The sequence below is a fragment of the Microplitis mediator genome, chromosome 11 (genome assembly GCF_029852145.1).
Source record: "Microplitis mediator isolate UGA2020A chromosome 11, iyMicMedi2.1, whole genome shotgun sequence".
Lineage (NCBI taxonomy): Eukaryota > Metazoa > Arthropoda > Insecta > Hymenoptera > Braconidae > Microplitis > Microplitis mediator.
Genome location: NC_079979.1, coordinates 6,232,824 through 6,304,912, shown reverse-complemented (window position 1 = coordinate 6,304,912; position 72,089 = coordinate 6,232,824). Strand labels below are relative to the sequence as shown.

Sequence of the window (72,089 nt, the reverse complement as noted above, 5' to 3'; positions counted from 1 at the left end):
AAATCGCCCAAAAATTTGGAATTTTTTTTTGATCCTTTAATTTTTTCCATTAGTGTAGTTATGGTAATTTTCCCGATTTCAGAACCAGCAAGTAGAAAATCGAGATTTATATTTACAATAAATAATTAATAATTTATAAATTTGAATTTATTCGGGAAGATTTAATTAATTGTGGTTCGTGGTTATTTGACACGAAATAACCAGGGCCCACCGTTATATCGTGATCGTCACGAATACTCGAAGTTCCAGCGAAATATTGAGTAAATAAATCGCCACAATCCATTGTAATAAATAAAACCTACACGCTTGAATACCTGTCCCAATCACAGGTGAGTCAGCCGCCCTAGGGGTCGTAACCCTTTGTAATTTAAAATTTCTTAATACTCGATAAAACCCAATAATTACTTAAAAAAGACTTTACTCAATAAAAGTACTCGATAAACCAAAACTAAAATTAAACAAAATCAGGCTACGTTACAATTCGCCGACCAATCACCCCTCGCATCTCCTCCAGATCCTGACGGGCGCCAGCCGACTTCTATTTCCCCGGTTTCGGCAACCGGTTTGAACGTTCACGTAAATTAAAACCTAAAAACTATATCCTTTGGAAATGAGAGACATGACCAGTGGTAGCGGCATGTTCTGGTGCGCTCAATATGCTAGGTTGTGGAGAGAGGGTCACGATCTTTTGACGCGGAAGAAGTCGTTTAATTAAATTAATACCAAAATAAAATTACAAACAAAACCAAATAAAATACCTTAAAGACGACGCGAGAGTAACGCGGAGGGCCTAAAAAGCCCGTGGTCTAGTACTCTTGGTCCATCACGCAAATAAATACCCGGGGCAGGACATCGGGAACCTCTCGACGACGACGAATCACAAAACTTTATACACTACTAGATAAAATATAAAATTAAATAAATAATGCGGTAATTCGCAACAACAATTAACACGACAGACGGCTCCAAGAGCACCATACACAGGGCTACAGGCTCCAAAACGACAAAAGTCTAGGGTGGTGGTCGAGGTCCACCTTGGGGACTCTCCGACTCACTAACGCTTACTCCAAGACTCCAAACTCGACTACTGGGTTGACTCGTTCACGAGCGATGCCAAGTCTCAACTTCCTTACTCGCCAGTAGTCACACAACTGCTACTCCATAATCTTCCACTCTAACTCGCTAGCTCCACTCCATCTCTTTCAATCTCACATTCTCGCTTCTCCATCCATTCTTACCTTCACAAGCATACAAGCCGTGGACTCACAGACCTTCCCGTGATGTCACTCTCCATGATATCCGAAGTTAGCGAATTGTTGGCTTCCTCAAGCATCGCAAACGAGGCCTGCCATCCCTCTTATAAACGTACACGTACCCCAGCTAACTCCGGGTACCAACTTGTTGGGGCGGTGACATCTCAGTCGCACCTCTGTGATCATTACATCAACCCCGAGGGCTGAGCCTAGGCCTAGTCGTCATCACTGGTCGGAAGGCACGTTATCTTGACCGCTATCCGCGACACAGCTAGATCGCCCCCGTTAAATCCACGCTCTACCACACAGACACTCCAAAACATACCACAGACCGTACACGTACTCTATCGCACACTTAACTTACTATACACACTTATACTCCATATGCTCAACTCACTGTCTACTACACTCAACTGAACACACATATTCACGTTATCGCTCTCTAGCTCACAGACTTACACGTACTTCAACCTTCGACTTCATCTTCTCGGCAACGTAACGTCACACCTTATACCTCCTTAAGTCTAAGTATAGAGGCTTTCTGACTTTGACGAGGACAGTGCCAAATAGTCGTCGGACACAATACAGTACCATCTTTATGTTCTAGCACTTCTCTGCAAAACAGCGCACCGTCGCTGGCTTCGATACCACAGACCGTTGTTTAGCGAATCATTTTACATATCTCATTAAAAGACAGTTGTAATCGTAGTCCGAACATTCCGTGGTGGCAGGTTTCTGCCCGTAAATAAACCGATTTTATATTTTTTGTCAAAGACACATTTTCAGCTTGACCCGCAATTCTAACTTCAGATTCGTGTTTAGCGGAAAAAAATACGCCAAATCATCATACTCTGACACACAACACACACCACTTTTTTTGTGAATCTGTGTTATTAATTTTACTCGCACCATGATTTCAGTGCTATTTATGAGTGAATGAGGATGACCTACTGTGGACGAATTTTCACAGACATAATTATAATTGTCGATTAAGATAATTATTCAGATTATTAATAAAATTGTTGGTTACCGCACTTATTCTTTATTATTTTCATTTATGATTTGCTAAATATTAAACTACTTAATAAGATGTGTTAACAAATAATCTATGATATCTGTAACTTGAGCTAACAACAATGTAATTTCATTTTTCATAATTTTCTTTCTTGCATTTAATTTTTTTGCTTGACACCTCCCCCCTGCAATTATTTAATATTATTCAATATATTTTTTGTAAAAGTGTGTGGGCTGGCTCCCATCTGGATCCACCCCAACCTTAGATGAACAGTGTATTCGTGAAATAATCGAAATTACTGTTTATTAAAATTGTTTCAAGTACATTTTGACTTCACCAACGAGTGATAAAATTATTTGCATACCAATACATTGAATATTTATTATTGAACGGCAAAAAAAATTAATCATGTACTGTTTATGCCGTAGCAGATCTGAATTACGGTAAATTACAGCAATTTACCGTAAATTACCGCAACTTACCGTAAATTACAGCAACTGACCGTAATTTCGCGAAAAATCTACGGTAATTTACCGTAATTTACCGCAAATTGCGGTAAATTACCGTACCTTACGATAAATTACCGTAGATTTTCGGCGAAATTACGGTAAATTGCTGTAATTTACCGTAATTCGGATCTGCTAGGGTTTTGATAAATTGAACGAAGAAAATAAAATCTAAAACATTGCTTGATCTTGACGTGTTGAGAGTAGAGCACTACCTCAAACGCTTCGTGATATGAGGCGTGCAAAAAACGAATAAACTTCTGGCAAACCAGTACGGGTTCTGACACTTCGAAATCCACTCTCGTATTTTAACATCTAACCCCGCAAAATAAGATCATACTACGGGAAAAATAGCGTAAATATACTGGAATAAAAATACGGCATTCTATATTGATGAATGTAGATCAAATTATTAATTTTTTACATTTATTAGAAAAAATCAAAGTAGATCGAAAAATTAAAAAATTATTAAATTGAATAGATCCTAATCTATACCTTTAATGTGAGAAAATCTAAGTTATCTGAATACTTGTAATGATATCAATGTAGATCTACAATTTGAAAGTTCGGTCAACACTGATGAGAATAGATTTCTTTACGATTTGAATAATATCCAGCACTACACCATATCAAATCTTAAAGACACGGTACCGAAATGTCAAGTAAAGACAGTTGTTTACAGTCAAATATCCGATTATCAACAGACATTCCAGTGAAAAGCTTCACATTACAATAAAATACAGCAAATATACCGCAATTATATGGTGAAATACCGCCATTTTACAAAACTTCTACGGTAAAGTACTGCACTGTTACCACAACTTTACGGCGAGAATGCGGCATTTTTACCGTAAACTACCGTACTTTCACCGCAACATTGCCGCAAATTTACCGCAGCTTCACCGCAAATTTGCCGTAAGTTTGCGGCATTTCGCCGTAAATTACGGCAATTTACCGTAATTTGCCGTAGATTACCGTAATTTACGGTAAATTACGGTAATTTACGGTAATTCTGCTAGGCGCCGTAAATTACGGCAAATTACAGTAAATCACTGTATTTACCGTAATTTGGATCCGCTAGGGTGTTATAACTACTGGGCATCATTAATTAAACTTTATTTTTTAATTAATCATCTTAAGTGACCATTTTGTGAGTAACAAAAAAACCTCAAGCCACGGCTAACATAAAATCATACTAAGTTGCAATTGTGACCGTGGTATGGAGCTGCGGGTCACCGATGCACATTAAAAAATTCGGTTATGAAAATTACACATTACTACAAATCATACCTGATAATAGAAGGCGGTTGTAAAGTGTCCACCGATGATCATCATCACTGCTTAACTCGTTAAATAATCTTACTATTTTCCAACAATTTGGTGCACGATGGGAATACGGATTCGATGTGTAAATTTTATTTCTGACTTCATTATTTGTATTATCTAGGCACACATAATACGAGCTCATAAGATCTACTGAAGATAATTTTTTTAGTATTTTAGAAGCGTTTTTTGCACACTTTGCACTAGGTACTTCATTTAAAATGAAAACTGTCGCTTTTACATTGATGAGTCCATTAGTCTTTAATGCATTGATTATGTCTTCTGATTCTCGAGAAAATTTTGTAATGATCAGCAATATATTATTTGCAGAAAAAAATTTTGTAACTTCCAATTTTTTCGTGTCATAATTATTATACCAATTCAATAGAAATGCCATATCAAAAATACTCAATGAAACTGGCTGATTAATTTGTTGAATTCCATCAATTTTCACATCAGTATCATGGATGATTATTATTCTATGATCGTCACTGCATTTGAATACTTGTCCCTATTATAAATATGATAAACGTCAAAAGAATGTTTTGAATCAGTAATTTTTTTTGGAAAAAGAAAAATAATTGAATTAATTTATAGTTCCGGGAAAAAAAAGTTTATGTCTGACCATATATGATCATATATGAAAATTGGCCATGTCTGATCATATATGATTAGATATGATCATACATGATATACATATACACTCCTCACATAAATTAAGGGAGCAAGAAAAAAATTCAAATTTTTAGGGTATTTTCAACAGGCTGTAACTTGCAGAAAAATGGTTGTACTGCAAATAAAAAAAGCAAATTGTAGCTCTGTGTCTAGTTCTTGGATCTGAGTTCGAAAAATTTTTGTTTTAAATTTTTTTCGAGTAATTTCTACGAAAACCACCGAAAAAAAAATTGAAAAATTTTTTCGTTTGTTTTTTTGTATCCTACGGACTTGGAAAATATTATTTTGATTTAATCTCTATATAGACCGGATAACTTGTTGATTTACCTTTAATTTGTTTTTTTAAGGATTTCGATACGAGCATTTCTCGCTAAGATATCGATGTTTGAATGGAAAAAGGTCATTTTGTCTTTGATTACACCAGCAAACAAAAAAAAAAAAAAATTGTTTGTACATCGAGTAAATTGCAAAAAAACCAAAAAATAGCGAAAATTCGATGTTTTGGCAAGAAAAAAAATTTTGAGATTTAAGGCAAGCATAATTTCCATGTATTTTGATCTGTTAAATACTGATTTCGATCGTAATTTAATCATAATCTGTTTTAAATCTAAAAAAATTTTTAAAAATCATCAAAAATTGCAAAAATAGAACAAAATTGGGATTATCTTGGTATAAAAAATTTTGTGGACCCGGATTAACGCAAAAAATCGATAAAATAACAGAAAATTGATGCTGAAAAAATGGAAAAAAATCTTTCAAACACAATTAAATAAATTTCTTGTATATTTCATTAACAAAATACAAAATTAAAATCAGAAAATGCAAAAAAATTGTAAAATCTATGAAAATGACGTATAAACAGAATTAGAAGAATGATTTTCCCAACTTTTAAACTGTTTTTCGGTGGTATCGAACTCTTTTATTTTCAAATGATCTACGAAGTCAATTTTTCTTTCGTTTGTTATTTTCATTTGGTATATCTATTTTGAGTGTCCAGCAATAGTCTACCATCATGTTGATATTCCAATTTCCTTGATACCTAGTCTCCATTTCACTTATGTCTTGATAAAAACATTTTCCCTGTTCTTCACTGTACTCCCCAAGATTCTCAGGAAAATGGTCGATGTAAGAATCTAGGAAGTGTAATTTTAGATTCATTAAGCATCCTCAATTTTTGCAATTTGTCACTAATTCTTCGACTATTGTCCTGTAATTTTTACTTTTATTATTTCCTAAAAAGTTATGACACACATTTTTTAAACGTAACGTGTTGTTTTGCTGGAATTTTCCTTGCAGGTTTAGCTTGGCGGAGTCCAAGGATCGTTTGAGAAAAGCTCGGTTAAATTTAATAATGATGAATAATAATAAATGGTAAATATTGATATTTACTAATATTTAAATGTAAATTAAATATAAATTTGCCTTCCTTTAGTTAACAATGTTTATACGTGGTGGACAGGATTACAAAATAATAATAACAATATAATATAATATAACGCAATATATCACAATATTGTTTATAATTAAATAATAATTTTCGGTTTAAAAATTAATTAGATAGAAACATTAATTAATAAATGAAAATGAATAGATTACTAGTACCGAATTTATCCGTTCACGGCGTTATATTCACGGTTCCTGATCGCGGGGTATCAACTGGCTACGGCGCCGGGCCTGTTGGCTTCGCGGGTTACCCCCCTCCCTGAAAATCGCGGACTACTCCCCACAAGACTAGTTTTCCCTCACACCGGTGACTCGACGTCTTCCGGTGGCCCTAAAAGCGACACCCAGGGACAAGCAGATCAAATCCTGCGAGCCCCACCTACTCGGTCTGTGATCAGCTACAGTACTTTGACAGAAAGTTGAAGTACTGGGATATCTGGTCAGCTTACATCAATTTCCAAAAGGAAGTATTGCGGTAGGATGAAGTTAAACATTTAGTTCAATCAATATTCTGCTGATTATTTATCGTCCAGACTGGTTGATCTGATACGGGTTTTACATTGGTACTTAAAAGTTCAAGCAGCCTTTGTACCAGTGGAAACAAAATAATTTATTTTCCCCTCTATCGGCGGCTCGGATACTAGTAATAGTTATGAAAAAGTATAAGTATTTTATCGTCAACACAAAGTGTTTTTAATTTTGCTGTTTTCGATCCATAACCTTACGAATGAATGTATTGAAAGATACAGAATAATTCATTTTCATGAAAAAAATTAAATGATACAAATTAACTTAAAAAAAATCAGCCGACGAATGGTTATATCATAAGGGAAGTGATAATCCTTTTGCGTGAGAGAAAAATAACTCAAAAAAATAAGCTCACGAATGGATAGACTATGAGGAAATGAATAATCTCTTTTCTTTAAAATTAAATGATACAAAATAATAAAATGATACGAAAAAATATAAACGATACGAAAAACAGAGTCACAATTAATTTCAGCGCAGTATAAATCATGAAATAATACATTGTCACGAAACCATTCGAATTAATTTATAATTAATTAGTATTAAGAATTAAAAATACACTGGTCACAGAAATTAAGGGATAGAAAAAAAATCCGAAATTTTTAGGTGATTTTCAACATGCTGTAACTCGGTGAAAAATGGTCGTATAAAAAAAATAAAAAAAGCGAATTGTAGCCTCAAGTTTCTAGTTTTCAGATCTGGACCTCAAAATTTTTTATCATGTACGGTTCCGGAGTAATCATAAGAAAACCAACGAAAAAAAAATTTCCAAAATTTTTGCTGGTCTTTCAATACCTCTATGGGCGACAGTAAATTTTTTTGAATAATCCGACTATCTGACTTTTCTCGGAAATTTTATGCCCTTTAATTTGGTGGCCTTAAAAAGTCTCTACAACGATTTGGCGCCGAGTTATCATTGATCAAAGCAAAAAAGTCCATTTTGGCTTTGATAATCAATAACTCCGGATGTATTGGTCGTACAGAGAATAGAAGCAGGGTTTTGAAAACTGGAAAACATTCTCTATAAGGCAAAATTAGTGGCATTTGATAGAAAAATTTTTTTTAAAGCGATATTGTTTGGTAAAAAACAGGTCAAAATTCACAAATTTAAGGATATTTGGAAATCTTGCTGTAACTTTGGATATAACGGATAAACAAAGGATATCTTCGACTTTTTTTCAACCTTTAAGTGTCCTGAAAAAACCCTGAAAATTTCAAATAGCTGCGATTTTTCTTTCTTAGTGCCCCGAAGCTTTAAATTTATCGATTTTGTCAAAAATCACCATAATTGGTAGTTTCTCGGTTTTTGTTCATTTTTTCGATTTGAAAATGGTTTTTTTACCGATAATCTCCATTTCTTTGATCAAAGAGATCGATAATCGAAAAAAATTGAAAAAAAAAAAATTTTGAAAAAAAATTTTTTTTTTTTCAAAATTTTTTTTTTCAAAAATTTTTTTTTTTCGAAATTTTTTTTTTGTTGTATCTGCAATGATTTATCATTGTCAAAAAAAATTCCTAAAATTTTTTTAGGACGCCGTTCTTCCGAAGACGCCGACAATGACTTTGACACACGGCAAGTATGTATCTCTAAAAAAATACACTACCCAAAACATCTACTTGACACGGAAAACCACGAGCTATCGACTCGGATTCAAGAGAATTCTACTCTACTCACCATCAATCAAGCTGTCTATGATGCTGCTTCCTCACTCTTACCTCCGGCAAGAAATAATACTTCTTCTCCTGAGGCTAAGATGAGAGGTCGCATTGGGCAGCTTTCACTGAAGATTAATGATCTCCGGAAACATGTCTCCCGCATTCAGTGTGTGATTGAGTATGTAAATGCTCGTAAAGCGTTTACGCCTAAAGTCCGCCGTATTGCAGCTGGACTTCGGTATAAACATCACACACTGAATAAGGAGAATCTTCTTAACATCAAAGAAGGTTCCCTTAACAGGTTGCGGGCTCGAGTGACTGCTAAAAAGTCACTAAAGAAAAAGCTGAAGCGGCTGACCGATAACTCGTTGTTTCGGTTAAGTCCTTCACGCTTTCGAACACCTAAGACATCTGTTTCTGGCGATCCCCCATCCATCGCTGGAGTAGAAGCTTTCTGGTCCGAGTTGCATGGTGATCAACCGAACGTGAATCGTTACACTCCAGCTCTCAACGACTTCGATCCATTTTGTCGCCACCATCGAAATGACAATGCTGATGGAGAGAGCCCTGAAGTCAGCGTGGAAGAAGTTCGTTTGGCTCTGAATAATGGTAAGCACTGGGCTGCTCCGGGTCCGGATGGCATTAACTTATTTTGGTGGAAGAAACTTACATTTACCCATAGCCATCTGGCCCGGATTTTTACAGCGTTTATTAGAGGCAGCGAACCTATTCCGTGCTGGCTTGTAGAAAGGCGAACCGTGCTCATCCCTAAGAAAGGTGACTTGTCTGACCCAAAGAACTACAGGCCTATCACCCGTTTGAATGCAGTTTATAAGATTTTCACAAAAATCTTGAATAATCGCATTCTACAGGAAATAGATCCTGTATGGCAGCAGATATACGAACAACGTGGCAGTAAAAGAGGCCTGTCAGGTTGCAAAGAGAATCTGTTAGTAGATCGTTGTGTCATTCAAGACGCGGTCTACTATCAGCGCAACCTGTCAATGGCCTGGATTGACTACCGTAAGGCATTTGACTCAACATCTCATGAGCTCATTCTCTTTCTGCTCAAATGCCTTGGGGTCAATCGCGATACAGTGGGATGCATACAGCATACGATGCAACTATGGCGAACACGGTTCCACATATCATGTGGCAACGACAAACGTGTGACCGAAGTTGTATAGTACAAGCGAGGTGTCTTCCAGGGAGATTCCCTGAGCCCTCTGCTATTTTGTATCTCACTGCTGCCGATATCTGGTGCGCTACGCCGTACTCGTGGATACTCAGTGGGCCCATCAACTAATCGGAAATATTCGATCACCCACTTACTCTACATGGATGATCTGAAGGTATATGCTCCTGATGAGGAACACACATGGAAAAGTCTATGCACAGCGTATTCTTTAAACACGTGCGTGACCATGGCTTGTCCACCCAGCTGACGTTTTCCTTCCTTAAGTCAGCTGGCCTGATGTCCGAGACCGAAGGATATATTTTTGCCTGCCAAGATGGTGTAATAAATAGCCCCGAATACCGTGCTAAAGTACTACTAGATACAGCCACCTGACACACTGTGTAGGGTATGTAAGCAATATCCTGAGACGCTTATGCATCTCTTGTCCGCATCTCCTGTGTTCGCAAGAAATGCATACATCCAGCGTCATAATGCTGCTCTGCGAGTACTTTATTACCATCTAAGACATACGCACGGTATTGATAAAACACCAGTGCTGCCTTATCTGCCAGGAGATATTCCGCAAATTGAGAATGACCATTGCTTTATTTATTGGAATGTGCCATTCACAACAACGCGGAAAATCAACTATAATAAGCCTGATATTGTGCTCTTCGATAAAACCGCTCGTGACATTTATGTCATTGAGTTTTCAGTACCTTCTGAGTATAACATCACGGTAAAAGAAAAGTACAAACACGAAATATATTAGGATCTCATGTTTGAAATTGGCAAACTTCACCCAGGTTACCGTGTCAAACTTGTCGTCTTCATTGTTGGCGTCCTAGGAGGGATAAAACAGTTGTTTGTGTCTGCATTAGCTAGAATACCAACTTGTTCTGCGCAACTTGAGTTTCTAGCATTGCGGATGCAAAAGGCTGTTATTTTCGGGTCCCTCCGTCTCCTAAGGCAACGAAACGTGGTCTGCTGTGCATGCTGATCATCTTGTTGATAAAGCATCGCAGCAGTAACGATTTGGCGCTCAGCTGAGGCCCATGGTAGAGTCGGACTACCGGGAATAACCCCCTGAGCATTTAACAAGATAATAATAATCATAATAATAATAATTATAATAATAATAATAATAATAATTATAATAACAACAATTATTATTATTTCGCAGTAACAAAAAAAAATATCGCCGGATAGCTTTTACAGCTGAACAAAATTATAATTTAATTTTGTTTTTTTATCTTCTTTTTTGTTTCTTTTCCACGCAATATTTACAGGTTCTTCACAAACTCACCCAAGCTGCTCTCTCCGTATCATTCATTTTACCTATAAAATTCGCATCCTGAAATAGAGTTCTAATTTGGAATCCATTAAAAATTTCCTCTTTCAATTTGGCATCACTTATCGCCGGGAACTTCTCTCAAGTACTGAAAACAATTACCATTCTTGTGCAGAGCTATGTAATATTGTTTTATGAGACCTAGTTTGATGTGAAGTGGCGGTAGCAGATAGTTTGAAGGCTGAATTAATGTTGTTCGTATTACATTATGAGTACCGACATTTGATTGCACTCTCGTAGGCCATTCTTTTTTTACATAGTGATTTTTTCTGTCTCTGCTATCCCACAAACATAGATAGCAAGGATATTTTGTAAATCCTGATTATTGGCCTAGAAGAAAAGTTGCGATTTTAAGATCCCCGCAAATTTGCCATTGGTGTTCTGGATACCTTATCTTATCCAATACAATTCCCAAATTCTCATAGGTCTCTTTAAGATTCGTCGAATAAGCTATTGAAATTGGTGCTGATATGTTTCCAATGTGAAGCAAGACAGCTTTGAGACTTCTAGTTGATGAATCTATAAAGAGTCTCCACTCATCGTCTTTATAGATATTAGGTTTTAATTCATCAACCAAGCCTTTAACATTAGAACAGTACACCACCGAGTTCTTATCGTCCTTTGTAAAAAACTTTCGGAACTCCTCTTCTCTATTCCGATAAAAGTGAGCTACTGTTATTTCCGCCGCTTAATTTTTAATTATTAATACGAGGAAGAAATTATCTTCCTATAATTTATTATTTATAGTGGATCTTTTCGAGAATTAAGAACCCAAACGTCTTCGGAGAGACTGATGCTCTTGTTTAAGCCAAAGGTATTTTATGATTGATAGAAAAATTGGTTCTTCACCTACCTTTCGATGTAACTTCTTCTAGTACGGCAGATTTTACCCCTCCAGAACGTTGCAGCTCGCTTGACCTTCTTCCTAGGATTTGGGTTGAGTGGGCGCGGCTGGGTTATAGGATAAGACCTTATGTACTACTCTCGAATGAAACCCGCAAGGTTGGAGTAATCAACTTGATCTTTTATTACGTATTTCAAATTACAACGTTTTTACTGAACGTCACTTGTTCACTCTAGTTTTTCACAACTTTATATTTAATTTATATTATAGGATTATTTATCCTTAACAGATATTTTTATAAGATTTTAATTTATATTTAATGCGTCCTTTTACACACCCGAAAAGTGGTTTTATGCGCAAATTAACTCGGCACGAGATGGAATCGCAAATTCACGTGAATTGCGTCACTGGTTCGATCGTACCGGATAGTTTTTAAAATCCGACAAATATCGTACTAGACGCACGATTATACAGTTATGTCAGATCGAATTTTAGATCAATATTTGAGGATTTTTAATATAAAATTTAAATCCCTTACTGACTTTTCGATGCCTAGGGCGGATTCCTGCAGTAAGCTTAATAGAATTTAGCAATCTTTGACTATTTCTTATTGACTTTTCGACGCAGATGCGGATTCCTGCAATAAGAATTAGTCTAGGTTATTTAAGAAGTGCCCTATTGACTTTTCAACGCAGATGCGGATTCCTGCAATAGGGTTTAAGTTAAATATTATTAAAAATCCTCTTATTGACTTTTCAACGCCTAGGGCGGATTCCTGCAATAAGAGTACACGAAATTTCGACGTTCGAATATTCGCGGACCGTAAGTTTTAAGAACCGACTAGCCCTGAGCTATGGGTGCTCAGGCTTTTTATAAACTTTGCTTGGCAATTTGATGGGGAATTAATAATTATCGCTATTGGTGGAAAGTGACGACAGTTTATGCTTATTCGTTAAACTTATTGCAGTTGTCTTCCCACTATTTGTTGCCGCATAAAACGGTGAAAAAGCTGACGCTGCGTTTTCGCGCGCTTTGCAAAGAGGAGCTCAGAAATAATTATTTTAAATAATTATTAAAATAAAATTTTTATTTTTTAGTCTTGATGCCAGTAATTCAACTTTATCCTTAGGCAAATTTAAATCTCGTATAAGATTATTTAGTTCTTCTCGACTAAATGTTTCAGGGTCTTTCGTTTTCCCATCTGGCATGAAATCTTCATCTTCGGGATTTTCATCTTCAGAAATTTCTTCTTCCTCTTCTTCCTCCATTGGCACTTCATCGTTTTCTACTTCCATCTCTTCAAGAGCTTCGGTTTTATCAACAATAACTGTTTTCTGTGGCTTAACAGCTGATGAAACATTGGCGTACTGTATTTTACTTCTATTCGACGAAGTAAAACCGGCTATTTCAGTCATACAGAAGTAACAGATATGCGAACTAGTTGGTGAAGTCCAGATCATGGGAATTGTAAATTTCAAGTTTTCTCTGTTTTTGTTTATTTCCCATCGTGTCAACATAATATTTCATCGACCACAAACAAAGTGTGGGACTCAGGCAGAATCCAAATTTGTAATTTTAATGCAAAAGCATTCTTCATAATTTCGTTTTAATCTATCTGAAATTGTTTTGCGGTTTTTTACCGGCTTAAACTCTCCACAAACGTAACTAAATAGATCAGGACTGTTATTGCATAGATAGGAATTGCTTCCTGTAATAGTATACTCTCCAGTAGCCAAGCTTTCCACTACTGAAGAGCTGCAGTCGCTGGATGATGATGCCTGCGGGCCTGCTTTCTCACCCTGACCAGACGGCGATACTGGGTTTCCGAATCCCTGCATCGTAAAGTACTCATCACGTGTACCTGCCATGACGGCACATACGCCGTTAACCCAGGGACTCTGCCAGATGGTTCTGTTGCCCACCGTCACCCCGAGGAGGTGCCCTGGTTGCAAGTACAAGCGATCATGCAATGAAATGAAGTCTGCACATCGAAGTAGTTAAAATCCCAACACGATGGCAATTTTTACTAAATAAAAGAAAAGGTGGAAAAAGAGGTATCCACGTCGTAGATCATTTGAGAATGAAACAGTACAATACCCTCGAAAAACCGTTAAAAATCCAATTTGTATACATTCTTGGATCTTAATCTTGTACTTTAGAAATAAAAAATACAAGAAATTTATTTAATTGTATTTAAAAGATTTTTTCCATTTTTTCAGCAGCAGTTTTCTGCTATTTTATCGGTTTTTTGCAGTTTTATGAATGTTTGAAGGGACTATGGGCCAAATTTATTGCAGAATCAGATTAAGCAGATAAAATTACATGAAAATCTTCGTCAATCCGGGTCCACAAAATTTTTTATACGACGATAATCCCAATTTTCTCCTATTTTTGCAATTTTTTATGATTTTTAAAAATTTCTTTAGATTTAAAACGGATTATGATTAAAGTACGATCGAAATTAGTATTTAACAGATCTAAATACATGAAAATTATGCTTCCCTTGGATCTCAAATTTTTTTTTTCTTGCCAGAACATCGAATTTTCGCTATTTTTTGGGGTTTTTTGCAATTTACTTGAACTTGAAGGCTAGACGGCCTAAGCTGACTCGAAATTCGTATTCAGCGGGTCGATGAACATGCCCATAGATAGGTGGCGCCTGGCGTACAGACAATTTTTTTTTGTGTGCTGGTGTAATCACCGATAAACACTTTTTCAATAATACGAGTCTGGGTAGCGGATCGGGGAAAGGTCAGGCCCTTACGATTACGATTCACTAATTTTTCAGATTGAAAAACAAAAAAATTAGCGTATATTCAACCAAATAACAAATTGATCGACATAACAAATAACACAATCAGTTCATTAGGCAAAACTAAGCAAAAGTCGCCGACGCTCGCCTCGAGACTCGATATTAACCAAAATAAACAAACAAAAAAAACTCAATATATCATAAAGTTCATTCCTGTTTAGCATACAACTTGATCCCACACATACAACTGCACGTTTTAACGAAATACTTGACGCGTGACGTCAGAGTATTTGTCACGGCCAAGACTCAACTGTCGTTACGGACAAGAGACAGATAATCTGCCATTCTCCGAAATCTTCACATAAAAGAATATGACATAATTCATATTATATTACAATCAATCGTTCAAATTATCACCGTTCATTAACCATAGGTAATTGATTAACTAATATTTGTTATTGTAAAACAAACGCACAACGACACACCTCACTCGTAAATAAACAAAACAAACAAAAACGATATTGCGCGCATAACATTACGTCACTTGATCAAGTCACGCCGATGCTTCGGCCTATTTCGTTCTTCAATCGAACAACTCGACTTGTCGTTCACCATTAATTATTGTCCGAAATTTAACTGTTCTTTCATCATAAATAGTAAATGTTCCAAAAGTAGAAAACGTGGCCATCTCGTTCAACGTCTCAACCGGATCTCTCTCCATCCACTTGATCAATTCCTCGATCAAAGTTCAAATTGCCGTCGTAGATGTCACCAAATCCATCGCTTAGTGGATAACCAGTCATTCATTCAAATAATCCCCAAACCACGGGTCGACGTCGAATTTTCCACGTGTTACAATGGTCACATATGAGTCATATATGGTCATATATTATACGTATATGGCCATACATGACCACATATGGTTCGTTTTTCCCGGTACACACACGCACACACACATACACACACACATAAAGACACGCAAACACCACGCTAAAAATAGTCAGAATAGTTTTCTAGGACCTCGAAACGTTGACATCCGAGACAAACTCGATTTCTGATAATCGGGGTGAAAACAACAACTTCCCAAGACTTTAGAAAAGCTATTTCAAACTCTAAGGTCCGTTATGAAGATGAAAAAATATCTTCGTCCTTTTACTTGCTACATACAGTAAAAAATTCCCTAATTTTCGAGAAAAATTTTTTATTTATATATTCAAGATCTTAAAATTGATGATTGATTTGCTGTGTAATCATCGGTTTATAAAATATCAATGATCTGAGACAAAAAATATCACAGCTAGAAATGGTTCTACAAAGCGCGAAACAAAGAATGAGACTCAACGATCCTAATACTAATCAATTGAGTGATTTTTTTTTAAACCCCGTTACAACGTTAAAAACGTAAAAATGTAGACAATTTTTATCTCACTATTGTTTTCCAATCAGCCACGCCTCTCGAGCGAAAGCAGCGCCACTTTGACGTCATAGTCTATGTCGGTAAAAGTTTCAGCTTAGACTTAATAAATATTATCTAAAAACATTTTTAATCAATAAACAAAGGCATTTAGGGCAAATGTTTTTTTTTAAATATTATCTCTGATATTTTTTTTACAATATCAGCCATTTATATATTGTTTTTTAATTTATTTAATCGGTTTAAAATATAATTTTAAGTAAGGGAAATTTTTTTTTTTAGTTTTTTGTCAATAACAAGAATCGCAACTCACCGATTTTTGTACATTTTTTTTTTTTTAATTTCTTTTTATTTTTAGAAATTTTTGAAAAAAAAAATTTCACATGGCATCGAGTTTTAGGTAGCCTAGGAGTAAAATGACTGGTCTCGTAGTTCGGTGCTCGAATCAACACGTCAACCTTTCGGAGAGAGAATACATTTTTGACTGAGAATAATTCAAGTCTTTATTGAAGAAGCACACTTTTGGAGCAAGGAATATTTTTTTCTTGGCCCAAGCAACTTTTATTTTCACTCAAGCAATTTATTTTTCGGAGCGAGAGAATTAATTTCTTGCGCTGTTATGTCCTGATTTTATTAATTAATAATAATTAATTATTGGAAATGCTCACGTTGGCTTCAAGTGGGAGGCACTGGACAAACAGGGTAATTTTCCTAGAGAATAACCTCTAGGTTTTATTTTTATTGTGAGAAATCAAACGATAAACCCCGTGGGGGCCTCTCTGTGTATTCGATGCAGAATTTGGATGCAATATATTAAAGAATTTGGTAACTTCACCTACCTTTTGTTGTTCACTGCTTACTTGTAAGTTGGTCTTTGTAGCCTTTGGACTGCAAACTCCTGGGTACGGCTTCTGTTGGTCCCTGGTCGAAAAATGAATTGGCTCAGGAAGAAGGGATGCGGTTCTTAATATTAGAAATAATCTAATATGCAGGTTTCCCAATGATCGATGTTTATTGAAATATTTCCCTATGGGTTCGCCGTACTCAGTTCACAAGATGTTAAATTGTTCTTAACACTAAGGTTCTTTTCTTTCACTTGAATCTCTAAAGATTGCAGTTAACTATTAAACTTAAACTGATTGATTTACACTTGGAATTTGTTGAGTCTTTAGCTCATATGAGTTCGGTATGAATCCCCGACTCCAGCAATTCACTCGGACGAGAATCGCTGTTTATACACTTAACAATTATTATAAAAATCACCCACGCCTCCTCGTGTTTACGCGAGCGGTACTTCCCGTGTGGTGATTTTTGGAAAAAAAAATTTAATTTAAAAAGAGACAATTTTGAATAGAACTTTAACGGTAACAAGCAACTTGCCACGCCTCCTCGAGTGCAATATTGAGACGATCTTCCCGGGGGATTTTATAGTATACTTGACTGTTTAGATTTTATTAATGAAATCGAAACTAATCGGTTGTAAAGAACTAGAAAATAGAAAAAAGAGGGTTGCCTAAACGTAACACGGTTTAGAACTCACGCGGGCCAGCACGGAAGATACATTAACTTCTCAAGCGTCATAGGCTGCCGCACCTCGGTGTTCGTTGTTTTTATCACCTCGGTTCGCGGTTCTGGAGGGAATCATTTAGAATATATAATTGGATGAATTGAGAATACAGTCAAGTGTAATTCCCTGATTGGAGGAATCGTTGACGACGTGCAACGAGGTGTTGGCCGAAGTTGCTATCCCTAAAATTGTTAACGCTGCACTTTGCAGCGAGCGCGGCAAAGAGGCCCCTTTAAATATACGGCAAGCCGGATATAACAGCGCCAAAAGATTTTTTCTTGGCCCAAGGGTTTTTTTTCAATCAAGACATTCATTTTTGGGAGCAAGAAAATTTTTTCCTTGGAGCAAGAAAAAATTTCTTGGCCGAAGTAAACTTGTTTCCATTCAAAACTTTGATTTATTGGAATGAGAAATTTTTTTTCCTGGGGCAAGAAAAAGTTTCTTGGCCGAAGTTAAAAGTTTTTCCGTTCAAAACGTTGACTTTTGGCGAGAGATGAATCATTTTCATTAGCCAAGAATTTCTTCTCTTGAACCAAGAAATTTTCAATTTCGCTTCAAAAATAAATTTTTTTGGAGCAAGAGAATTTACTGTCTTGAACCAAAAAAAAGTTTTAAAATCAAGTGTGTTATTCTTATTGAATCAAGAAAGAAAATTCGGAAGACAATATTTTCAACTTAAATAGATTATTTTTCAATTATATTCTAATATTCGTTAAATTCGGTGCTTAAGCTTTCTTTGGAACAATTGATGACACAAATGAATTTTCGCTACACCAGTTGTTGCGTAATCACAACTACATTCAAATTTGAATGTAGTTGCACTTCCGGCAAATAGAGGCAGCACCTACTGGGGCCTAGTGTCTAGCAATTAAAACTTGACTTGCGCAGTGCGACGCATGCGCGTAAGCTTTTTCCTGCCTCATGTCGAGAACACCGACGCCATTATCTTGTGTTCATATAATTTCAAGTGACACCACGGGTTTTTTATAATCAATTAATTTTGCACTCATCTCGAGTAAATAAATAAAAGTAATTAATTAATTACATTAAGGGTTCATAACTTTCTATATAAATATAATTATTTTTATAATTGCAAGCACCAGAGCTCAGAAAATAAATAATAAAAACATCAAGCATTCCAGTGATCTACAACCTGTTCCTGAGGAGGTTAATTCGACGGAAAATCGTACAGGTGCTTAACTCCTATTTTATAAATTAATTCAAGTGCTTATCAAAATAAAAGACTCAGTTTTATTATTTATTTGATTATCATTATGCTCAATTTCTTAATTAAATTAAAAGTTATTTTTCGCTCAGTCGCCTCTGCAATCATGCAACCACGTGTTCAACAAATAAATTAGAATCAGTGTAATTAATTATGAGCTCATTAAATTCAATTCAATTAAGTGATCATTATTATTAAAACTCAATAACTAGATTAGTTATGCATTCAGTGCTATTAAAAATAGTAATCAATGTGTTCAATAATTAACTTCGCTCAGTAACCTCTGATTTCATGTTACTTTTCATTCTGACATTTTTGCGATCTACTCAGTCTTCAATTAAACTCAACTTAATTCTTTTAAATTGTTTATTTACTCGAGCTCAATTTAATAATTTGTATTCAATCATTTACGTATTCATGAGCTTAGACATTTAACAGCATTAATAAATTAAATCAACGATTTAATTTGTAACCCAGTGACATTTTGTGCTATGACAAATAAAAATATTGTTATATTTTTAAATATGCGTATTTTTCCAACATCCTAACCACCAACCAGTCCCGGCATGCATTTATATTATTATTATTACAACACCAGTAAAATTGTTTATTAAATCGTAAGTGCAAAAAATTATCAAATAAAGACGAAGAGTGTATTAATCGTGATCGCATAAAGGATTTAATTCACTAACAAACCGATTTTTCACTCAAAAATAGTATAAGACTTCATCCATCCTTTACTCTAAGTTAACTTCGTCATAGAAGCAGGGAAGACACCGGAGCAACAGGAGAGATTCAAGCTTCTAAACGAGGAAGATCTATTGAAGGTTTGGAAGTGAAATACTATCTTATCCTACTAACTTAATAAACTCCTTAATAATTAGTACAAGTCTCTTCGAAGGCTTACGGAACGCTTTTTCGAAAACAAACCCACATGAATAATTAAACGAAAGGATATTCAGTTTTCTTTCCGTGATTTTCGATATCGTTAGTCCGGACTTCTATACGATCGACCACATTTTATCGCTACGGAAGAAATATCAATCTACTCTACTTAGAATCAATCGCCGATCACAATATAAGAAAAGTGGCACAAAGAAAAAATTGGGTTAGACACGTTATTATTGAATTTCAATATGATTATCTTTAATCAATTTTGTCTGAATCACGGCCATTCAATAATCACTAAGAAATTTAAAAAACTTTTTTGCTCTCTTAATTTCGTTATTAGATACAGATCAATATTTTCTTCACAAATCATTTATCTAATACACCAATATATCACCTTTTTGACTCAACAATGTTAAGGTAAATCTAACAAAAAGTCTACTCGGTATAATTACTTTTCACAAACAGAATATTCATTAGGAAAGTCATAATTATTTACCATTATTCTATAGTGCTTGAAAAAATCTTCAGGATCTGCAGTTTTAATCATACTTTTGGATGCAACTGATATCATTGATGCAATGATGAAAATTGTCGTAAAACAAAAAAGTTGACGAGAATTAAACATCGTTGCTTGCACAATGTTGTAAAATAACTACAATGTTGATTTGTATCCCCGGTAATATTTTTTATTGAGTAAACCTCAATTTATTCAATCAAGAAATTTAGTACAACGCCTTCTCTATTAACACTGTTTTATTTTTTTACTATTATTTATCTTTCATTGTAATTGTGTCAAAGTCAATAGGTACTAATGATGACTACGTAAGTTTATGAATCGACCAAAGCGTATTGCGTAGAATTTAACGACATTCAACAAATGCCTAGGAAAAGAGAAAAGCAATCGATTGATTTTTGCTCACCCACTAGAATAGTTTGTTTTCATAAAAGTCTAATACCTAGATATCGTCAATGTTGACAGCAAGCCAAGCCTTGGCTCGGAAAAATACGCTAGCTAAAAAATAGCACTCATAATTATCTCAGTCTAATTTTTAGTATGAAAGCAATTCGTAATTATTGGTACAAATAAAATAGTTTTAAAAAACCGTAGACTGTTTTAAAATGCAGAGATCTGAAAATGTAGATATTTTACTGACTGAAAAAGTGTTTTAACAGAGAATTACCGAAAAAAAAATGTAGAAAAATTTTTTTCCCAATAAATAAATATTTATAATACGCAAAGTGATTATTATTGTGTGAAATCGCGATAATTCTAGAAATTTTTTACCTTACATAGGTTGACATCAGAACCTTTTTTGTAGGAAATTAACTTTCCTGCAATTAAAAGTATTTATGAAATATTTTTCATCCTTATAAAAAAATGTTATGGATAGCGACTTTCACATTGAAACTGCAATTTTCTATTGCTACTGCAAAATAACTAGAAAACAATGCGGAATTCGGATAAACCTTATTCCAACTAATTTGTAGGAAATAAAATTGTCTATAAAAAAGATCCTACGATATTTTGTGATAAGTCTAATAGTTTTGCTGGAAAAGTAAAAAGATCTGGAAATTTATTATAGATTTGACTTCACTGCAAATCCATGTGTTTTGTTTTAAGACACTTTAAGCGTTTAAATACTTGTAGTCACTTACTAAACACTTTTTAGTGTTTAAAGTGTAGTAAACACTTTAAACGTTTAATTCTAACACACATAAAGTGTTTTAGATAATAAGGCACTTAAAGTGTTTAGGCATCAATACACACTTTAAGTGCTTAGTGTCATTAATTAATTATATAAATATTTTTAAAATAAAAATAGTTCTATGGATTACGATAATAAACAATAGTAATTTAGATTTAAATACCAATGATAACACTTAATATTATAATTATTACAACCAAAATTACAACAATAAAATAAATAAAGTTTGCAAAAAGTAAAATTATTATTTTTTTATACTTTTAATCAGTGTTTTATTTTAGATCTTGACTTTTTACTAAACATTGTGATAATACTGTAGTCAACGATTGTTTATTAACAATTAATTTATAAAGATAAAATCGAAGACTACAATGATGACAATATTTTATAAAAAATAAGGACCTGATATAAAGTGTTGGTTAAAAGTATACAAATAAGTCACTTCGCTGACTTCATTTCTTTTTTTCAATAATTATTTTTCCATTGAAATACAATAAATGAATATTTTATAATAATATTTGCAATATTGAAAGTAATAGTTGCCTTTGAATAAAAGTCGTTATTGATTGTTGTCATAGCCTGGAACTATATTTTTATTATCAGGAGCTCCTTGTAGATTCAGATAATTATTGCATCAAACATTCAGCATAAAAGTAGAAATGGAATTTAGTATAAATTAAAAATATAAATGTATTTTATCTAAAAAAAAAAAAAAGATCACATAAACGTTTACACTTCGAAAAAATTAGAAACTATTGAAGTAACTTTTAAATAACTGGTTATTTATTGAGTTATTAACAAATTCCAAAGTATGATTTACTGTTGGAGTTAAGTATTAACAAGTAATTAAATTACATTAAATATCAAAAAAGTTTAAGCTACTATACAAGAAGTTACATGTTGAACATTTAAATGAAAAGATCTTTTGAAATCAAAGAATATGATAAAAATTGAAAATTTTCGGTTCTTTATATCGCAATTAAACAAAAGCTTCATCTCGCATCCTGATGAATTTATAGACGACATTATTTTTTATAGATGTTCCAAGAACTTGATTATCGATGTATTGTAAAACATTTAAATACGGCTTAGGAAATTTAGTGTCCCATACGTAATAAGCTGCTAACAAACAAGCTACGACTTTTGATGTTTTTGGACTTTCAATCGTAACTATGATGTTGTTATCAGCAACAATAAATGCACTATTGATTTTGTTATTTTCAGTATATATTACAGCACGAGGAGATTCACCCTCTTCTGCCATTAAACTATCGGTACTCGAACGTGCCTAATTTGAAGAGAATTATTAAGTTATAATAAAAATCGTTGTTAATTTTTTAACGTAATGAATTGATTTGATCATACCTCTTGAAAAGTTAACAATGGCTTCGCTTGATTTTTGAGTTTCTTCGTTAATCTGTCATATAATTTTAAAAGCACTGTTCTTTCAAAATCAGTGTTTTCTTCATCTCTAAAAAATATCTTCAATTTTGTAAACATTTCACTAATTTCTTGTTCTATTACTTGAGCAGTTGTATTTTTTAATTGATAAAAATCATTTAGAATCTGAAAATATACAGTATAGTCGTTATTGATGATTTGGAAAATACAAAATTACAAAATTCAAAATAAAAATAAAAGTTAAAAAATATACGTACAGACCCACAATCTTTTAAATGTGGATATTTTTCAACAATATTAAAAATAGATTTAGCTTCAGTTTGAATCCAAAGCCGTCGTGCATTATAGGTTAGTTTCAAGAGTCTTCTAACATGAGGTGTATTTCCTTCTTTTCCTTGTTTTTTTTCGAGCTCCACTAATGCTCTGTTTATGTCCAACTTTGGAGATTCGGATCTATAAATTTATATTTGATTACTATTCTGGATAGCCTTTATTAATTAATTGATATTTATATAAATTTAAATAAATAAATTTACGTTTCACTACTAGTTGTTAACGCTGAAAAAGAAGTAGCTGGTTTAATAATCTCTCCATGAGCGTCTCTTTTTAGCGCAACCTGAGTTTCTTGTTTTTTTAGTAAACATCTATGATTTCTTATCCATGTACTGAGTTGTAATCTCACAATGCTCTGAAAAACAGAACAAAATGTTTTCATTTTGGGCTCATTCTTACACAAAAAACTTTTATTTTCTTAATATAGATGAATATATCAGTAAATAAAAATCAAAAACTTACATTTTCCGATGAGCCACCTTTTAACAACGGGTAAACTTTAATTATCGCATCGGCAAAGTTTTGGTAATCTTTCTTAGACGGACGCCCTGATGTCTTCTGCCATAAATATGATCCCCAATAGTGCATAAGCTTGGCTTGTATTTTTAGCACCCCGTGTTCGTTTAACTTATTTTGTAAATCATAGGTTAAAGATGGTAAACTAGCTGACGCTATAATTGGGCCAGGTACCACCTCAAGCTCTGATTTGAGCAAAGTATGAGGTTCTCTTGACGGCGAACCACTATTTGAGCATTGTTGGAATCTGTCACATGAAGACTGAAAAAAAAATTTAGGTTACTCGAATAATTGTTGTAAAGTACATTGTTAAAAATTTATTTTACTTACCTTGCTATTGTCTTCATTTGATAAGCAATCAATAGATTCACTACTAATAACAACACTTTCAACTGGCGTTACAAGTTCACTAGCAATAAGTTCAGTGTTTGATAAAATATCAGGTTGTACTATTCCAGGTTCAGTGTACAGTACTTGAATTGAAGAATTGTCATGGTCCACAGCAGGCGCAATATATGTCGAGTTGTGTGATGGCAAGAAAAGAATGGTTAATTTCTCTTTATCTTCTATTATATCGTCCTCTTCAACATCACACCAAATGCCACTATCTAAATCTTTTTTTTGGATAATTATTATCTTTGTTGATAAAAAAGGCTTCAATAGTACATCACGCTGACAAATCTCATTGATTTTTGTTTTGATGATTTCAAAATCAGTTATACCAGGTACAGATACAAATTTTATGCATTTGTTCCGTCCTTCGACGGCACAAAAAATTTTTTTTTCCATACTAGATTAATTACTGTATGATGAAATTTCTACAATTACTATAATTGTAAATTTAATATCAATTAGAAGTTCACACTATCATTCAATTTTAATAACCTCAATAAATAAATATGATTAGACGCGTAAATGGACAATAGAAGAAAGAAATGAAAATCAACTGGTGTATATACTTGTTTTACTAAGAGAGTTGAGTGTATGCGACAACACTAATACTTGCACGAGTCTATGGGACTATCTCATGTAACAGTATACATGGATTCTAGAGAGCCGAGTAAACGTACGTATAGTCGGTCTACCACAAGAATGCCACCTTACTACCATTCTTTCGTTAGGACTAGAATATATTAACACATGCGTAATGTAGTACGAGTACATGACATATTTGAGACCAAAAAATAATATTGTCACAAAAATCAGATTTTTATAAAAGTTAAAATAATATAAAATAAAATTAAAATTATAAGTGAAATTAAAATTAAAATAAAAAAAAAATTTTAATAATATGAATAATATAGATCGTAGCCGTATATTTTCATGCACAATGTGTTTTGTTGTCTGTAATTCACCGGACACATTAATGTGTCATATTGTACGTAATCACCAGTATGATCCACTATTCAAAGTGATATGTACACAAGCAGGATGCGGAGCAACTTATAAAAAATGGAAATCTTTTCGTCAACATATTTTCAGGAAACACTCAGTTTCGTCTCAGAGGTTAAATGATATCAACAACCAAGCTGAAGAAAGATTAGCTGATGAAGAGTTTCTTGATACGGAACAAAACGATGGTAATTGTAAATATACACAAATATATATTATAAAAAAACTCAATTAAGCATTTTTTTAAATAGTGTCTTACAAAACTTAAGTATCAATAAAAAAAATTTCAATTATTTTTTTACCAAATGCATATGAGAAAATATATTAAATGATAGAAATGAATTTTTATTATTATTTCAACTATAAAGAACTATTCTTTTTTTTTATTTTTGTGTTGGTGAAAAATATTTTTTTTTAAACTTTGATCTCAATTAAATAAAAAAAAATGGGTGCGTGTACTTATGTACGCACGTGAGAAGTTATACTTCTTTGGCATAATTAAAAAATAGTTAAAGAATTTTTATTTAATTTGTTTATTTATTATAAAAATGTTTATAATTATCTAAATTTAATATCTAATAATTCATAATAAATATATATATATATATATAATTGAATTTAGAGAAAAATAAATTTGGATGACATAATTTGTTCTAAATATCATAAGATTCTTAATTTAAAATATTTATTATTGATTAATTAGTTTTTTTAAAAAAAGGTAATAAATTTAATAATGAATTCAAAAATTGAATCGAAATTTATTCATTTTTCAAATATTTATAATTTTCTCACTTTAATATTCACTTTTTATTTTTATCAAAAAATTATCATTTCATTTGTTCATTTATTTTTATAAATATTTATTATTTATTCAATTTAATAATTAATAATAAATATTAAAAATTAATATTATAATTTGATGTTCGATTTTATTTCTTATCACAAATTTGTTATTAAATGCTTTATTAAATTTATTTCTTTATTTTGTAAGCATTAAATAACCAGTAATAAATATTTAACACTAAAAATTTAATAATATTTAGTACTAAGTATATTCAATAATAATATTTTAATTTATATCAATAAATAATACATACGGATGGTTATAACCTCAATTGGAAACATGTGGATAAATGTTATTCAACTTGTGACTTTTGGGTTATAGTGATGCGCGCGCATCTTCAAATTTTACTCTCATTATTTTGTCATAACGCGCCTAAATAAGTATAACTTCAAAAAATATCTACTTCTGAACTGTAAGATTATCTAATTTAAAAAATAATCTTTAATTGTCATCATATTTTTATTTAACATTGTCATAAATATTAAGTCAATTTATGCATATACTAATTAGTTGTAAATTTTGTATTGTACATTTTTATCATTAGAAAATATAGATGAAGCAACTGAATCTGTAATAAAGCGTCTTCAGTGGCATGCAGGAAAATTCATAATAAATATTCGTGAAAATTGCCGGATATCCCAAACTGCAATAACACACATAATTGATGGCTTGACAAATTTATTGGAGCTTTATTCGTTGGTTATACTTGTAAGTACGCTGATTCGATTGAACTATTTTGTTCGATTCATCATATGTTCATTTTAAAATACTATTTCTTATTGTTTACAGAAAGAATGTCACCAGAAAAAAGACGGTGATACTCAGAAACTTAATTTTGAAGATATAAAAAATGTATTAGTTCAAGAATATCCTCCTACGATTATTTTCTCCTCAATTAAAACTAAAACTGAGTTAGATAAGTTTCTAATTAATGAGCTAAATATGGTGCCAGCAAAAAAAACACTTATTGCGACAAAATTAGTTTGGAAAAAAAAAAAACGATACGTTCAACAAAATTCTCAATTGTGTGAAGTTCAACACAATGCGTACGTCGTTCCGTTTAATGAAAACTTGATAAACCTTATGATGAATGATGACGTTAGAGATTGTGTTGATAATCCTTTAGTTTATAAAGAAAGGATTTTTCGAACGATACTTGATGGTGAATATTATAAAGAAAATTCGTTTTTCAAAGAAAATACAAACGCTTTAGCTATAGTTTTATACATGGACGAGTTAGGAGTTGCCAATCCATTAGCTTCTAGTTCTAAAACCCAAAAGTTAACAATGTTCTATTGGACTCTTGCTAACATTAAACCAAATTTGCGTTCATCACAAAATGCGATCCAATTACTAGCTATTGTCAAAAGTTGTTATTTAAAACAGCCAGGTGCTTTGAATAAAGTCTTAAAGCCTTTTATCGATGATATTAAAAATTTACAAACCCAAGGAATTAACATCACCATTAATGGTGTCCCTAAAAATTATAAAGGTTCACTATTATTTTTTTCGGGTGATACTCCTGCTTCTGCTTTAATGGGTGGTTTTAAAGAATCTGTATCAGCACACCGCCCATGTCGAACTTGCATGTTTACAAAAGATGAAATCAAACAATATGTTAAAGAGACTGATTTTCTTTTACGAAACAAAGATACACATCAAGAACATTTGGAAGCAATCAACGATAATACAACTCAAGCTACAAAAAAATTTTGGCAATTATTTTATGGAATTAATACTGTAAGTCCGTTAGCAGATATTCCATTTTTTGATGTGACTATGTGTTTACCACAAGACTGTATGCACGTTTTAAACGAAGGAGTTACTGAACTTGTATGTCGATTATTTTTGAATTATTGTATTACAGAGAAAAAATTATTTACTATAAAACAGTTCAATGAACAATTAACTGCATTTGACTTCGGACACTTTAGCCGAGACAAACCTGCAATAATCCAAAATAAAGACCTTGCTGATGAAAAAAAATTACGACAAAGTGCAGCACAAATGTTTGTTTTAGCACATACTCTACCATTTTTAATTGGTCAATGGATTTATGATAGCGATGACGAAGGTGTTACTGAAAGGCTTGATTGTTTAATTTTATTACTGCAGATAATGAACTTGTGTCTGGCATATGAAATACACGATGACTCCATTGATACTCTAAGTCGTATGATTGAAACGTTTAAATTAAAATTTAATTTATTGTTCCCTGATAAATTTATTCCCAAGATTCACTTTTTAGAGCATATTCCAAGATATATAAAACTGTTTGGCCCAGCACGACAGCAATGGTGCTTTCGATTTGAATCTGCACATGCCTACTTTAAAGCTCTTGTAGCAATTGTGCGAAATTTTAAAAATATGCCTGATACAATGTGTTATCGTTATCAATCACGTATGTGTTCTAGACTTTTTGTTAATCCTGGTCAATCATCGAAAACTTTTTTATACGAAGGTGATAACATAACGCCTGGACCGAGTGTACTTTTAGCCAATCTACCATATGATAAATTATTTGATGACTTACTTAATGTTATCGAGAGAAACGTGTGTTCTGTAATGAGATCACCAAAAGTGACTATTCATATTACCACTTATAGCCATGGAAGTGTAATTTTACTTGAATGTAACGAAGATATAATGCCTATATTTGCGGAAATTGATGATATCTGTATACTAAATTGTAAAATTTTATTTGTAATCAAACGGCTTGCAACAATTTGCTATAACCCTCAAGTAAACAGTTATCAATACCAAAAACTACTTAACCAACAACAAGAAATTATAGATGTTGACGATTTAATATTTCCTCACTCTCTATCATCGTTTAAAATGGAAAATCTAACATTTATTTCATTAATAAATTATAACCGTTTAGAATTCATTGGATGATATGAACCGTTTTCAATCATTTGTAAAATTTTATTTTCAATAAAAAAAATACGTTTTGATACATACATATATCGTGATGCATCAATATATTTGAAAATTATTACACATTTATACTTTGAAATTGTTATTTGTGTCATTTGTCGACTGACAAAATTGATAGAATTTTTTTAAACTGTTTGAGAAATTTAAGCGTTTTATAATATACACGTTTTATAGATTAAACGTGTTTTCTGAAGAAGTGTTTAATTCTGGAATATCTGTTTAATTTTAAACACTCGATGTTTTTTTAAACGTTTAATGTAACAGTAAGCGCTTTATAATAAAACACATAGAAGTGTTTTTTTCTTTAAACGGAGAAAACGTTTTCGGACTAAACACTTAAGTGTGTTACGCGAACCTTTAAAACACTTGTAATGATTTATGCGATTGTTTAAACGTTTATACCGTTTTACTTCTAAGCGCTTAAGTTGCAGAAAACACTAATGTGTTTTATTTTAACACACTGAGTTAAACACTTGGATTTGCAGTGTTGATGAGCAAATTTTATTGTAGAGAAATTAATATTAAAAATTAATAATTTAAATAAATATTTAATTTTCATTATTATTTAATATTTAATTATTTATAGAAAATATTAAATTTAGAGAATAATCAATGTATATTATATATGTACTTTATACAAAATATTATTAGATTATTAATTTTAGATATTTATTATTTTAATTTAATGTTCGATTGTAATTTTTATCACAAATTTTGTGTTAAATTTATTGATTTATTTTTTTAATATTTATTTATTTATTTATTTTTTCTTAATTGTACAACGTTACGTTTTTTACAGGTTATATCTTACGTATATTTGAATATATTTTTATAGTTTTTATATTTATTTTTTAAATATTGAATAATCAATAATAAATATTTTAAATTAATAATTTAATAACATTTAGTAGAAAGTAGATTAAATAATAATATAATAATTTATATCGATAAATAATACATACGGATACTTAACCTCAAATATATTGGAACACTTGAAAAAGTATATAAGCACAATTTTCTTCACTACCCGGGAAAAAATGTTTTTATAAAATTTTGTAAAATTTTATAAAATTTTATACTGAAAATGGCCTGGTAAAATTTTATCAAATTTTATCAAATTTTATGAAGTTTTATAAAAATTTATAAAATTTTATAAAACTTTGTAAAATTTCATAAAATTTTACCAGGCCATTTTCAGTATAAAGTTTTATAAAATTTTGTAAAATTTTATAAAATTTTATAAAGTTTTATAAAATGATTTTTTTTTTCCGGGACGGGTCACCCATCCAATTAATGGCCACCCTCGATGCTGCTTATCTTTTGTTATTGAAGAATCGTAGTCTGCTCCGCTCGTCTATTGGTCACTTGTAGCTAAGAAATATTCATGGCTGTATTTATGATTACTCATGAATACTTATCAGCCATATTTCATAGTTTAATTTATAATTATATATAAAAAAAAGATTTGAACAATTCAACTATCGACTGTTTAATGGACATAAAATTTTAAAATTAATTAAATTTATTGATTTTTATTTTTGAATTAATGGCGAAACCTTCGAACTTTTTCTTGAGTAACGACGATTTAATTTGAATTGCTAGTTGACAAAATAAAAATTTAAAAACATTAAATTCAAAATTATCACATTATGTAATATATATATAAATATGTAAGAGAAAGGGGTGGCGGGGGTAGGCAAAACGAGGTACTTCTAAAATTTTATAAAAAAAAATTTTTTTTTTTTAAATCTATTATAACCATCCCAAAATTACTTTTGTAAATATAATTGAGCATTATTTCGAATTTTTTTCGTTAAACTTTTTCAAGAATCTAGTGCCGGTCGAAAAATGTTAAAGACTCTTGTATTATGATAAAAACTATTAAAAACTTTTTTATCTTCCTTTGCATCCAATAATTGTGTAAAATATAATTTTTCTTAATGTCAATAACTTACAAAAAATTTTAATAAAATCAAACTTATTCAATATTCAGAATTTTTTTTTTTTTTACATTTTTCTAGGGGTACCCTGCATATATTTAGGTAATCAATTATATTTTTTATAATATAATTTTCATATTTGTTTATCACCATATTTTGCCCGCAAAAATGGAATTTTTTTTCTTTTATGGCCATTGGAAATTTTATTTATTTACTTTGAATTTCTAACAATTTTTATAATAATTTGTAATAAACGTTATAAAATTGTGTGACATTTTATCAAATTTTACAAAATGCTACCCTACACTAGATGCAATAGTGGCATCAAGTTCTCTAAAGTTTTATGAAATATTATATAATTTTATAAAATTTCATACAATTATATAAAATTTTATCTAATTATTACTCCCCTTTTGAGATCTTACTTTATAAAATTGTATAAATTTGTATAAGATTTTATAAGATCGCATATAATTTTATGAAATCGTATACAACTTTATAAAATTTTATAAAATTTCATCTAAATATTACTTCTCTTCTAAGGACTTACTTCATAAAATTATATAAAATTGGATAAGATTGTATAAAATTTTATATAATTTTATGAAATCGTATACAACTTTATCATATTATACAAAATTTCATCTAAATATTACTTCTCTTCTAAGGACTTACTTTATAAAACTATATAAAATTGTATAAGATTGTATAAAATTTTATATAATTTTATGAAATCGTATAAAACTTTATAAAATTTCATACAATTATATCAAATTCTATTTAATTATTATTTCCCTCACTAAGATCTTACTTTATAAAATTTTATAAGATTGTATAAAAATTTATATAATTTTATGAAATCGTATAAAAGTTTATACAATTTCATAAAATCTTATAAAATTTCGTACAATTATATAAAATTTTATCTAATTATGACTTCCCTTTTAAGATCTTACCATATAAAATTTTATAAAATTTTATAAAATTCTATGAAATTTGATAAAATTATATAAAATTATATGAAATTCTATAAAATTTCACTGTACAGTCTTATAAAATTATATAAAATTTTATATAATTTTATACAATTGTGTTAAACTTTATAAAATTTTGTTATATTTTATACAATTTTATAAAATGTCATACAATTTTATAAAATTACATTTATTTATTACGTTCCTTACTCAGATCTTACTTTATAAAATTTTAGAAGATTTTATAAAATTTTTGAAGATTTTATAAAATTGTATAAAATATTATAAAATTGTATGAATTTTTATAAAATTTTGCTGTAAAATCTTATAAAATCTTACAAAATTTTATAAAAATGTATAAAATTTTATATTATTTTATAAAATTTTATAAAAACATTTTTTTCCGGGTAATATTTACAAATAAGTAGTAAATAATATTTATCAAAATGTTCAATTTAAATCACTATAGTGATTCAGTATACTGAATTAAATTATTAAGCACCTATACAATTCGCACTTTCAAAACACGTGTTGTGTATGTAGCAACTTCAACATTTAGTTTTCGTGTAAACCCTGTGCGCGCGCATCGTAAAGATGCGGATCATACATTAACATATATGATAGTACATTTAGTAATATATGGCCTAAGATTAAAATGAAAATAACTAGAAAACAATGCGGAATTCGAATGAACTTAACTTAAACTAATTTGTAGGAAATAAAATTGTCTATAAAAAAGATCCTATAACATTTTTTGATAAGTCTGATAGTTTTGCTGAAAAAGTAAAAAAATCTGAAAATGTATTATAGATTTGACTTCCAGCTCCGATAATTTTCGAATGGATGGATTAATCAAAAAACGATAAGAGACCTTTTTTGTAGAGCGTTAAATTCTCTACAACAATATGCTATGGACTTATTCATATGACATGCGAATGCCGAGCTAGAAAAATAAAAAAACAAAAAAATTTTTTCCCATGTTATTTAAATAGGAAATGGAGAATTACAAATAGGCACCTCTTAATATTAATATTAAGAGCTCAAATTTTAATAGAATTTTTTTTCATCATCTCAAACAATATTTTTACTGTAACTAAAGAAAAAAAATAGTCACTTTTTTCGGCCCACCCTAATGAACAGATATGATCATATCTAAGCATTTTTTACCGGGCTATTTTTTTCTATTCATCATATGTTCATTTTAAAATACTATATCTTATTAATTACAGAAAAAATGTCATCAGAAAAAATACGCTGATACCCAGAAACTTAACTTTGAAGATATAAAAAATGTATTAGTTCAAGAATATCTCTATCGTCGTTTAAAATGAAAAATCTAACATTTGTTTCATTAATAAATCATGATCGTTTAAAATTCATTGGATGATATGAACCGAGTTCAATCATTTGTAAAATTTTATTTTCAATACAAAAAAATACGTTTTGATACATCTATATCGTAATGTAAAAATATATTTGAAAATTATTACACTTTTACATTTTGAATTGTTATTTGTATCATTTGTCGATTGACAAAATTGATAGAATTTTTTTTAACTGTTTGAGAATTTTGAGCGTTTTATAATATTGTAGTGGTTGGTATCTTAAATAAATATCACTTATACACTACAATGATAGCACACTTATAATAGAAATAATAACACCACAATTAACAGCAGTAAAAGAAAGCAAGAGCAATATATAGTTTATTGAGATACAATGTTTGCTGTTTAACTGTCAATATAAGACTGACTGACTTTAATCGTGCATCTATAAAACAAGAGAAGAAGGCATTTGTTTTCTAGCTATTCAAATATTCAAAAGATCAGTTTCACATTCGTTACACTACCCCCTTCTCAATAAAATTATCGTCCCGATAAAATTTGTGTTGGAAGAATCGAACTTAATTGAAATTAAAACTATTTACAATCTTCGTTCGATTCCGCTATGGTCCCAACGCACCCTATCTATCACTCTACAGGAAAAAAACACCATAGCCCAAAAACAACCCTGTAGGCTAACGCAAAGATAATAAAAAAAAAAAAAATAGTCTATAGATTTTAAAATACTATTTCTTATCAATTACAGAAAGAATGTCATCAGAGAAAATACGCTGATACACAGAAACTTAACTTTGAAGATATAAAAAATGTATTAGTTCAAGAATATCTCTATCGTCGTTTAAAATTAAAAATCTAACATATATTTCAATAATAAATTATGATCGTTTAGAATTCATTGGATGATATGAACCGAGTTCAATCATTTGTAAAATTTTATTTTCAATACAAAAAAATACGTTTTGATACATCTATATCGTAATGTATAAATATATTTGAAAATTATTACACTTTTACATTTTGAATTGTTATTTGTATCATTCGTCGATTAACAAAATTGATAGAATTTTTTTTAACTGTTTGAGAATTTTAAGCGTTTTATAATATAAATGTTCTTTACACTAAACGTTTTTTCAAAACCTTTTCAAAACCTGGTAAATGGGAACATGTAGTAAATATAAAAATCTGGACAATGACCAAATCGAAATGTGCTTTTCACTTCAAAAATCATTACATTGGTACAAATCGAAAATATCTAAATGGTAATAATGAGAGTTGAATAAACTTTTTTAAAATTGATGGTTTTTATCTTCGAGTTTAAAAATTTTTAATTAGTATTTTGTCTATAATTTACTAAAATATTAATTTATTGATATATTAATTATTGTCTGCCATAATTTTAAATTTTATTTTTAAATTTATATAATCAAATCCAACAAAAAAGTATGAAACAAAGAACACATATTTCATGAGGTATATAAATAACTAAATATCAAAACTATTCTTTAACAGCTTGTTAGAAAAATTTCCTTTCCTTTGAAATTTTTTAATGATGCACAATCATGTGTTGCATTTTTGTAACAACAAATGTATTTTACATAACTAAATTCTTCATGAAATAATATACCATTTTGAAATTGTTGTTATTACACGACATTTCAAGAAATTTAAATTTGAATACAAATTAAAACTTCCCGGACCGAAAAATTTGATCTGATTTTAATCTAAATGGACTATTTGATCTGTTTTTGATCTTTTACAAAAAATTTAAGCTGTTTCCGACCTGTTATTTTAAAAATCAATTGCGTTACGAGCAGACCAACTTACACTGCAAATCCAAGTGTTTAACTCAGTGTGTTAAAATAAAACACGTTAGTGTTTTCTACAACTTAAGCGCTTAGAAGAAAAACGGTACACAGAAAAAAAGGATTACTTGAACTAAGGAATTCACGTTCTTCCCATATTTTTTCTTGAATCAAGCTTACAGTTTGTATTTGATTCAAATAACAACAAAATTTGGATTTAGAAGCTAATTGATTTATTGAATAAATAACTATCTCGATTCAAGAATAGAATTATTCAGCTTGAAAAATTTTTGTTTTTGTTTAGAAACATTTCAGACTTATCTCAAGTATTTTTTTACTCGGTTTAAAGTATTTAGATTTTTGATTCCAGTAGTTTTTTCTTGGCTTAATATAATTTAATTTTTGACACAAGAACTTTTTTCTTGGTTTACAATAATTCAATTATTGACTCAAGTATTTTTTTTCTTAGTTTAAAGTGATTCGATTCTCAGCCCAAGTATTTTTTCTCTTGGTTTTTCAAGAAATAATTTTTCCTGTTTAAAAAAATTATTTAACTGTACGACTTATTTTATCCATCTGGGAGGATTAAATGGAATTTTTTCCACCTTCGGTAAAGAAGGAATTTTAATTTTTTGACGTATGATGGGACTCGAACCGCCGACCCTTCGATTCAGAGTGGTTTAAGTGATGTACTTTAGACCACTCGGCCACCACACGCATTTGAAAATAAAAATTTATTCTGTTACTTAAAGCTATTCAGTATTATATATATTCAAGACTAAGCTAAAAAAAAATTCCTTTATTGAACAATAAAAATCTGAAAGAGTTCTATATTTATTATAAAAAAAATTTAGCCTTCATTTGTAAACCATCAAGTTTTCTTAATTTAAGAATATTTTAATTTAAATTAAAAAAAAAAAAAACAAATATAGTTTTACTCGGAAATTCCTTAAATAGCTGGATTTATAATAAATACAATACATATATGCCCAAATATTTGCTAAGCTTACAAATAATTATAACATTTATGAAATAATTATTATTATCTTGCTTTTTAAATTTTATCTACTTAACCTTATAACGTGGACGAAATTTTCATTTCTTGTGCAGGAGCGACAAAGATAGAGTAGTGAGAAAAGAGTGGGAGAACCTTTGCGTGAAACCAAGAGAAAACTTACTTGGCTTAAGCTCGCAGTACTCTTGGTTCGAAATTTGTATTTTAATTCAAGTTTTTACTGTTTATTGACTCAAAACATCTCATTACTTTATTCAAGATTGTAACTTTCTTGTACTGAACATTTACATTTTTTGGTTAAAGTAACAATTATATTACAGTGAGGAACAATATTTATTAAATCAAAAAATTTTAATTATTTAATTACGTAACTCAACTGTTGAATCAATCTTTGAAGATATATTGAGTCAAAAATTTGTTTTCTTCGTTCAAGGTTTAAAATCCAAGGAATTTTTTTACTTCCGTCGAGAAAATCTCGGTTTTCATTCCATGTCCTCAAAAGTTTCTTGGCTCAAGAAAAATATCTTTGAGCCAAATAATTTTTTTTTCTGTGTATAAACTTTTAAACAATCGCATAAATCAGTACAAGTGTTTTAAAGGTTCGCGTAACACACTTAAGTGTTTAATCCGAAAACGTTTTATCCGTTTAAAGAAAAAAAACACTTCTACCTGTTTTATTAGAAAAAATGTTTAGTCTAAAAAACATTTATATTGTAACGAATGTGAAACTGATCTTTTAAATATTTGAATAGCTAGAAAACAAATGCCTTCTTCTCTTGTTTTATAGATGCGCGATTAAAGTCAGTCAGTCTTAGATTGACAGTGAAACAGCAAACATTGTATCTCAATAAACTTTATATTGCTCTTGCTTTCTTTTACTGCTGTTAATTGTGGTGTTATTATTTCTAATATAAGTGTGTTATCATTGTAGTGTATAAGTGATATTAATTTGAGATACCAACCACTACAATTTGGTGTCAGAAGTGCGCGTAACCTTCATGTGTCGTGTAAACTTATAAATATAAAAAAAAAAAAAGAATATATATATCTGTCAATATATCGTGACATGATGGGAAAAGCAAAAATTTGAAACGACCGTGTTTTTGATATTGAAAAAAAGACGTGAATTCAGTGATCAATTAAACGAGTTCAGTAAAAACATATTTTTTAAAATTTATGATAAAGTGCGCGTGTGAATTAAAATAAATTTAGTGATGAATTAAATAAGTTTTGTGAATATGTGTTATTATATTAAAGTGCGTGTAGTAAAATAAGTAAATTCGGTGATGAATTAAAAAAAAAAAAAAGTTCTGTGTATATGTGTTATAGTATTAAAGTTCGCGTAATAATATAAATAAATCCGGTGATGAATTAATTAAAATCTGTAAATATATTTTATAATATAGATTCCAAGTGCGTGTAATGATTTAAACGAATTCAGTGATTAAATAATTAAGTTTTGTGAAAATGTTTTTCTTAATCGGTGTCAAAGTGCGTATTTGAATTTATTTGTGTGATGTACTCCATATAAAAAAAAAAAAAGTTCAGGATTAATGAATTAGTGTTGTGAAAATATTTCTATTAATTTGTGTTAAAGTGCGGGTATGAGTAATTACGTGTGTGATAAAAATATAAAATAATAGTGATCAAAATATTAAACGCCGCGTAGTCTTATTATTTTTTTTTTCCAACAAAACAGTGAAGCCGGAAGAATAATTTATTTGCATCAATTGAGGAGTTGAAGTTGAATTGATGGACAACTCGAAATTCAGAAAGGATAAATTTGGTGATGTATAATTATTCAATAATAATTATAGTTAGATACAATTAAAAAAAAAAAAAGTACAAATTAGCTAAAAATATCGTGACATCTAACCGCTCTTTTGTTTTGTAATCGATTGACATGATTAATAAACCGGGTACATTTGATGATTCTATGATGTAGAACGATAGATAAACGATTTTGTATAAATAGTAATATTGAAAATTTTTATCTGGGCTATGTAATACCTCAAGTATTTTATCAAATCAATAAATATAGTTTTATACGGATGAATAGGAAAGTTTTATGAAACTGCTGAGATAACTATCATGAGTTAAATTAAAAAAAAAAAAAAAAAAAAGACGATATTAACGGAAATAATTAAAAAATTTATTTACTTCAATGCGATTGGGAGAGTCCTTATGAAATTGAAAAAAAAAACATTAAAAGTTTGGAAAATCCAAAAGTGCACGCCTCATAACGCTTATTCAAAAATACAAAATAATTTATTATTTGAGTATCCTACTGAAGGAATTCGAATTAAATAAAAAAATAAATGATATTGGTTTTATTATTATTATTATTATTATTTTTTTAATATTACTAAGTTACTTGAATTTAAGGATTCATTCTTTCGCGGTTTTGGCGTCCGATGAGAAATGTACAGCGCATGCGTGTACATATTTATCAGCCTGGCTAACAGCGCCCGAACGTGGCCAAAGGTTGAAGTCCCACAATCATAGAAATACACCCATATATATAGATATATGAAAGACCAGTGTTTTCAATATTTTTTATTAATTATTATTAAACGACCGCGAATTAAAAAGTCATTTTAAATAGCGAAAAATCCGGTGTCATTCTGAAGCTAATAAAACAAGAATAGTCCTGATACGTTAAGTTTGTCGGCCGTGATTGTGGCACATCCACACGTACAGACATCCGGACAAGCACGACAAAGTTTTTTAATCATATTTTTATTAATGTTAAACAAAATATGTATGTTTTAAACACATCGAGTGTGATAATTAGAGCATTTATCTTGATAATAGTGCACTTATATTACCTTACAAATACAAAATGAATGAAACACACGCAATTTAAGTCCGGCAAATTGCATGACTGGGACATGTTGAGAGTAATGCACAACCTCAAACGCTTCGCGTTATGAGGCGTGCAATAGGCTAAATAACGTAGTTTATAGAATCAGAAAAATCCCCAAAGGAAAATATATAATCGTGCATGTAAACCGTCTTGCACCATACTGTGATCAATAAGAAAAATAAAAGAGAAGTCCGGCTGGGGCCCTGAACGATCTCGGTGTAGACGTTGTAAAGGGTTCCCGGGATTCTGTAGTCAATTAGTGAGTACGATATCTTGCAAACTGATAGAATTGAAGATGTCTGAACGACTGCTAAAGACTAGTATAGTCCTTAGGAGAAGTCTGACAGTGGACCCTGAATAACCACACTGTAGACGTTGTTGAAGAGTTCCCGAGATTCTGAAAGCAGTCTGGCTGAGGGCTCCGAACGATTTCGGTGGTAACGTTGTTCGAGGGATTCCCGGGATTCTATAACCCTTCGGAACAATCGTGTAGAGAGATTCTCTCACACTTTTTTTAAAACTTTTTTTTTTTTCTAAATTCAAATGGAATGACCCCCTGAAATTTTTTTTACCTTTCTAAAATTTAATGCTCTAAATGATACTAATAAAACAAAATTTTTTTAAACTTGAAAAATAGAGAAAAAAAATATTTGTTTATTAACTGTGAGAGATTCTCTCATCGCATGAGTCAAGTCAGGCATAAAAAAAATTGCCGTTCGTATGAGCTCGTTTCATTTCGGCTGTCTCCGTGGTTTCTAGCCGCCATCTTGCATGTATATAGATATACAAATAAACATTGTTCTGAAAGTTGTTTACAAGTGTACTTGTATACCGGTATTTTAATTATAAAAAAAATGTAATAATTAATAATTATTTTAAATATTATCCTAGTTCATAAGTGCTATTATTCGTTAAGTGAATAACCACAGTAAGTAAATTTTTAACTTTATGTATTAATATTTTTCGGTCATAAATACATGTGTAACCTAAAAACATTTATAAATCATAAATTATTATTATTCAATTAGCTCAAATATTTTGTTTTGAAAAATTTTGATACTTCTGATAAATAACAAACTTTTAACAAATAATAATAATTTGTCACTATAATCACTTCTTGGCTTTTTGTGAAAATCTACTCAAAAATTTTATTTTTTTTTTACATATCAACGGATACAATTTATACATTAAATAACCAGGTAAAAATATGGATCAAACAACAGATTCTGGAGACGAAAATGAGACTGGTATCTCTGATCTCGACGAGATGTCTGACGCTGAATCGGAATATAGTAACCACGACTCCAGTACTGAACAATCAGAAAGCGATATTGATGACACAGATGACAATAATAATAGTCCACAGAAGAATGAAATGAAAAATAAAAAATTTGTGCTCGGTAAAGATAAAGCTACGAAGTGGTTTCATAATCCGCCTAATCAAAAAGTTCGTACCAAACGACAGAATATTGTTACATGTCTACCTGGAGTTGCAAAATGCGCCAAGGGTGCAAAAACGTCTTTGGATTGCTGGAATCTTTTTATACCTAATGAAACACTTGAGCAAATTGTTGATTATACGAATATTTTCTTGGAATGTGTACGCTTATCAAAAAAACGTAAAACAGAAATTCAACCGACAACCGTGGATGAAATACGGGCTATGATTGGATTATTGTATCTGATAGGCGTACATAAAGCTTCGCGATTGAATTTAAAAGAGTTGTGGGCAACTGATGGTTCGGCTCCAGATTGTTTCCGTGCGGTGATGTCAAGAACACGATTCTACAATCTCTTGTCAGCATTGAAGTTCGACGATATTCATAATCGTGATGAGCGAAAAAAATTAGATAATTTGGCGCCTATCCGAGAATTTTCGAAAAATTTTATTAAACGATGCCAAGAAAATTATACACCAGGCGCTTTCTTAACTATTGATGAAATGCTGCAAGCTTTTCGAGGTCGTTGTAAGTTTCGGCAATATATTGCCAATAAACCGGCAAGATATGGTATAAAAATTTATTCTATGACTGATTCGAAAAATTTTTACACCTACAATATGGAAATTTACTGCGGGAAACAACCATCAGGACCTTACCAAAAGTCTAATTCTGCATTTGATGTTGTTAAACGTCTGACTTCTCCAATATTGAAAACTGGCAGAAATGTCACCTGCGACAATTACTTTACATCTGTACCTCTTGCAACTCATTTGTTAGAAAATAACACAACTCTTGTTGGAACCATACGAAAAAATAAACGTGAAATTCCAAAAGAAATGACTGAAATTAAAACTCGGCCTATTTACAGTAGTAAATTTTTATTTAGTAATGCGAGCATGTTAGTGTCATACGTGCCAAAAAAATCAAAGAACGTTCTGATGTACTCTACTCTACACAACTCGACAAAAATTGATAAAGAAACTGGTGAAAAATTGAAGCCAGAAGTGGTAACTTTTTACAACCGTACTAAAGCTGGTGTGGATGTTGTAGACCAGCTGCAGGGTGAGTACGATGTTGCTCGGGACACACGACGCTGGCCGATGGTAATTTTTTATGGTTTTCTCAACATTGCTGGTATCAATGCGAAAATTATTTATGAAGAAAACACTGGTAATAAAATACTTCGGCGAGAATTTTTAAAACAACTTTACTCTCAGCTAGTCCAACCACACTTAGTGAATCGTCTTCAATTACCGAATCTATCACTTGAACTGAGATCAATAATAATAAAAACTGGGAAAATTAAGTCTCCAATGAATCCTCAACGTCCAGAACGTGGATTGTGTTATCAATGCCCTAGAAGGGCGAATAGTTATACAACTCAAAGTTGTACATCCTGTAATGCTCCAATTTGCAATAAGGATACGGTTCGTTATTGCTGTGATTACCAGTTAAATCTTGTTTCAAGAAACGACTTATAATACTAAAATCAACATGTGATAATTAAAAAATTAATCTTGTCTTTATCGCCAAAAATTAGTAATTAGTTAATGATCAAATGATATTATCGTTGACTAAACATTGATACAATGTTTTATAATATTTTACTTCTAAACTGTTGTAATTACTATGTTAATTAGATTGATCATAAGTATAATATTATGATCAATAAATATAATAAATAATATTTAATATTATATTTTATTCAATATATAACCTAAAATTGTTCAAATATTTTTTAAATTTCGCTCTTGGCGCTTGCGCAATAGGCGTGAGATTTTCTCTCATCACGATAGCAATGACTGTGGTACGGGAGACGTATGTTCTGAAGGGATAAGGACTGAAATGTTCTAAGTTCGGTTATTAGCTTGAGGGAAGTCCGTCTGAGGACCCTGAACGGTTAGTCGTTGTAAGGGGTTCCCGGGATTCTTGGGCCTTTGATGAGAGACTGGATATTTCTTTTGGTTTAAGTGAGCTCAGCTCAAATCAAAAGTTTGAATTCTTAGGACTTATCATTGGTCAACAGTATCCTGAATGGAGCTTTGGGATCCATCCGGAGTTGGCATAGTCAACATTTTTCTTAAGTAGTGCACGATTTCTGAGAGATAGGTGGATGCCCTGGGGAGTTTCCAAGGAACTTTTAGGGGGAAAAATTGAATTTCGTTGCAACGTGTATTATTCAGTAATAATTGATGTGTTAGTTCGAGATAACATATCGGCATATGAGCTGAATGGACCGAGCGGTGGAACATTGAGCATTTAAGATCGAAAATTATTGAATTGATCACACTAAAAGTTTATAATGAACAACTGATAAATAATAGAATGTAATGATGAAATATGTTTAAATATGAAAGTTAATAAAATGTTGGAGATACTCGTTTTGTTTTTTTTCTATTATGTGCAGATAATATTTCCAATTTCATTGGGGAAGGAGAGAAGGAGTCCATTCCTAGTCCTTCAAGGAGGAGAGGAAGGAGTTCCTGTTCCCATCCCGTACCTGATCCCATTCCCATTGAAGGTCCATTCAATCAAGAGGAGGGTTACATTTTTAATTTTATTTATTTGATTCGCTCAATAGGAAAATAGAGTCACGCGTATCGATTAACTTCTTAGCAGAATATTTTATTTTTTTATTATCATCAATTCTTAGCTCAATTAATCTATAGACTATTTTTTTTTTTTTTTATTATCTTTGCGTTAGCCTACAGGGTTGTTTTTGGGCTATGGTGTTTTTTTCCTGTAGAGTGATAGATAGGGTGCGTTGGGACCATAGCGGAATCGAACGAAGATTGTAAATAGTTTTAATTTCAATTAAGTTCGATTCTTCCAACACAAATTTTATCGGGACGATAATTTTATTGAGAAGGGGGTAGTGTAACGAATGTGAAACTGATCTTTTGAATATTTGAATAGCTAGAAAACAAATGCCTTCTTCTCTTGTTTTATAGATGCACGATTAAAGTCAGTCAGTCTTATATTGACAGTTAAACAGCAAACATTGTATCTCAATAAACTATATATTGCTCTTGCTTTCTTTTACTGCTGTTAATTGTGGTGGTATTATTTCTATTATAAGTGTGCTATCATTGTAGTGTATAAGTGATATTAATTTAAGATACCAACCACTACAATATTATAAAACGCTCAAAATTCTCAAACAGTTAAAAAAAATTCTATCAATTTTGTCAATCGACAAATGATACAAATAACAATTCAAAATGTAAAAGTGTAATAATTTTCAAATATATTTATACATTACGATATAGATGTATCAAAACGTATTTTTTTGTATTGAAAATAGAATTTTACAAATGATTGAACTCGGTTCATATCATCCAATGAATTTTAAACGATCATGATTTATTAATGAAACAAATGTTAGATTTTTCATTTTAAACGACGATAGAGATATTCTTGAACTAATACATTTTTTATATCTTCAAAGTTAAGTTTCTGGGTATCAGCGTATTTTTCTTGATGACATTTTTTCTGTAATTAATAAGATATAGTATTTTAGAATGAACATATGATGAATAGAAAAAAATAGCCCGGTAAAAAATGCTTAGATATGATCATATCTGTTCATTAGGGTGGGCCAAAAAAAAGTGACTATTTTTTTTTTCTTTAGTTACAGTGAAAATATTGTTTGAGATAATGAAAAAAAAAATTCTATTAAAATTTGATCTCTTAATATTAATATTAAGAGGTGTCTATTTGCAATTCTCCATGTCCCATTTAAATAACATAGGAAAAATTATTTTTTTTTTAATTTTTCTAGCTCAGCATTCGCACGTCATATAAATGAGTGCGTCATATAAATGAGTAAGTTCATAGCATATTCTGGTAGAGAATATAATGCTCTACAAAAAAGTTCTCTTATCATTTTTTGATAAATCCATCCATTCGAAAGTTATCACCGCTGGAAGTCAAATCTATAATAAATTTCCAGATCTTTTTTCTTTTCCAGCAAAACTATCAGACTTATCACAAAATATCGTAGGTTCTTTTTTATAGACAATTTTATTTCCTACAAATTAGTTTAAGTAAAGTTTATCCAAATTTCGCATTGTTTTCTAGTTATTTTCATTTTAATCTTAAGCCATACATTACTAAATGTACTATCATATATGTTAATGTATGATCCGCATCTTTACGATGCGCGCGCACAGGTTTCACACGAAAACTAAATGTTGAAGTTGCTACATACACAACACGTGTTTTAAAAGTGCGAATTGTATATGTGTTTAATAATTATATTCAGTATACTTAATCACTATAGTGATTTAAATCGAACATTTTGATAAATATTATTTACTACTTATTTGTAAATATTAGTGAAGATCGTGAAAATTGTGCATATATACTTTTTCAAGTGTTTCAATATATTTGAGGTTAAGTATCCGTATGTATTATTTATTGAGATAAATTATTATATCATTATTTAATCTCATTTCTACTAAATATTATTAAATTATTAATTTTTAATATTTATTATTGATTATTTAATTTTCAAAAAATAATTCAATAAATTTAACCCAAAATTTGTGATAAAAATTACAATCGAATATTAAATTAAAATAAATTTTAAAAATTAATAATCTAATAATATTTTGTATAAAGTACAAATATAATATATATTTATTATTCTCTAAATTTAATATTTTTTATAAATAATTAAATATTAAATTTAGAACATTATAAACATTTTTAAAATAATTAAAGAAATTTAATAAAAAAATATTACATAATAATGAAAATTAAATATTTAATTAAATTATTAATTTTTAATATTATTTTCTCTACAATAAAATTTTCTCATCAACCTAAGATTCTGTTATTGTAGATTTTATGACTTTTATTAATTGTACTATTCAATTTCTATTCCAGTTCGTAAGATGGATAAAACAAATGCGGAAATTTGTAAGGCCTGTCACAATTGGATGATGCTATGGCAGTGGACATAATTTAAAAATAACATTCGAACAATTTAATAAAATTTATGTTACACTTAATGGAAGAAAATAAATATTTATTTATTTAATTTTTCAAATTTTAACTCATTTTTATCAAATGTGTTGCCGATCTTTTTCTAGTTCTTTTATTATTTTATTGTAATTAATTATTTGTATTATACTGTATATTTTCAGATTCTGAATGATTTTTATAACTTAATAAACAACCAGTTATTTGAAAGTTACTTCTACGGTTTCTTTTTTTTTACAAGTGGAAACATTTTTTAGAGCTTTTTTTTTGACAAAAATACAAATATATATTTAATTTATACTAAATTCCATTTCTACTTTTGTGCTGAATGTGTGATGCAATAATTATCTGAATCTTCTGATAATAAGAACATTATTCCAGGATATGACAACAATCAATAACGACTTTTATTCAAAGGCAACTATTATTTTTGATATTAGAAATATTATTATAAAAATTTCATTGATTGTACTTCAATGGAAAAATTATTATTTTTATTTTGAAAATATTTATATTATTAATTAATGACACTAAACACTTAAAGTGTGTATTGATGCCTAAACACTTTAAGTGCTTTATTATCTAAAACACTTTATGTGTGTTAAAATTAAACGTTTGAAATGTTTACTACACTTTAAACACTAAAAAGTGTTTAGTGAGTGACTACAAGTATTTAAACGCTTAAAGTGTTTTAAAACAAAACACTTGGATTTGCAATGATGTCATTGATATCTGACTGTGATGTTGACGCGAGGCTTGAAGATTAAAAAAATGAATTGCCGCTTTCATTTTTTTCATTGTGACGTCTAAGTATAATATCTTTTATATTATGTCGATTGCAACTTGCAAATGTATATAATGATGTCGGTTTTATAGCTTGTCCTAACGATTCTAATTTATTAGCAATTTCTATCCAAACATCATTCAATTTAGAAACAAACGTTATTTTATTATTTTTTGTTTCTTTGATTATTGAATATTTGTAATTAACAATCTTGTTACGTCGACATCGAGCGGGAAAATATTTAATATAAAATTTATTTTATACGGAATAAAAATTTTTTATTTCTCGCGCAAAGCAACTTCGTTCGGTAGTCTTTTTTTTTTGTTGCTTCTTATCTTCGACAGCTGTACAGAAGGCTAACAAAGGAATTTCTAATCAGACCACCGAAATGCAGTTGTGTGAGCCGATCACTACTACATTAAAATCATAACAGAGGTACAACTTAAACGGTGACTCAGAGTCTAGCACAAAGAGTCTCCAACCGCGACTCTTTACCTCCCGCAGAGTGCCACCAAATTTAACTAGCCTCTGTTCGATGCGGCATCCGGTCGTTTGTTCAATTAAAAGTCGATCCATATTCTAATATCTTTTTTATACACGACAGTACATTTATTCCTCTTTAATAAAAGAATATGAAATCGCGGCAACGTCTTCGATATGAGTTTTTTGGGCAGCTGTGTCAATATCAAGACGAATTTCTCAGCTAGAATATATAAAAACGCATCTGGTAAACTGCTAGACAATAGAATTTGAATTCATTAAATTGCCCATCAGCCAATGAAAATTCAGTTATCGAAACCTTTGTTAAGTCGGTAGCCAGCCAACCGTGACGTGATATTGATAAGACCCAACCCTTCACGTTTCGTCTTAATTACCTTACCTGACCACCAAATCTGCAGTTGCCGGGCAAACGTTCCCCTACTCTCATACCTAGCTCCAAGTCCCAGGATAGAATACTTCCCCTTAAAATGACACCACTCAGCCACTTCCTCTATTGTAATCCATCTTCGATCCGCCACTCACCTTATCACTATATTGACGACCATATTGATCCGCCCTTCTCTAACGATCACAGTTTTGAGAATAGCCACTCACTATCTTCTGATTGGTTACTCTAACGTTTAAGAGACCTATGTGATTATCTCCTTATCATAGAGCCGTAATGTCCATCCAACCCCCGATAAGCTGGATGCACATTGGTCCACCGAAAAATTAGAATACTTACGCTCGTAAGTAATTCTTACTACCTTGTGGGAGTTTACCCCCTTTCTCCATGAACACCTCAGGGAGAACAAAGACTCCGAGCATATATAAGTAGCAAGTCTTTTCTATTGTTGTGTCGCATCGTCTCGCCTTTGTCTTCAGTTATATTATTTTTCTTCTGTACATCGATCATATCGTCTAAATACTCTGAAGCGATCAGATCTATTTTACTTTTGGTTCAAGACTCCAGTCTAATTTTTGATACATCTCAATAGAGATACGGTTCTTTTTCCCATTACAATTTGCTATTACTTTTCAATTATTAAACCTGAAGAATAATTATTGCCTATTTTTGGAAAACGGGCCTAATATAATATTTTTCCAAGACAATCATTTCATTCGCGCAATTATTGCTCCGGGTCAGAACGCGCGATTACGCGTATAGTGCGGGTTTATTTAGAAATTATCTATCCTTCTGTGCGGACGCGAATTTGGGCTTTTAAATTCAGTGAAGTGATTGTGGACAACTCGGTGCCACTTAAGAAGAGCCAACTTCGACGTGATCACTTCCATTCAGCGCTACTCGAAGGGTCCAATTCGCCACGGGGTGTCACAGCCATTGTCCAGCCAACACCAGGCCACAGCAGCCAGCACCTGTTGTATTGTAACAACAAACATCTTCAAAACTAAATAAACTACCTGTATCTGTAAGTCCTGACATTTTTATTTTTAACATTAAGAAAATATACATATTCCTGACCTATATCCATGCTCGGCACCAAATAACGAGGTCCCCGTTACCCGAGTAAAGGACTTGACTCAAAACTAAGGGACTATCCTATGTTATGTCTGTCTGGACGTAACAATCTCTTTAATAATTAAATCATGATTCAAGAGATTAAGACGTCCTTGCATTCGACTCATTGTTTGTCTAAATAATGTAAAGAGACAATTAGAGTCATGAGCTAACTATTAGAATTTGTCAAAGCTTATGACCTGCTCTTGTCAAGAGAATAGGTTTTAGTTCCACTCAATGACGTCAGATGTCGTAACTAGTCAGTTTTCTAAGGAGAGGAGTACACTCGTGGTCATTAATGCCTGGTCCCCCAGACTATATAATCTTAGCTATGCAGGGGACCAGGCATTAATAACAACGAGTGTACAGATAAAACAGTATGATCACGTCTGTGGGTACAGAAACGAGTTGGATCATTATCCGGAACACGGGAAATCTTTATGAAAACCACATGATAGTGTTACTGCCAAGTGAATATTTTTAAAAACCCGAATAATAAAGATTTTATGTAATTAGATACAATTTTATACAATTAATTTATAACTATATAAAAAAATTGTCCAATAAAATTTCATAAAAAACGTATATAATTGTAAATATATATATAATTGTATAGAACTATATGGGGCATTCCACGCCCAATCGATCACTTTTGACCCCGACCCCTTTCGATTTGGCTGAAAATGTTTTTTCCTTTTCCACCCCATTAAAATCATTTTTCAGGAAATTTTTAAATATTTTACCGAACCCAAAAAAAGATGAGTTTTTCAAATATAAGGCTTTTAATTTTTCAAAAAGCAATAAGTTCTTAAAAAATTAAAAATTGGGATGTTTGTTTTTATTAAAATTTTTCTCTTTGAATGTACTTTTCAGAACATGGAAAGTTATTTGAGGTTGAAGTCGAGTTCATATTAAATTTTGCGATTTTCTTACTTTTCCGACGAAACTATCAGACCTATTACAAAATATCGTTCGACTTTTTTTGTAGACCATTTTATTCCCTAGAAGTTTTTCTTATCAAGTTTTTTTGAATTCCGCATCGTTCTCTAGTTATTTTTATTTCAATGTCATGCTCATAAAAAAAATAGTCTTCTGATCGATTTTAAGAGCTTGACATTAAAATAAAACCAACTAGAAAACAATGCGGAGTTCAAAAAAACTTTATTGAAAGTAACTTCTAAGGAATAAAATTGTCTACAAAAAAAGTCCAATGACATTTTGTAATAGGTCTGATAGTTTTGCCGGAAAAGTAAGAAAATCGCAAAATTTAATATGAATTCGATTTCAAACTCAAATAACTTTTGAACAAATAGATTCCTCAAAAAATGATAAGTATCGTTTTCTGTAGAGCATTCAATTCCCTACAACAATATGCCTGCCAATTACTCCTATGACGCATCGTTAGCTACTTATAAAAATCAGAAGACGTAAAAAAAATTTTTTCCATGTTATTCTTATGGGAAATAGAAAAGTGCAAAGCGGACAATGTTAATATTAATATTAAGAGCTCTAATTTTCACAGGCGTCTTTTTTTATCTAAGCGAAACTTTTGAACCTGTTTGGAAGAAAAAAACAAAAATTTGTTTGTTTTTTAATCACCCTAATATATAACTATATATAGCTATGTATAATAATTAGGGCCGGGAATTTGGTTTCGCTAAAAAAGAGAGATAGAAGATGGACGGAGCCAAGTTTTCTGATTGGCTAAAACTTTTCCCTAGATTTGGTATTTCTTTGTTCTCTGAAAGTGTTTTTTTTTTTTTTTTGTAATGAATAAGAGCTATCACATTCATTATATTAATTTAGCTGTCAACGTTAGATATGTTAAATGGGTTATTCATCAAAACATGGCTAGTTTCACGATTATCAATATTGTATGTAAGTCGTATATAAATGTAGAAGAAATAACTTAAAATCAGTTTTAGTAGGTTTTTTTTCCTTTATCAATACTGATTTTGAACAAATAATTGAACTGCCAGTAAATCTTTTATGGGAAATTATTTTTTGTTTAAGTAACTCTGAGGGCTAGTTTTTCAAACCGGGTTAATTTTTATCTAGGCTTAAATTATTATTGCTGGTATATCTATGTATTATTCATTTTTTTTTTAATTTAGCTCGCTCCAATTTTAGAATTTAATGAAAAAGTATAGGTTTTAAGCATAATTTTCGTATATTATCTGTTTCCAAGAACGAGCATAAAAGTAAATTACTATGAATGTTTGAAACCTGAATTTTTAAGTTAATTTTTTTTTTTCAAATGTGTTTATTTTCAATCCGGATTGATAATCTTGACAATTATAATTAAATTATACTTTCAGTACCAAGGTCCAGTTTTTCAATCAAAGACTTTTTTCATTCGGGATAAAATTATATGATCGAGCGAGCCCGCCGAAGGCGGGCGATGCTCGATCGTAATTATATTGATTGTTTCGTTCGAAGAGATCACATTGTAGTACTGTCTCGTACGCCAATTGTCACCACAAAGTTCAGCTGTAAACAAATTGAAATTAGCTTCGCTATCACCTGAACATATATCCAGCTTCATCTAGTTTAAAGTTGTTGTTTCTAGAAGAAGAGATCACGGGTGGGCTACATTAAGAATAATAATAATATTTTTTTTTTTTTTTAAATATTCAAAGGGTGGCGTGTGATCTCTTCGAACGAAACAATCAATATAATTACGATCGAGCATTGCCCGCCTTCGACGGGCTCGCTCGATCATATAATTATATTTCATGTTTCGTTCTCGAGATCACATTGTAGGATGTTCAAAGCTTAATCTGAAACCAAAAAAGACAAAAAATGATAAAATTGTTAATAATTTTAAACATGGACATAATGTTTATTATTGAAATAAACAATATAATTAATAATAAACGAAGAACAATAATAATAAGTCATAATTTTGAAATAAATAAGTGCTTTTCAATCACGACAAGATTCCTTTGGCAAAAACAGTCGGGTCCTGAATAATCGGTCGATTATAAAACTTCTCAAAAACTTTAGAATTTTGAGACCAGCCAGCAAGGTTTTTAATAATGGACAAATCAACACCTTTAGCTAAAGCTGATGACGTTGAAGCATGTCTAATACTGTGGGGTGCATATTCATCTGCTAAACCGCAGTCAGATAGAAATTCTTTTAACCATCTGTTTAAAGAATTTTTTGAAGCCGCTCTGAAGGGTTTCTGTGTTGTCATAAATAAAGCTTCAGTTTTTTTCATTTTCCAACAAATCAGATGAAACTCTTAAATAAACTTCTAACGTTGTTGCAACACATAATTTGCTATTATCAGGGAATCGAGGAAGAATGAGAAGAGGTTGATTATATCCACGTCTTGATGTTTTGATGTGATCAGAAATCTCAATTTCATATCCATCTTGAATTTTTCTAGTATTTGAACGTTTAACCGAATGGAGGGTTTGTTTGCGATGTGCCGTAACTAAGGCCATCAGCATAATTAATTTACGTGTTAATTCAGATAAACTAAGAGTGTTGAGGGGACTCATTTGCTCAAGTTTATTGAGAATCGGATCAAGACTATAAATTTTATTATATCTGGGCTTACTAGGGTTTTCTTTGTAGACGCCCTTCAGAAGTCGAGATAATAAAGAACTCTGACCAATATGTTCACCACAAATTAGAGAAAGAGCAGAGCGACAGGTATTAAGATAGCTATAAGAAGCTCCTAGCTGAAATTTTTCAGACAACCAATCCGCAACTTGGCTATCAGTTGGCTTATATAAATCCAAACCTTGAGATTTACAATGTGAAGACCAATCTAAAATGGGTTTCATGTATTGTTTTAGTGTAGATTCAGTTATTGAGCTGAGGAGGAGATTAACTGCATTGTCCTTGACTCCTTTCATCTTGAAAGCCTCGCAGATAATTTTCCTGCCATTAAGGTCAGCTTTGCCGCTAATGGATGCTGCATGTCTGTCAAAACCAAGCAAAAGATTAGTCGAAGGTTGAAAAATTATTGGAGGTGATTCCAATAATGACAACCACAGAGGATACCATGGTTGTGCGTGCCAATCAGGAACCATGACAATCCCATAAGCTTGGTCAATTTGAATTTTTTGTAAAACCTTTAAGATCAAAGAAAAAGAAGGAAAGGCAAAGAAATAAAAGCCTGTCCACTTGAAAGTGAATGCATCAATACAAAATGCATCAGGTTCTTGATGCCAAGAACAAAATAGATCACATTTAGTATTCATTTTTGATGCAAAGAGGTCTATTTCGGGAACACCTAAAATTCTGGTAATTTTATTATAAGCCCATGTTGCCAAGGTCCATTCTGTGTCAGCATTATCAATTCTTGATGCTAAATCCGCATCCGTATCATCTTGAGAGGGAATATAAGTTGCAAAAAGCCATAAACACCTGTGCTCACACCAAGACCAGATATCATATGAAATTTTATTCAAATCCTGGAATTTGGTACCTCCCATTTTGTTTAAATACGCAATTGCAGTTGAATTATCAATTTTTAGCAAAATTTCACAATTTGTCAATTTATAAGCGAATGATTTTAAGCCATTGAAAGCAGCCAAGAGTTCTAAACAATTGATGTGCAAAGATTTTTCTTGCGTAGACCAATTACCATATACCACTTCCCGATTGCAATACGTACCCCAACCAGTTAGGGATGCGTCTGAAAAAATTATCAGATCAAATACCGATTGTCTAATTATATTTTTGGAAGTTAAAATATTTTGCTTCCACCAAGAAAATTCTTTTTGCAAAGAAGTGGATAAGTGCATATCAGCTTCATAATTATCACTAGCGATTAATAAGGCCAAATATTTTTCTCGCTCAAAGGGCTTAGAATGGAACCAACCATAATTAATTCCTGGACAAGCAGCAGTGATTTTACCAACAAATTGAGCAAAATTTCTAATAGAGCAAGTTTTGGTGCTTTCAAACTTGGTAATCAAATCATAAATATGGTCTCTTTTATTTTGAGTAATTTCTATAGTCATAGACTCTGAATTTAAAACGAAACCTAAAAACTGGCAAGACCGAGAAGGAGTTAAATTACTTTTGGAATGATTAATTAAAAATCCAAGTGACTCCAACAATTAAATAGTTGTAGCAATATTTTCTTGACACAAATATTCGGATAGAACTACCAGCCACCAATCATCCAAGTAGACCACTGACATTCAGCCTTGACTTCTCAAAATACTTATAACTGGCTTCAAGATTTTTGTGAATACCCACGGAGCGGTATTCAATCCGAATGGCATGCAAATAAATTCATAAAGATGACCGTTCCAGCGGAATCTAAGATATTTCCAAAAACTTTTGTGAATAGGAATCATCAAATAAGCATCTTGCAAATCAATATTAGCCATAAAACAACCTTCAGAAATTAATTTCAAGGCTGTTCTAATATCTTCCATTTTAAAGTGAGTTACGTCAATAAAAGTGTTTAGCTTTTTTAAATTTAAAATAAATCTCATTTTACCATTACTTTTAGGGATGAGAGAGATATTAGAAAGAAACTGACCTTTCACATCTTTACACTTTTGGACGGCTCCCAAAGTTAAAAGCTCATCAATAGCTTTTTTCATATCTTTATTATCAGAAGATAAATTATTAAAAGGTTCCTTAGATTGGACTGGTGTGGTTGAAAAAGGTATTTTATAACCTGATATTGTTTTTAAGATGAAACTACCAGACGTGATATGTGACCAAGCTTGTAAAAAAAATTTAAGCCGACCAGCAATGGGACTAACCTTTATTTGGGGTTGTTCGCCTGATTCTGATGACCCTTGGGTTTGGTCAAAGATCGGGTTTGCGGTGGTGTCCTTCGATTGAACTGGGCAAATTTCTGGAATGGTCTCTGGGTGAAGCCCGGGTGTGACTGACCACCTCGCGACACAGACGGGTTCTTCCAGTTTAAAAAACGCTTTGATGGTCCTGAAGTTTTTTTTTTAGGTTGGGGTATTAAGGTCAAACCCGCCTTTTCAACAGTAGAGGAATTTTTAATGCGTTTCGAAAGGTCCTTGCCGAATAGAAACACGTCCGTGACAGATTCCTCCAAAACAGTCTTGCGTTTAATGTTGCTAGAATCGCACAGCAATTCTAAAATTTCATCTTTATCCAGGGGTTCTTCGTGATCAGAAAACATAGCACACAGAGCTTTACCAAGACTAGTCAAGGAAAGACCACAGAGATTTTGGTTAGAGGCAAGATGTTTATCTCTGCCTATTGCAGATTTATGAAGTAATGGCACCAGCTCAGGATTCAAAGTCGGAGCTTTTAGGTTAATATTACCCTTTTCAGGGTATTTTTCCAGGATTTCCTTTTTCTTAGACATTTCCATTCCTTTTGAAATTGTTTCTTGCCAGCAAGCAACAAGATCAGGGTGGAAATCAAAAGTTTGGTCCTTTTGCCGACGTTTCTCAACTCCCAACAGATCTCGAGCTTTGTCAGGTAAGTCAGAGCTCGCAGAGACATTGACAACCGTCTCTTGAGGATCATTAACATCATGAGATGTTTTCGGGCCAGAATCGTTGGTGGGAACGGTTTTTTGCTCAGCATCAGACTCGAAAAAGTCGTCTTGATCTGAACCTAAAGAAACAGAAAGATCTGGGTCATACATGTTATCAAAGAATTAATTTCTCTGACACAAAAAATAGAAAGATAACTATTTTTAATATAACCCAGTCAAATGGTACAATTTAATACTTAAAAGTACAAAATTGCCCGAATTTCAAAAAAAAAAATCACAATTCAAACTGTTTGTTTATTTTTATTTTTATTAATTCATTTGTTTTGGGTTTACCCAAATGGTTCGAATTATTATGAAAATAATCGCCCAAATTTATTATGAAAAAATAATAAATTAATCATAATAAATTATTTATGAATTATAAATGATAATAAACCAGGTTTATTTATGTGAATAATACCTTCATTGTCAGTATTGACAGACATGTCACTGTCTTGTTTATCTGATGACATCTGGTCAATCAGATCCATATATTTTTTTAATTTCTTTTTCAGAAAATCAAGCTCCAAAGGAGTATCATTTGAGGCTTTACGCTTACTCATATTTTTTTTTTTTTTAAATTCAATAAAGTCAATTAAGAGAACAGAATAAAATACGATGTTGACTTGAGGCGCACAAAAAACAGAATGAAGCTGGATATATGTTCAGGTGATAGCGAAGCTAATTTCAATTTGTTTACAGCTGAACTTTGTGGTGACAATTGGCGTACGAGACAGTACTACAATGTGATCTCGAGAACGAAACATGAAATATAATTGTTATTGTTAGTGTATATATACACAATATTTAGTAAATATGTATACCTCTATAGATACAGTCAGAACAAGTGATTCATACCGTCCATGGTTACAAGCGTACCAACAGAAAACTCTATGCAAGAAATTTCTATGCTCGGATATCTCTCTGTAGTAAATTTCTGAGTCGGCATAATTATAATTAAGAACAATTATATTGCAAGATATTTCGATGTCAAAATTATTCGATGCACAATATTTCTATGCAGGACATCTCTATGCAAGATATCTCTATACAAGATATCTCTATGTAAGACATCTGTATGCAGGAGATCTCTATGTAAGATATCTGTATGCAGGAGATCTCTATGCAAGACATCTCTATGCAGGACATTTGTATGTAGGACAAATATATGTAAAACTATGGCTTCAAGAGTAATATAAATATACAAAAATACAATTATTCATTAACGCTGTAAAAGAATTTTCTAAACTCACATACTTCAAAAATTTTAGTTTCAATCGTATAGTTATATTTTCATACATTTAGTAAATAAACAATGTTTTTATTAATTATATTATGAAATTATAATATATATTATAAGGTAATATTATGAGGTAGTAAAACGAATTTTAGGGATGTTCGAATCGAATCGAATATAACTATTCAATTCGAATTTCCGAATTATTTGAATATTTAAGAATTATCCGAAAATTTTTGTACGCGTTGTAACTTTTCAAATTACTCGATTGACAATGAGACGATTTTGATCAACTTTCAAATATTCAATTTTTGTATGCGGGAGCTGAGTTTTTAAAGTAATCTAAAATAATTTTTTTGTATATTCGTCTCTGAGCTCTATTTACCTTTGACCAAATTTGATTTATGGGAATAACTATTACAGTTTTAAGTCGCTGAAAAAAAAATTTTGGAATTATTCGTAAATTTTCTAACATTTCAAGAATTTACGAATAATTCGTTCTAAAGATATCGTATACGACAAAAATTAATTTCGTTCAGCTAAATGTATTTTTATTTTCGTTGAACATTGAAATAAACATTTTTTGACTTCGAAGAGCTCAAAAATTTGCCAATTAAATCGTTTTCGAGCTTTCTGAGCTCGAAAAGAGCGGGAAGTTTTCGAGTTGGCCCACTGGGTCAACCGTTTTCAGGTTTTTTTTAATATTTTTTTCAAAAAAATACACGCTTCTTGACTTAAATTTTAATCATTAATATCGTCGATTTCATAAATTTAAGCTTCAATAAAAAAAAAAAAAATTTCACTATTTATTATTTTTTTAAACTAAGATCTATGTGCTAAAGTTATTTTATTATGGTGAAATGTAATTAGACATTTATTTGTCCAGCATAGAAATCTGCCACATAGAAATGTCCTGCATAGAGATATCCTACATAGAGATATTCTGCATAGAGATATCCTACATAGAGATATCCTACATAGAGATGTCCCGCAATAGAAATATTCTGCATAGAAAAGTTTTAACATAGATTTATCTTATAACATAAATGTCCTTCATATAACTATGCTAGCAAGAAATCTACTACAGGGAGTTATCGCATTATAGATTTATCAGTTGGTACGCTTGTAACCATGGACGGTATGAATCACTTGTTCTGACTGTACAAAGTCGATAATTACTTAATCCCGAATTTGAGAAATTTCGAATTACAAAACTGGCCTCGAGAGTTGGAATGTTTGTTAGTTGAACTATAATTTCTTATTCAACGTTTTATTGAACTTAGGGTTTATTTAATTTCAGAAATGTATTATTTTCTATTAACTATACACAGAGAATTTTATCATTCAATTTATTCAAACATTTTAGTTACCGGTCAGACATTTCCATATTCTTTAAAATTATCCTATCTGTTTGAGTAATTTTTAATAAAATTGAATTAATCCTCATAGCACAGGTTGCTTCAGCAAAAGTTTACTTTCCAAAAGTTTCCTTGAATTTTTCGTCAAATGTCAATCAACTTCGGATTTTTCCGTTTTTAACGAAAATTTATATACAACTTGTTGTAAAATTTGACGTAAATTTACTACCCGAATTAGAATGCAAATTCACTTCCAAAGTTGACTAGAAAAAATTTATCCTCAATTTACAGGCAAATTTTTATATCAATTTATTGTTAATTTGACTTGAAAATTGTTAATTATTTGCTTACCGCTAAAATGTAGAGATTATTATGTATAAGTTTACTTACCTTCTGAAGTGGTAAGAATGAACATTACCGACTTTTTTTTTTTCTAGTAAAAAGTTACCTCTAAATTGAGCAAAAATTAACCGCAAATTTTTCTTTCCAACTTTTGCTGTTAAATTGTCAGCGAATTCAGGCAGCGAATTTCAGACAATTTCAATGTCAAATTACTGTCAATTTCAAGCTATAATGGCTAATAGGGAAATTACGCTCTACAAAATACGTTTCAAAATACTGTAATTTTCCAAATTTTTTTTTTCGAATATATATTTTTTGTAGCCCTAAGTATCCTTTTCAAAATGAACCAATGCCGATTCTTGTAACTATGATGCTTTCCAAGATATTCAAAAAATAAACTTGAAAGATTCGAAAAATGGTAAGTTTTTGAGTTTTGCATAACTTTTGATGAAAATTTTCTAAATTTTTTTCCGTTGGTCAAACTTGATAATAGTAGGGAAGAATAATTCTGACCAAATTTCATCCACATCGGAAGGGGTCGTTTCCGACTATCGGCTGATTTGACATGGAATGACTCACCTTTTTTAACATTTTTATCGAATACTTTGTGTATGAATGTTCTGATCTTAGTCGAAAGTTATTAAAATCCTTATTTGAACTACTGACATTGATTTCTGCCTAATTACTTTGATTTTGAAATATGATCGTGAATAAAAATTTTAAGAACGTGTGTTTATTAAGTATTTTCGATATCTTGAATTTTTCAAGTTCAATCTCGAACGTATCGTTTTTGAGTTTGAAAACATGAAAAAATGAAAGGTATAGTCAATTTAAAAACATTTAAAATTACGTTTTCGGGATCTTTGAGCTTGAAAAGAGCTCACTGAAAAAAAAAATTCGCTATCATAACACAACTCAAGATTACGCAGCTGTTTGTTCTGATAACAAAACTTTCTTAGTTAACGCAACGAAGTGACATTTGTTGTGGTAAGTAAAGTGAAGTTGCTGTTGTAACAAATGATATGTGTTGAGGAAAAATTTTTCGAATACGCATAGAATTTTGTGCTTTAATTAGGTGAACAATATCATTAAGAATTACTGATTTCGCAAAAATTAGTAAATGAGTAAAGAAGTAACTCAAAAAAATTCGTTTACAATTGTGATCTGGATAATAACTGTCTGTCTAAATTGGGCCAAGCATCACGTTTACAACTAATATGTCCAATACTGACTATCAACCTTAGCAATGTACTAGATGGAAAAAAAAGTTTGCTGGAACCAAGAATTTTTCAGATAGATCTGAGTTGTTTTAGAACAGAAAAAAATTCCGAAGATAAGAAAATTTCTTGACTCGGAAAAATTTTACTTCACCTAACTTCTACCATGTCCCACCCTCTTGTCTCGTAGTATTCCCTTCTTTCTCCTTCCCATCTTCCTATTCCTTTCCCCGCTCTTATTCTTTTTCTCATTTCTAACCTACACCTCCTCGCCAAAACTCCACCCTTCCCTTCCTCGATTCTTTTCTCATACCCCCACGCCCTCATCCCCGCTCTTACTGCTGAACCATCTCTACTCAGTTCTTCTCTAACTATATATCCCGGCACTCTCCTTTGTACACCTAACACCTACCTCAGAAACCTTTCCTGTAACCTCTCCACCTCCTCCCTCTTCTTTCATCCGCACACCTCCACTCCATAGCTCACCACCGACCATACGAGTTTGTCAAAAAGCCAAACCCTTCTACCCCAGTCATTCCCGAATTTTTTTTTCCCTATCCCACAAACCTGACCTACCACACTTGCTCCTTTTTTCATTCTCTCTCTCACGTGCTCCTCCTGATTTCCATTTGCTCTTACTACATACTCTAGATACACCTATTTTCTCACCTCCTCTATCTTTTCCCCCATTCATCTCCATTTCACTTTTTTATATCTTCCCCCGCCCTTCTTAAACCTCATAATTTTCGTTTTCCTCGTATTTACTTCCAAACCTTTCCCACTAATATATCTCTCAAGCGTTCTAATCATTCCTCTCATCTCATCCTCCTCTTTTGCCAACAACACTACATCATCCGCATATGCCAGCACGTACACCTTTTCCCCTCCTCCCAACTCTACTCCTCCCCATCTTCCCTTTTCCAACTCCTCATCCAAGTCCGACAAAAACAAGACAAACAAAAGTGGACTCAGAGGGCACCCCTGTCTAACTCCTCTCTCCGTCCAAAACCTCTCTCTTCCCTCTTTACCCACTCTCACTTCATTACCGTTTCTATCAGCACTGTCTCAGACCTCCTGACCAAACCTCCCCTAACCCCTCTCTTTCTCATACACTCAAATAGTTTCTTTTTGTTTACCGAGTCAAAAGCTGCCTTCAAGTCCACAAATAGTAACATCATCTTCCCCTTTTCCTTTCCTATTTCCCTGTTCATTAGATAGTTAAATACATAGATGTTATCTACTGTCCCCATTCCCTTTCTAAATCCAGCCTGACTCGGTGGCAGCAGCCCTTCTCTTTCTACTTCCTCCCTCAACCTCTTTTCCAAAACCCCTACATACACCTTATACGCTGTTTGCGTCAGCCTTACCCCCCTATAATCCTCCACCTTACTACCATCCCCTTTCTTTACTATGGGTATGACTACTCCCTCCTCCCAACCTTCCGGCCACCCTTCTCCCCTCCATACCTTTCTACATAACTCCCATAATGCTACCGTTATTTCCTCTCCTCCAAACTTCCATACCTCATTTGGGATTCTATCCTCTCCCATCGCTTTATTTTCCTTCAGTCCTTTTAATACCTCTTCTATTTCTTGAAGCGATATATCCTCCTCCTCATCCCCTCTGATCTCCTCCTCCCTTTCCTCCTCACCTGTTCTACTCTCTACCCCCCCTAACAACTCTCTGAAGTATCTATCCCATTCTTTCCTTTCAATACTTTCATTAACTCCCTTATTTTTCTTCCTGCCCTTGTTTACCACTTCCCAGACCTGTCCCTCTGACCTTATTGCTTCAATCTCTTCCTCCCATCTCATCTTCTCTGCCCGCATTTTTCCCTCACATAACTTTCTAAATCTTCTCTTCTCATCTTTATATTTCTCTACATCCCCTTTCTTCTCCCGTACTGCCATCAGACTCTCCCTTACCCTCATTTTCACCTCCTTGCACCCCTCATCGCACCATCCATTCATACTTCTTTTACCTCTCGCCTCCTCTGTCTCCTCTATACCCTCCCTTACCTTCTACCTTAGCATCTCCCATTCTTCCTCTACTTCCTCATTCCCCCCTTCCCCCCCTTCCCACCCCCTAAGCTTTTCTCTAAACATTTCTATCCCTCTCTTCGACCATACCCATCTACTTACTCTGTCACCCCTTCTACCACTACCCCAAGATTTCTCCCTCCCTCCTTCCTTAATCCAGACCACCACTGTTAGTTGGTCCGAATTCACTTTCTCTGGCACTTCCATCCTCCCCACTCTTTCTTTCACCTCTTCACTCACCATTATATAGTCTATAACCGAACACCCCCTCTCCCCCATGAATGTCCAATTTCCCTCCTCGTCATCCTCCGTACACCGATTTAGAAATCCCCATCCTCCTCCCTCTATAAGACTACACGATTTCCTCCCATCCTTATTTTCTACCTTATCTTTGAACCTTCGTTCTATTCCCCTTTCTCCGTCAATTACTACCCTTGTGAATCCCTCTTCCTTCCCTGTTCTCGTGTTAAAATCCCCTCCTATTATCACTTTTCTTTCTTCCCCTTCTCCTTCTATGCAGTTCGCCATCAACTCTAGTTTTTTATCACAATCCCCATTTATATAAACCCCTACTACCCATCACCATTCATCCCCCAGTTTCACCTATCTTTCTATCCATCCATTCTCTCCATTGTTTCTCTGTCTTCCTATTTCTAATCCCTCCTTGATGCCCAACAACATCGCACCTTTTGCTCTCCCCTTTCCTTTATTCCTTACCGCGTCATGCACCACCCACTTATACCCTTTTTTATGTTTTCCATTCAACCCCTTTCATCCTCTTTCATCCAGCCATATTTCTATTAGCACAATCACATCCCATTCTTTCAATCCCATCCAAAACTCCTCATCCTTATTTTTCAATCCTGCTACATTCCAAAACCCTATCTTATATAACTCCATCTTTTTTTCCCCTCTTTCCCCTCGTTTTCTCTCCTCTTCTCTCCCTTCCTCCCTATCCCTTATTCTTATTCATTTCCCTTTTTCTCTATCCACTCCTCCCCCACTTCGTCTCAGATTTTCATCTCCCCATTCACCCACATTTTCATATAACCTACCTTCACCTTATTTCCCTTTAATCTTTCCATCTGTGCTTCTTTCTCTATCTTCTACCTTGTCCTCCTCTTATCCACCGTTAGATCTTCCTCAATTCTTTCCCGATCCCCTTTCAGCTTGCTTTTCGCCTTCATAACTTCTTTTTTCTTTTCTATCCCCGCCAGCTCCACCCACACCATTCCTCGTCCCTCTTTGTCTACCCCTCCTACTCTTCTTGTTTTTTCCCTTCCCCCCTCTACTCCTATTTTTTCCACATCTTTTCTACTTCCTTTTCGTATTCTACCTCTGCAGCCACTTTAACTCCTCTAATCACTTTGTTTTTTCTTCTAACCTCCCTCTCCCTCTTGTCCATTTTTACTTCTAAACCCCTAAGCCTCCTTTTCTCTATCCCATTACCTCTTCCCCTCCCCCCATCTTCAATATCTGATCCCCCCTCCGCATTATTTCCATTTTCCTTTTTCCTTTTTTCTAGGCTTTCTACTTTTTTCTCTAGCTCCTCTATTCTTCTTCCCATTTCCACCCTGTCCGCCTCCCACATCCTCCTCATTTCCGCCCTCTCCTTTCCTTCCTCCTTCTACAAAAAAGATTCTACGGTATCTTATGATAAGTCCGATAGTTTCGCTGGAAAAGTAAAAAGATCTCGAAATTTACTCTAACTTGACTTCGAGGTCCAATATTATATATTATATATATTAAAAATATATCTTAGAATATATAAAAAATACATGTATAAAAATATACAAAAAATATATTTTTTTTATATTCGAAATATAAAAGAAATATAGGTATGGTAATATAAAAAAAATATGTTAGTAATATATTTTTAAGTTAATCACTAACTTAGGTAAAAAAAAAACATAAAAAAATTATATAAAAAATACATTTTATATAGGCATTAGAAAATGCCTATGAAAATATTTTTGCGTTTAAAAACAATTATAAAATTAATTGTTATTATTTTTTAATTCATTTCTGTTCAAACATAAAATAACCCCATCGCCAAAATGACAAATTTTTTGTACAAAATTCTCAGCTTTAGAAAAAAATTATCAAATTTGAAGTAAAAATTGTCGCAAGGCTAGGAAAATCACTTTTTTTACTTTATTTAAAGTTTTGAGGGTCTTCCATTACACATAATGAAAAATAAATGTTTTTATCGAAAAGCTAAGACTTTTTTACAAAAATGATGAAATGCTTGTATCTTTATAGAAAATGTTTTCAATTTAGAAAAAAATCAATGGAAAAGTTAGAAAAGAAAAAATCGTCAAAATTAAAAATATCGTTACCACGAAAGTACTCAATATTAAGAGCTTAACTCTTCAGAAAATCTTTATTCTAATGTAAAAAATCACTCCACAAAATTTGAACAAAATCCGCGGGGTTTACTCCAAAAAAAAATTTATTTTATGGAATGACCCATGTACACTGAAAAAATAAAATAATATTATCCAAACAAGAATTTCTTGGTTCAAGAAATCCATTCGAAATATTTAATATATTATTATTAGATATCAAATTCTTGAGAAAAGAGCATCAAATTTATTTTTATTATTATATGAATTTGATATTATATTATGAGTTAACAAAAAAATAGCTTCTTACTTGCGTAAAATGAGCAAATAAACTAAGAGGATCTGGTTTATGCGTGAGGATTTTTAAACAATTAAAAATTACACAGATTTTATTAATAAGTAATTTGGTTATTTATTTACACTTTATACACCTTAAAATTGTAAAAACTTGATGATTATAGCGAATGCGACTCAATAAATACGTGGTAGCGAATGCGAACTATAAAAATGAATCACGTATAATAAATATGACATCTGGTCAATAGCGATTAGATACACGGAAATTAATTGGATAATTAATTACCCGCAAGTAACAATCAATTATTGCTCAATAAATAGCAGCCTTATTGTGCTGTCTAAATATTGAGGATAATTTAGCGTAGTGGTTTAGAATTATAGCACACAAGAAGTTATTTAATGTTAGCAGAGCGGTTTTAAGTACACGAGGTTGTAAGTAACAAAGTACGTTGTAGATTAGTTAAGCACGAGGTGAAGCGGTTAAACACCAGAAGCGAAAAGCCATGAAATGGCGGCATCTTCTTCCTTCGTCACCGCTCGGAGGTAACGTGGCAGCATAGCTGCATAAAGCGAATTTTTCCATTGGTTTAAAAGCGTGCCAACAGGAAGTAGTTAATAGCCAATTTCTCTGATTGGCTGCCGAGCACGCTGGTATAAGACGAATTCTCTGATTGACCGGCTGGTAGCGAGCTCTCATGCCGTCTTGACACGGTCACGAGCAAGAAATTGTATGTGCCGGGCCCAGATAGCGAGTGACCCGGCACTATTCTGACCTTGAAGTCAGTAGCGAGTTCGGGAGCTCCCGGACTCGCGGAAATGCACGAAGCTTTTCAAATTAATTAAGCTCGTGACTGAACATTCTTCTCAGCGCAGGCGACGGTGTCGACAGGATTGCCATCTGGAGAGTGAGCTGGTAGCACACACAATTTAGCGATTGGTCTGACAAGTTCAGAAGTTAGCGATTAGCGGTTCACCAATGAATAAGTGTCCAGGAGTCAGAGCGGTTAAATCTGCAGGATCTTCGGATAGCGGAGCGATTGGTCTTTAATTAAACACAGCTTCAATCTGTGTAAAAACTGTAGCGAGTTGGTCGTAAGTCAATAGCGATTCACCAACAGTTCGTATGAAATAGAACTTGATTGACTTAACAGCTGCTTCCCATTTGCCACTAAAATGGGGAGCGCTTAGCGGGTTGAACTTCCAGTCTGTGCCATCTGTAGCGAGTAAATACTGAAGTTCCTTTAGCTGTCTCGATCCTGCTGCGAATTCTTTTCCTAGCGTGGCGTCTGCTCCTACAAAATTTGTACCACAGTCCGAGTAGAGGGTACTGCAGGCGCCTCTCCGACTAGTAAATCTTTGAAATGCTACGACGAAAGCGTCAGTAGAATAATCAGTGACAATTCCAATCTGTATAGTGAACGCAGCGAAGATTGTGAGATCTGACTGGAACTCGCCCACCTTCTATCTAGACAGATCTCCGTAAATCAGCGAGAGTCAATTGAGTTCCCCCGTGGAATGTTCTATGATGCGAATGATCTATCAATTCGCTATGAGTGTGACTGCAGCGCCAGACGAAATATGAACTATGGGAGGCTGTCAGAGTATATTTTTATATGTATGTTAATGGCGAGAATCATAAAAATAAATAAATAATATAAATAACAGTAAAAAAAAAAAGTTATAAAAAATATGTGACAGTTTTATAGTAATTTCAGTTTTGTGTTTTAGTTAAACTAGTCAACAACAAGTAAGCATAATGATAAATAATAAAAAAGAATACAGTAAACATTCAGGTTAAGTTATTTGAAATTCATATCAAAGTCAAAAAATGGTACTAAGGAAAAAATCAAAATGAAAAATAAATAATGAAATAGTTATCTCAATGTAATGTATGAATATTCATTTAATTAATATAATTTTTTATTTTTTTAAGTAACTAAGAAACCATGGATATTATAAGAACCGGATTTCAGTCTATCACTCATCAAATAGAATTTCAGCCAGCAACAGTCACCAAGGGCGAAAATTTTGCTCTTGCTGAGCATGTAGGGGATGTCGAGAAACACAAATGGAACAATGACAGCTTTCTAATAAGATAAAAAGTACACCTTATATTACTTCATTGAACGTAATTTGAAATTTGATCATTTATTTCGTCATGGTAAATATTATTAGTGTATTGTAATTAACAGGATTTTCTATTATTTTGTTTTAGATAAATTCTGAACGCTATGTGACAGATGTACACTGTGATTGTGTATATAATCAGAGTAAAAAGTGCAAACACGTCGCGGCGTTAATTTATTTTATTAACAATAAGGAAAGCGCTTCAAAAACCAGTCATGAGCAGCAGTGAGGCAAGCCGAGTGCACGTCAATTTACAAAAAAAAAATATTCCAAAGGAGAATATTTTAGAAATATGATACCACACAAATATACTCAATTACATGAACCTCAAAAAGTTTCAATCACTGAATTGAAAGTTGATTCACCCTTAAAACTAATAATGCAAGCACAATTGAGAGAAAATAATAAACATGCAGTGAGAAATGTTATTAATTCTTTATTAGCGCAAGTCGAATTAAATTTGGAGCAAGAAGAATGCGCTGTGTGTATCGATAATTTATTAATTTTCCAAGAGGAATATTTTATTTACAAAAGTGAATATGACATGGATAGTAAAATACGAGAATTTTACCTAAAAAATGTGCAATTATCAGAACAGGAAATCGGCAATTCGTCTTGTCAAACGGTTAAGCAGTCTTCTAATAATAATTGGTTCAAAGCTCGACGGTTACGAATTTCTGCAAGTTCTAACGCTCATAATATTAAAGTATTAAGTATAAAACCAGTTGAATCTTTAGTTTCAGACATGTTAAATCCTAGTAAAATTGACAGCGCTTCAACTGGATACGGTTTAAAAATGGAAACTCATGCCAAAGATAAATACCAAGAATTGACAAATTGTATTGTTAAACGGGTTGGAGTGCTGGTTAGCAAATTTCAGCCTTGGCTTTGTGCATTTCGGTCACTAGCTGAATTCGAAGTTTTCAGCAAAGAGTCGTATATAGACAAGATAAAAACATTTTGGAGTAAGAGACGCAATTTTCTTGAGAGGAGAACATTTTCTTGAAACAAAATAAAAACGCTTTAGAGCAAAAAACTAAATTTTCTTGAGAGAAGAAAATTTTCTTGAAACAAAATAAAAACATTTTAAAGCAAGAAACTAAATTTTCTTGAGAGGAGAACATTTTCTTGAAACAAAACATAAAGATTTTGGAGCAAGAGACTGAATTTTCTTGAGAGAAGAACATTTTCTATGATGAAGATCAAATCAATTAGATCCAAAAATTAAATTTTCTCGAAAAAAAAAAACATATTTTTAAAACAAGAGAAACTTCTCAAAACGAAATGCAAATTTATTAAAACAGCAAAAAAAAATTTCTTAAAGCAAGAAACTTTTCTAAAAACAAGAAACTATTTTTTCTTCATTCAAGAATAAAATTTTGAAGTAAATATTTTACTTGAACCAAGTAAATCTTTTTTTCTGTGCAGGAGTCCAAGGGTCTACAACGAAGGAGTCCCTCAGAAAAAAAAAAGTAATCAACGAGAATTATCACCGTACAGGTAAGAAGGTTATAAGTGACTATTCTATCTTTAAAACTCGTTAACAAAATATCAATCAGCCTCAACTTAGGAGGAAATAAGGAAGTCAAAATTTTATAATCGTATGTATCGTTTAACATATAATATATACATATGAATAGAAAGATACTTCTATTTAGTTATAACTAGAATTAAAAGAAGATCCGTATCGAAACGTGTCCCTAAAAATAAAAGATTTTTTTCCATTTTTCAAGCAGCAATTTTCTGCTATTTTATCGATTTTTTTGCAATTTTATGAATGTTTGAGGGGACTATGGGCCAAATTTATTTCAGAATCAGATCGAGCAGATTAAATTACATGAAAATCTTCGTCACTCCAGGTCCACAAAATTTTTTATACCAAGATAATCCCAATTTTCTTCGATTTTTGCAATTTTTGATGATTTTTTACAATTTTTTTAGATTTAAAACGGTTTATGATTAAAGTACGATCGAAATTAGTATTTAACAGATCAAAATACATAAAAATTATGCTTGCCTTAGATCTCGAAATTTTTTTTCTTGCCAAAACATCAAATTTTCACTATGTTTTGGGGTTTTTTTTGCAATTTACTCGAAATCAAAGGCTGGACGGCCTAAACTGACTTGAAATTTGTGTTCAGCGGATCAAAAAACATGCCCGTAGATAGGTAGCGCCCAGTGTACAGACAATTTTTTTTTGTGTGCCGGTGTTATTAAATCACCTAGGACCTAACTTAATAATTATTGAACAAGACCGCTAATTGTAAGTGTACTTGGACATCACTCTGGTAGATCCCCGGTAGTGAAAAACCCGTTACAATGTATGGATTTTACTATATTTTCTTTTACTGGGTCATTCACTGAGTAAAGTAATCCTTGCAGTTTTAGTGACATCGTAAAAAATTAGACAAAAGTTAGTAGAAATTAAGTGTCCTGACGGTGATTCGTTTGTGGTTGCTCAGTATAAATGTGATGCATTCTAAATTTACACTGCGTTTCGATGACGTTTACATAGTGTTCTGACGGTGTTTCCATGGAGTTTTTCCAGGTGTTTTTATGACCGGGAAAATGATTTTATAAAATTTTATAAACAGTCAATATTTTAGAAAAAAATTAGAAATAAATAAAAAAGATTTTTACGAGGTCTATTGGCAGGGAGCCTAGTATATGGTGGGGACAACTGAATCAATCGCAGCGCTCGCTGTGGGCACAATTTCATTAAATCGTGGTCTATTTGATAATAAACACGTGAAAATTCTGCTTGAAAATAGTTCATAATAGTTATTGTGTCGTCAATGTTTGCCTTTGATCATCGTTCGAGGTTAGAACGATATTGCACGACTTATGATACGAAGCATCAGAGAGTGCTTTACGATCGAAAAATTTTTTTCGCCTCACTTCAGCAACTATTTCAACTATTATACCCTTGTTAGTTTATGGAATTAAGATATTTTGCACACTATTTTGAAAATAACTTTATGGAGATTAATTCCATTCATTTAAAAAATTTATTTAATTCAATAAAAACGAAAAAAACATCAGAATAGTTAGAAAAAATTTTCTGTTCGTCAAGATTGGAACCCGTATACATGATAACTTGCAAAAAAAATGCAGTAATTGAATCAAATTTTTTTTTTTTAATTCTTTGAAAGAATCGTAGATCTTCTATTGCAAATGGCTAGGTAACTCAGTGTCGTTTAATTATAATTAATAAAAGAATAAAAAAGGCTGTATAACTATATCTATATATATCTATGTAAAATTAACATAGATGGTGATATATCTATACATTATGCGTACATTTATTCCACCAGGGGCGCTCGCGCATTACCGTCCTATTACAGCTGTTTTTTTTTACTAATTGGTAAGCCTAAATTTTTTCAATTCAATTTTCTTTATTTTTTTTTGATTGACATATATTTTTTTAACTTCCCGCTAAGGAAATCGACGATTTTCAAAAAATTGGGAAGTTATTGTTTTCACCCCGATTTGCGAAAATCGAAATTTCTCGAACGATCGACTTCAAAATCTAATCAGCTCTAGAACTCAATAAAACACGTCGATTGCTGCCTTAACCATCAAAATCGGTTTATTCGTTCGTGAGATATCGTGGGCAAAAGAAATGCCAAAAAACGGTTTTTTGCGAATATCTTTGAAACGACTAAACCAAACAATTTCAAAATTTGATCAGCTCTAGAACTCAATAAAACACGTCGATTGCTGCCTCAACCATCAAAATCGGTTCATTCGTTCGTGAGATATCGTGGGCAAAATAAATGCCAAAAAACGGTTTTTTGCGAATATCTTTGAAACGACTAAACCAAACAATTTCAAAATTTGATCAGCTCTAGAACTCAATAAAACACGTCGATTGCTGCCTCAACCATCAAAATCGGTTCATTCGTTCGTAAGATATCATGGGAGAAAGGCATGCTAAAAACGGTTTTTCGCGAATATCTTTGAAACGACTCAACCAAACAATTTCAAAATTTTATCAGCTCTAGAACTCAATAAAACACGTCGATTGCCGCCTCAAACATCGAAGTCGGTCGATTCGTTCGTGAGATATCGTGGGAGAAAGGAATGCTAAAAACGGTTTTTTTCGAAAAGAATGGGATACAATAGTATTTTCGAGCTCAAAGAGCTCGAAAATGTACTCACAACAATGTTTTCGAGCTCAAAGTACTCGAAAACAGCGGGAAGTTTTGGGGCTGGCTCGCAGGGTCAACCGACGCCCAGATTTTTTTTTTATGTTATTAATCGAAATATTTTGAGTAGGTTCTTTTATAATTATAAAAATAATACTAATGTAATTACAAAACACTAAATGTTAATGAAAGAAAAAATTGTTTGTATTTTAAATTTATTCGTGCTTCCCGCCGTTTTTTTTATTATTTTATTATTTCATAATAAATGAGCATTATGAGTCGTGCACTTTTAGATTTTTCAAATTTTTTCTATAATTTATTGATTCAACACCGGTTTGGATAATGATTTTCATCATTCCCTAAGAATTAATTTTTAACAAAACATTGTAAGTGAGTACTTTCTCAGTTACGATTCACAAGCAAATTATTCTGAATTAAAATGAAATTATTTACTTTAATTTTGTTAAAAAACGCAATTTACTACTCTACTATTTTTTAAACTTTTATTATTGTAGTTGTCATGTATTATTTGTTTTGATTTTATCGGCTAACCTTATTCTATTCGCAAATAATAGTATTTATTATTTGTTAAAATTTTTTATACTTAGTTTCTTTATCGAAATATATTTAATTTAATTTTCTCTATCAAAAATACAATTGCACTTTTTTATTTATATCATTATAAATTTTTATTTTTTACACTGATTTTATGGATCTTTTATAATTCTCGAGCACGATTTTTTGTAACCATCAGATGTCGTTTTCGTCGCGCTCCTTGCCAATAGTCTAGAATCAGTCTCGAAAACCGATAATCATCTTTTTTAATTGATGAAAAATAGTAGTGTCTACTATGTTCGATTCTAACTTTTTTTGTGTTTCTAGTTTCAGATGCTAATCACTGCACTAATCTACGCACGTGAGCACGCAGTATGAATTATATTTATTTGGATACAAATAATCTTAAGAAATTAAAAAAACATGAAACAAGTAATTAAGTTGTTAATTTATAGGATACTCAATCATAATATTATTAATGATTTTAAATATTCGGAAAAATTCCGTATGTGTTTCAAGATTTATAAATGCACTTAAATAAAACTTTGTGAAACTTGATTAAAATCTATGAGATTTCGTAAGTCTTGCTTAAGGAAATATTTTTTTCTCGAATAACGTAGTCTACTTATGTCGTATTTTAAGTAGTCTAAAATATTTATAGTGGAAATAACGTCGAAGCATCGTCTGAACACTGAAAAACAATGTAGAATTACGGTAGAAACCCCAGAAAAACACTAGGAAAATGCAGAGAAAATACGATGATAATGCCTTAAAAACACTGTGAAACTGCTGTAAGAGTAGTGTGAATTTAGTGTCGTAAGTGCACAAAAAAACTGTGTTCTTCATCAAACCGACACCAAACCACTGCCGATACATAATGGGAATTGTGCAGACGTGCTTACATCACAAAAACATCATGCTCCTGCCGTGGTGCTGAAGCCGCGAGAAAAAACGAATATGAAATCTCTAAACTTGAAAAAAAAAATGTTTACTGGAACAAATGAAACCGCTCATCTACATATTAATGAAAAGTATTTTCAAAAGTTGACGTTATATATATATATTAGGGTGTCCCAAAATAAAAAAATATTTTTTTTTTAACGTCTTATGGGCTCAAAAGTTACTTCTTAATATAAAAAGAATCCTCACAAAATTTCAGCCAGATATCTTTAAAATTGAGCTATCACAAAGGGCGGTCCCCTTTCCGATTTAGAACACACGCGAAAATTGTTCATTTTAGTTTTTCGTTATAAAGACGATGAAAAAATTTTTTTTTTCAGTTTTGCCTAGTATGATTTTGTAGGAAATTAAATTCTCTACAAAAAAGAGCTAATGCATTATGTTCGTCAAACAGTAGTAGGAACGTCAGAAGTAGGAAAAAGTTACGGGGCTTCGAAAATCAACAAAAATTTAGTTTCATCAGTGTTCAATTTTTTTTTATTATTTTTCATTTTTATTGCATCAAAAAATTTTTTTTTCAAATTTTAACGACCACGCTTTTGTAGGAAATTTAATTTCCTTCAAAAAGTATCTGATATCATTTATACGTCAAATGAATGAAAAAAAAGTTACAGGGCTTTAAATGTCAACGAAAAGTGAAGTTTAAAACATATTAGTTTTTTGAACTAAAATGTCAACGGAAAGTGAACTTAATTTTTCGTTGACATTTAAAGCCCTGTAACTTTTTTCTCACTCATTTGACGTATATATGATATCAGATACTTTTTGAAGGAAATGAAATTTCCTACAAGAGCGTGGTCGTTAAAATTTGAAAAAAAAATTTTTTGATGCAATAAAAATGAAAAATAATAAAAAAAAATTGAACACTGATGAAACTAAATTCTTGTTGATTTTCGAAGCCCCGTAACTTTTTCCCACTTCGTTTGACAAACATAATGCATCAGCTGTTTTTTGAGATAATTTAATTTCCTACAAAATCACACTAGGCAAAACTGAAAAAAAAATTTTTTTCATCGTCTTTATAACGAAAAACTAAAATGAACAATTTTCGCGTGTGTTTTA

General features: G+C 31.7%; 3 protein-coding genes across 3 annotated transcripts; 2 read left to right on the top strand and 1 right to left on the bottom strand.

Moving 5' to 3' along the window:
- Window positions 1-22,082: 22,082 nt before the first annotated feature.
- LOC130677144 (uncharacterized) lies at window positions 22,083-25,258 on the bottom strand. The gene is made up of 6 exons (XM_057483777.1): window positions 23,907-25,258; window positions 23,523-23,837; window positions 23,264-23,415; window positions 22,985-23,180; window positions 22,692-22,892; window positions 22,083-22,614 (listed from the first exon to the last, which is right to left on the bottom strand). Exons 1-6 carry the CDS (start codon window positions 24,363-24,365, stop codon window positions 22,306-22,308), a joined length of 1,632 nt encoding a protein of 543 aa, XP_057339760.1. The 5' UTR covers window positions 24,366-25,258; the 3' UTR covers window positions 22,083-22,305.
- Window positions 24,519-28,710, top strand: LOC130677779 (uncharacterized). Its single transcript, XM_057484636.1, has 3 exons — window positions 24,519-25,156; window positions 26,357-26,520; window positions 26,602-28,710. Exons 1-3 carry the CDS (start codon window positions 24,868-24,870, stop codon window positions 28,708-28,710), a joined length of 2,562 nt encoding a protein of 853 aa, XP_057340619.1. The 5' UTR covers window positions 24,519-24,867.
- An 11,189-nt stretch (window positions 28,711-39,899) lies between these two features.
- Window positions 39,900-41,615, top strand: LOC130677778 (piggyBac transposable element-derived protein 1-like). The gene has a single exon (XM_057484635.1). The coding sequence runs from the start codon at window positions 39,900-39,902 to the stop codon at window positions 41,613-41,615; it is 1,716 nt and encodes a 571-aa protein (XP_057340618.1).
- The last annotated feature ends 30,474 nt before the right edge of the window (window positions 41,616-72,089 follow it).

What these genes read in the sequence shown, in the direction of transcription:
- LOC130677144 (XM_057483777.1), bottom strand. Translation starts at nt 24,365, where the DNA reads ATGGAAAAAAAAATTTTTTGTGCCGTCGAAGGACGGAACAAATGCATA. An exon ending in TTAACAACTAGTAGTGAAAC is followed by an intron (nt 23,181 to 23,263) that starts GTAAATTTATTT and finishes ATAAATTTATAG; the next exon opens with ATCCGAATCTCCAAAGTTGG. An exon ending in CATTGTTAACTTTTCAAGAG is followed by an intron (nt 22,615 to 22,691) that starts GTATGATCAAAT and finishes TCTTCAAATTAG; the next exon opens with GCACGTTCGAGTACCGATAG.
- LOC130677779 (XM_057484636.1), top strand. Translation starts at nt 24,868, where the DNA reads ATGAATAATATAGATCGTAGCCGTATATTTTCATGCACAATGTGTTTT. An exon ending in TGATACGGAACAAAACGATG is followed by an intron (nt 25,157 to 26,356) that starts GTAATTGTAAAT and finishes TTTTATCATTAG; the next exon opens with AAAATATAGATGAAGCAACT. An exon ending in TTTATTCGTTGGTTATACTT is followed by an intron (nt 26,521 to 26,601) that starts GTAAGTACGCTG and finishes TATTGTTTACAG; the next exon opens with AAAGAATGTCACCAGAAAAA.
- LOC130677778 (XM_057484635.1), top strand. Translation starts at nt 39,900, where the DNA reads ATGGATCAAACAACAGATTCTGGAGACGAAAATGAGACTGGTATCTCT.